At 36.1% G+C, this 72089-nt stretch overlaps 1 protein-coding gene across 1 annotated transcript; it reads right to left on the reverse strand.

Moving 5' to 3' along the window:
* Window positions 1-5728: 5728 nt before the first annotated feature.
* Window positions 5729-56302, reverse strand: LOC100267296 (chloroplast envelope membrane protein). Its single transcript, XM_002266994.4, has 7 exons — window positions 55454-56302; window positions 55273-55358; window positions 54138-54311; window positions 41812-41926; window positions 23958-24055; window positions 23463-23598; window positions 5729-6268 (listed from the first exon to the last, which is right to left on the reverse strand). Exons 1-7 carry the CDS (start codon window positions 56033-56035, stop codon window positions 6200-6202), a joined length of 1260 nt encoding a protein of 419 aa, XP_002267030.2. The 5' UTR covers window positions 56036-56302; the 3' UTR covers window positions 5729-6199.
* Window positions 56303-72089: the final 15787 nt, after the last annotated feature.

Raw genomic sequence — 72089 nt, forward strand, 5'->3', positions numbered from 1 at the left:
CAAGCCTCCAAGAAGGGTTTACTACCTTTAGAGGGGTGATGCGACGGTTAAAAAGATACCTTCTATTGAGAATTGGATAAATTCCTTTACTAAGACATTGATGAGGAGAGCCTTTGATGGTCACAAGTATAGCATAAGTGTTAGATGTGTGTCTAGTATGTTTTGATACTATTATGCTTTAAGGGCTATTGGGAGATTGTTATGATAAAGTCCTTAAAAGCATGACATGATGTAATAGATTTTGAATTTATTATATATTTAATGATATTCTAGTTTCACTTTTATCTATCCTTATTCCATACATTATACTTTATGAACATTCTCGTCTAATATCTCTTGTATTGTACATGACTTGGGTACATTAAGAGTTACATAGAAAATCCAAGTTATAGATTCCTTGCAAGTACATGATTTGTTCATAATTAGTTCATGAACTTAGATGATCATTTAAAGTTGTAGTGCATTACCTTCTAATTAGAGGGATGACTGGTCTTGGCTATCAAGATAGGGTTCCCATAGTGAGTGCACTAGTGTTTAGGGTTACACATTGATAGGACCTACAATGAGTCATGACGTAAGGCTATCGGGTAGTCATAACTTCACTAAACTGCTATGTTGTATTGTCTCTTAACCTTGAAAGAATGTTGAGCTTGTGTAAAAGTTATTAGTGACTTTGACCTACAAGTGAGATCCTAAAGTGATCATATACCCCTTTATGAATTGTGTCACTGTTAATAAAGTCAATAACAATATGTATTCTCAATAGAGGCACCATGATATTTTACAAACTTTGAGACAATGTGTCTTCTTAGGTGATCTTAATGATATGTGATCATGAAACTTATGGCGTTGAAATAATTTCTTTAGTAATAGAGTTATGAAACCCATGAAAGTTATGGAACTTAAGGATGGTAGAGGTAATCTTGAGAGGTTGATGACTTTTACCTTGTTAGATTATGAACACCTATTCATAGGGAGACTATATATAGCGGATAACAGGTCATGAGCCTAAGTACTTAATGTCTTATGAACCTAAGTACTTAATGTTTCATTGTAATATACATAAAGTAATGGAGTCTAGTTAACTCGTTATAGTGGAATGGATCCCGATGGCCCTCGCTCAAGCTCATATACCTTGATGGCACGGTTTATGAGGGTTGGATTGATTTTTGTTTCACTTATGTGCATAAAAGCATTTTGGTATCCAAGCAAGGTTGCATAGGAGTTAGTGAATGGTATCTTTAAATTGGGCTAATTGACTAATTAGAGCCTTATTGGTTTAATTAATTAATTAAGATCATTTTTAAGCTAAATTAAGTGACTTAAGCCTAAGGTGGACTTAAGTCACTCTAACTTAATGAGAAGCCTATAAATACCCCTTTAGGGGTTAGGGCTCAAACTTTTGCCACTCTCATCCTTAGTCCAAAGAGGGAACCTTAGCATCCACCCTAAAGATGTCCACTATCTTAGTGCCTAGACTTAAGAAGGAGTCATCGAGTGGAAGATCAATGGTTTGCAAGATCTCTAGTGACTACCATGACATTCAATTACACTATTCACTACAAAGAATTGATCCGGGAATATGCAAATTGTAGATATGTAACTATATCTCTAGATCTAGTTTTAACATGGTCTTTATGGTCATTATTTTCTGATGCATTAGATTTAGAGAGCTTAAGGATAGATAACATACACCCTACAAAATCCAAAGTAGGGGTACGTAGTAATCCAGGTTTTTCTACAAGCTTTCTATAGTAAGATATTGACTCAACTTTAGAATTGGATTATGAGGGAACTAGCACTATCCTATAGGTCCTAATAATTTCCAATTGAACTAATATACTTTGATTACACGGTTGATGAGGGTTGGATTGGTTCTTAGTTCCCTTTTGCGCATAAGGGCATTTTCGTAAATACGTAAGGTTGCACAAGAGTTAGCGAACGACATCTCTGGACTAGGCTAATTGATTAATTGAAGCTCTATTGGATTAATTAATTAATTATGACCCTTTTTGAGCTAAGATTAAGTGACCCAGACTCAATTTAGGCTCATATCACTTAAGCTTAGTAGGAAGCTTATAAATACCCCTTTAGAGATTAAGACTTCAGATTTTTGTCATTCTTCCATATGTTCCAAAAAGAGGACCCTAACCTTCACCTTCCACATCTATGCCATTTGAGTGCTTAGCTTCAAGGAGGAGTCATTGAGTGGAAAATCAATGGTTTTCAAGATCTCTAACGACTACCGTAGTATTTGATCACTGAAAGGAATTGATCTAAGAACATCTAGATTTTCGATAAGCACCCCTAACCTTGTATGCTAAACCTTATAAAGTTTTTAAATGTTGTTTTGTTTTTGTTGCCAGGATCTAGTAGCCCTAGGAATTGGTCTAGGGAACAAAGTAATTTAGGATTCCCTACACATGGTTCCTTGTGTGCCAAGATGATTAAAAATTTAAATGCAAGGCGCTTGATCGTTTACCCCCTAAAATAAGATGATCACATGCTTCTCATTGTTATGATCGTCCTTCCTTTTAGCTTTTGAGCTCTTTCATTTTTTGATGATCATTGTATTGGTTTAAGTAAGGATAATCATAGGTCCATGCTTAATATGATTTATCATGATCTTCAAAAAAATTGATCATGCTCTTTAGAACAATTGATCACACTCTCTAGAACTATTGTTCATTCTTATTCTTGCTTAATCATTTAACTTAGTCTCCTAACTTAACTTTTCTTAGCATTTCTCTCATTCTTCACTAAGCTATTTAAACCTCCAAAAGTATTCTTACACTATTTGCTCCTATTTATAATTGAAAAGAAACAAAAAAACTAAGAAAATTTATCAACACAAACCATTAAAAAGGCTTTTAAAGAACCCTTAAAAATGTTCTGTTTAAGGTCTTACCACATGGTACTTCATTATAGGTGTTCTTCCTCGTTATCAGTAGTTTCTAGTGAGGATTTAAGCATATGACTCTCGTTAGGCTCCTTCATATCTTCTTGATTTCTCTAAATTCTCTTAATTGTTTATGGTATTCTAAGCCTCATATGCAACACAATTGCATTATTGGATGATGTCTCAATAATAAGTTGTTTAGTGATTAAGTGTGAAAGAATACAACATTAAGAATTCAATGACGTAAAAACTAGTAAGGTTTCTATAGCTTTCTAATTATTAGATATGCATCAATACAAGTTACATAGTTATTCAAGTTATTGTCTAAAGGGCAAATTTATGCCCCATCACAACTTGCATAAAACAACCAATTGCTCATAAACTTGATTAAGCAACTACTAAACAAAATAAAATGAAGCACAACCATAGCCTTTTTACTGTTGCCAAAAGTTTTTTTTTTTTCATCTTCCATCCTTCTCATACCTCCTAGCAACCCCGGTATAATATTTCTCGAACATTCGCACATTAGAGGATCAATCTGAATTTAAGAAAAGCACAATTTTAGTGAAAATTAAAGATGAAAAATAGAAGTGAAATAGATCCAAAATGTATGAAAACTTACCTTTTGTCTGATCATAACCATAAAATCCCCTCAGATTTGAATTTATCCATAAGGTTACTTACTGAGTAAGCCCCCCACAATAATAATAGGTTGATTGCATGTCAACCTCAAAGACGGTGAACCTCAATTTATTATGAAGGGTTTGGAAGAAAACCAAGCTAATTTTACTACCAAATGGATTGAAGGGAATTTGATATTAGTTAATTTTTTGACATTAGTGCCTAATCACACCCAACAACTCATTTCATTAGCGTGTTAAACAGGCAGCTTATGAAATGGGCTATGGGAAAAAATTATGAAATTTAAGTGCCTAAATGGAACTTTTTTTAGTCCAAGGACCAAAGTGTAACACGGGCTATAGTTCTTAAAAATTATAATAAGAATAAAAATTTATTTTTCTAAAAATTAAAATCCAATCATGTCAAAATTTGAATCACTCTTTCACATGGTATTATAATTCATTCCTATTCTCATGGGTGTAACCCTAGATAAGAAAAAAGAAGTATGTGTTACATTTGATTCCTAATTTGATTAATGCATATAAACTTTGCCTTAATTTTTAATAAGTTGGATGAAAAAATGTGGCTCAGCACTTATTTTTGTTATCCCTTTTTTTGCTTATCTGGTTGTTTGTTGTCACAGGGCCAATACCCAATTTCCCCAATCCGAGAAGAATGGAATGGTACCCCTATTGGAAATCTAGAGAGGGGACCTTGGGCAGTTGGACAATTTAAATTTTGGTAGTTGATGCCTATGAGGCTAGATAGCCCACCCCACCCCCACCCTTTAATGCATCACAAGGCTAAAAGCAATACATTCAAAACAAGATACAGAGAAAAAAACAAGAACGAAGAAATTAAAGAATCAAAAGTGGGGCGTTATTGCTGTCCTTTTTTCTTGGGTGTAAGGTCTGTGATGACGACAATAGGAGGCTTACTTTTTCTCTACGCAAGGGTTGGGACTTTTTTGGTCCCTCACACACACTTCGCTAACTAAAGCCAGCTCATGATGGAAACTCCATTCCAATTACTACCTACGCCCCCACCAAAAGTCTGAAGGGGATGGCAATGAAAAAAAGACAGCAAAAAGATCCAATGAAAGCTCCCCTCAATCTCAATGCCAAGTCATCAACTTGAACATGTCGAAAGGTCCAGCGCTGTGCATGTCTGAAGCACAAGGGAAAAGGGAGCTATAAGACTTGTGGTGATTAATGTGTAAACGATGCAAATGAAATAAGTCAATGAAAACAAGCAAAATACTCTTCTCATCCATCTCATATCTACCCACCCTACTCCTTCTCAGGTTTGCATTCTATAGGTGGTAAGAACCAACTCCACTTTTGCCCCCTCCTCTCTCTCTCTCTCTCTCTCTCTCTCTCTCTCTCTCTCTCTCTCTCTCTCTCTCTCTCTCTCTCAACTTTCACCTATCCAATTATTTAGTTATTATCATGTAGCTTTTCCAATTTTCAAAAAGACGTTCTGAAAAGATTCCAACCCAATATCAAGAAAGGAAATTTTCATGCCCCATAATAAGAATTATTGCACAAGGGATTTATGAAGAATATCCAGAAAAAAGAAAGGCTTATAAGGTGGCCAGGAAAATCATCCACGCAACCATCCATGTAACCTACAGCTCTTTGAATCGATCAAAATACCTTAACAACAAACTTGTATTTATTTATTTCTCCCTTCATGCTTTTTGAATAGCCCTAGTCCAGTGCCAACACATACCACACAGAAGGGTTGTCCCTCACTGGCCCTGGGGTATATGAATAGCCCTTGTCTGAGCACAATGATTAATTAATTTATACATAATTAGCAAAATAAAAAGCACCGCACAATGAGTGTTGACAGACAAGGCAGCTTTCGAATTTACCAGTTTGAAACATATCAGATCAAATTCTCTGGTCAACATGCAAAAATATATCAAAATATAAATAAATAAATAACAATCAAATCAATGCAAATCCTCCAAACAACATTGCCCTAAAAATATGATTTACAAAAAAGGGGGGATGGCCAAATAATTGCATTCCTTTTTTTTTTTTCCCATGCCTTCAACACAGAGGTCCAGAATCACTCAACCATATAATTATACCTGGCATTGACATTGCCTTGCCATGGGCTGGCCAGAGTTATCTTTAACACTGGAAATGGCAGGAAACAGAAAGGAGGTGAAAGGTAGGAAAAAAAAAGTCTTCCAAGCAATAAATGAAAAGGTTTCTGATATACATTCCATATATTTTGGTAATTCTAACCAATATTACATGAAAAAATCCAGCTATTCTTACAACAGGGATTAAAAGAAACTTTGTAATATATATGTTGTGTAGGATCATGGATATAAAGTTTGAAATGATTATTCTTAATGGAAGTCACAGTACTAACTGAACTGATTGATGTGAATGAGTGGTATCTGAACACCACAAGTTCTCACTCATACACAATATTGAGCCCCATTTCAGCAAAGCCTGAGACCTCCTCTCCAAATTCAGTTATACTTACAAACATGACCAAACCTCTATGAAGGAAGACGAAATAAAAATTGAGTGGGAAAAAAAGGAAATGTTGATGATACAAGCAACCTTGTTCTGGACTTCCTCGGATGGTGAAGGAATTGAAACAGAAAATTGTCCTGCACTTTCTTAGATGATGAGAGAATTCAATTAAAAAATTCCGCTAGTGACGCTTCATTTCCCGGAAAATATTTGAAACCCTTGGGGATAATCTTGGAAGGAATTTAAACAACTGCACCACAGACATAACAACAATAAGAAGAAGAAACAATATCAACAGAAAATTCATAAGCTATATTAGATAAAAGAGCTCTTGTAATAATGGGTGATTGTGAACAACTTTTCAAACAAAAGAATTCCCTCTAACAAAAGAAGCACCATATATCTGGAATCTATTCTAATGTAATCAGGAACCAATGATCCTCATCATCTTTTCATCACTTACCAGGTGAAGGGTTTACTCAAACTACAAGCTCAAGTGTTTGAAGATGTTGACACTTGCAGACCAAAAGATACGAGTAATATCTTGAATCAATGACAGTTTCATGACAATGCAGATTCAAAAATTGGAAACAAGAGTTTGGAGAGGACAAGAGATAGTAAATTATCCTGATGGAATTTTATAATATAATTAGCAAATAATGCAATAAAATTGCATCATATCATTCTAATCTTTATTATAAAACTATGAAATGTTTGAAACCAGTCTTCAAGCCTTTCCTCTTGGTCCTAAGAGGACAACTCAACAACTTAGGAGGAAACCCTGAAAATTGCAACAAATATATGTGGCATTGTGGAAGCAGAACAGCCTACAAACCCTAAATAGGCTATTGTGCATGATCTGGGAAACTACTGAATATTTTGCACAATACATCCAGTGCAAACCCTGATGACTTCACAATGGCTTTCTAGAAGTTTGTTGGACTATGGTGGCAAGGATGGCGCTGTAGTAGTCTATTGAATGCAATCTCAATGCTAATTTTATGGTTCTTATCATAAGAAGAGTGTAGCAGATGACGTTAATGATTTTAAGCCAATTACCCTAAATGGAAAGCCTATGTAAACTCCCAGCAAAATTCTTGTTAATAGGATTGGAAAGATGGTGTCCAAGCATTAGAGTGCTTTAAGGGGGCAAATGAATTCTTTATACAGCCCTAATTGCTAATGAGGCTATTGATTCAAGGAAAAAAAGTTCAAGGGTAGAATTAGTTTGCACCGAGGTAAACTGCTCATATAAATTGGAAATTCCTTTTATTTTACTCTTTGTTGATAAGAAAACAAAAATTATATAAACATCACCCAACAAAAAGGAGTGCACTGAGGTACACAGGTAGCCAAGGGCGCCAAATGGCAAAGAAAAAGAAAAAAGCAACAAAAAATTCCCTTCTTTATTTTGAATACAACCAACCAATCAAATCTAAAAAAGACATGGAATCCTCATCTATAAACATTCTAACCCACAACCAAAAGCATACTCAGAAAAGATGTTTTGAAGGCCTGATCAAAATTTTCCATGTTTTCAATCTTCTCTATCCAAATGACCCAAAAAAACCATAAAGAAGCAATCCTATATTCTTTTATATGCTTCTTCCCCATAAACCTCTTGTGCCTACCGAACAGAACCTCTCCAACAGAAGAAAGCAGCACCCACTCCACTCCAAATAGAGAAAATAATAAATGCTGTAAGAGCCTTGTTTGGGTACTAAACAAAAGTATATGAACAACTGATTCTTCTTCATCCTTGCAAAGGTAGAAAGATTCACCAATGTCCATACCCTCTTTTTTAACCGATCTAAGGTCAAAATCTGTCTCCAAGCTGCTTCATAAGCAAAGAAACCCACCTTAGTCAGAACCCATGAATTCCAAATTAGATTGGTAGGAAATTGCATACCAATATTCAACTCCAAACAAGGATGCAATGGTTTGCTAAAAATTTCATGTCTTTCATATCCTTCCAAATCAACCTATCTTCAACATTTCTGAATGTTGAATGCCAGATATACTTCCAGAACTTCATCCCATAATCCAACCTCATACACATCCCTCCCTTCATAAGAACACCAACCAACTGCTTCTTCCCCATACTTCCCCAAAATAACCTACTTCAACAAAAGCTCCCTTTCTACAACAAACTTCCAATACCATTTGCCAAGAAGAGCCTTATTAAGGATAGATAAGTTTTTTAATGCCAAATCCACATTTCTTCTTATCCTCACAAGCAATCAGTCACCTCACTATAGGAAAGCTTTTTCTCAAAGGCTCCACCTCTTCAAAGGAAGCCTTTTTGAGTCTTCTCAAGTCTCAAACTCATCATTCTAGGAATGAAAAAAAGGGACAAAGTAAATTAACAACTAGACAAAGTGCTTTTAATTGAAGTCCACTTTCCACCCTTTGATAGATATTGTTGCTTCCAAATAACAAGTCTTTGTGGAATCTTTCCTCCACCACATCCCAAGGATGGACAGGCAGATACATTTTTGTATATCTACAGTGAGATTGTTAGTCCTTCTAAATGGTACCCCCATAGAGTTTTTTCAATGTTTCAGAGGGTTACAACATGGTGATTCTTTTTCCCTCATATGTTTCTCTTGATTGTAGAAGCTCTTATTGGTCTTAAATCCACAGCAACATACACCAGGAGTATACAAAGGGAGCCAAGCGGAAAGAACAAATAAAGAAGGGCACAAACAAAACCACCTGCCCATAACTACTTGGCTCCTAATCAATCTATAAAATCATACAAAGACATGGTATTTCCTTCTAAGTGAAGCCTAACATGGTCCAAAAAAGAAAGCAAGAGAGAAGATTTAAGCACTTGATCCCAAGTTTCCACATCTTCAAAAGCCCTCTGATTTCTTTCACGTCAAATGATCCAGAGAAGGCACAAAGGGGCAGTTAACCAAGCTTTCTTCTGTCTTTACACTATTTGAACCCCACTTTAGCTTAGCAACGTCAATCTAATCGAATAATGCATCACCCATTGCAACCTAAATAATGAGAAAATCATCTGCTACAAATATTCAATTGTAACACAATGTAAAAGAAAATGGTTAATGGATTCCTCCCTCTTACATATAAAACATCTATTTACTAAAGAAACCCCCCCTCTTTTCAAGCAGTTTAAAGTTAAGATCCTTCCCCAAGATGCTTCCCATGAAAAAAAACCAAATCTCGTAAGAACCCACAAATTCCAAACCACTCTAATTGGGAAAGCCTATGCACTCCTAATAAGATTTGCCTTCTCCCACCAAAGCATGCTGAAAATCATAAACTACTTTTGCTGACAACCCTCTTTAATCTATCAACCAACACTTTGGCTAGAAGCTTATATAACCCTCCTATCAAACAAATGGGTTTGAAGTCCTTTAAATCCCTCGCCTTACCTTTCTTTGGAATGAAGACCAAAAAAAGGTAGCATTCAAACTCCTCACAAAGGAACTTCTCTCAAAGAAGTCTTTGAAGAAACCCATCACCTCCACCTTAACAAAAACCCAACATCGCTACCAAAAATCCAAAATGAAACCATCTGACCTAGGAGCTTTATCCCCTTCTAAGCCAGAGAAAGCATAAAAAACCTCCTCCTTCGAGAAAAGAGCCTCTAAGGCCCTCACATCTACATTTTCTAAACAAGAAAAGGCTATACCACAAATACTAGGCCTTCACTTCCCACCCTCTGAGAAGAGACAACGAAAAGCATTCGCAACACCAACCTTAAATCTTTATATTCTGTGAAAGCCAAGGCCCATTCACTTTGATTCTAGCCAAATAATTTCTTCTTTTGCAAGCATTAGCCATCTTACAAAAGAAACAAGTGTTCCTATCCTTCTCCCTTAACCACAAAGCCCTGGACTTCTACCTCAAGGAGATTTCCTCCATCAAAGCCACTTACCATACTCTTCCATAGCACACCTCCTAGCATCTCCCTTTTCAGAAGTGAGTAGAATTCCTCTCCCTTATATCCCAAAAGCCAATCTGTTACATGGCCTCTTCCTTCCTAACTGAGACTACTCTAAGCCATACTTTTAAATCCTTTTTCAACTCTTTCAATTTCCAAGCCAAGATATAACTAAAAGAGCCTCTCACCATATAGCTTGTCCACGTTTTAACTTGCTTTAAGAAACCTTTTTCTTTCAACCATACGTTCTCAGACCTAAAAAAGGTTCTACCTCTCCTCGTTCCACCACTATCTAACAACATTGGAAAGTGATCAGAGATTGGTTTAGGGAGGGCAATCAAGAGAATGTTACCGAAATGACTCTCTCAATCTTTTGAAACAAGGAAGATGTCCAATCTCGAGGCAAAGCGATTATTCAAACCCCTGCACCACGTAAAAGGACCTCTAATTAGAGGCAAATCCCACAAATTGAATTCTTCTAGTATCTCTGAAAAACGCCTCATAGAAGAAGTGGGCCTGGAACAATTCCTTTTTTCCCTAGGGAATCTAACTATGTTGAAATCCTCTCAAACAAACCACGGGTCCCCCCCATAACCCCCTAATACCAGCCAATTCAACCCAAAAAGGCTCTCTCTCCTCACTTGAAGTCGTCCTCACAATTCTAGGAAGGACAATAAATAAAGAAGGCACCCACTTCCGCCTCTAGAAGTTAGAAAACCCTATTATCCCTAAACACCACAACACCACTTGAAGCTCCCCTAGATTCCAATGCTCTCCAATCAAGAAATCTACCTGCCCTAGAGCTCCTCACCAATTGAGTTGTCATTAGCTAAACTTTAGTCTCTTGCAAACAAACCAAATTAGCCCTTTGAGACCTTATTATAAGGGATTTCTCTAGATTTCTCCTTTAAGAAATCATGGCTCCGACAGTGTCTGGAGTAACTTGATTGCTAAAAGGCAAGTGTTCACTTGTCTAGAGAATCCTTGGTAAGCTCACTTGGATTTTGTTATCTCCTTCTCATTCTCAATTCATTTTCATCTTCTCTTGATTCTTAAGTTGATTTGTAAATTAGGTATGGATATTGGAGGCCACACACTTGATTGTTGGTTATTTTGTTCATTATCTATGATTATTTCTCTTCTTTTTTTCTCTTGATTCATCTTGATTGCTTAAGGGATTGCCTAACCTTTGATCTAATTTATTGCATAGTCATTTTGAGGTTTGGTTTGATTTGATTTTGATCACTTTTGGGTATTTTTACCCATTTTCAAGCCCATTAATCTAATCATGAAATGAGGCTTTGCTTGGATTTGAAATCCTTGTTTTCTTTTGATGATTTTTTTTTTTCTCGTACATTTTAATGGTTTTTGAAAGCTTTTTTCACTAATTTTTTAAAAAAAAAAGAAAAAAAATTGAGAGCCACAGAGTGTTTGTTTATTTGCCAAAGAGATTTTCTATAGAAAAGACTCTTTGAAGCCTCTTTTTGTCCTTTTAGGTTTTCTTTTCAAATTTGGTTGTAAACCCCCTTTTTCAAACCCTCTTTGGTTAATTTTGTGGCCCAAGGTCAAGCCTCCTTCCATAGGCTTTGATCTTACTTATATGCTTGAGAAAATTGATAGTTGCTTTCATAATTTTTGTGATTTTTGAAAACATTATTCAAACTGGTTTTTAATAGATCATTTTCAACCCTTTTGAATCCCTTTTTTATGGCTAACTGGGGTTTGAGATTATAGTCATTTTGTGATCATTAATGGTTGTCATATTCTTTGGTGCATAATGAATGATTTCACATGAGAATATCCTTTTGTATAGGTATTTTGTATGTGCATTCAGCACTTTTTTCTAAACTTGAGTGTTAATTTGGTCCTCTATGCCTCTTTTGAGTTCAGATTCATACTATTTGAGGGTTGAGAAGGAGTGAATGGCTCGTGGATTAGTCCATGGCTCATTTCTTTAGCCTATATCACTAATTTTTACAATTTAAAATTTTCAGATTTTATTGATTTTAGAAACATAGATTAATCTTGCAAATCTCAATTTAATTGGATTATCTCTAGTCCTTGTGAGCTTCTTTCCATGATCATTAGAGGGTTGAGGATGTGGATTAGTCCATGGAAATTAATTTGGGTATTGGAAAAGCCCACATTCTTTAATTTTCAAATCTTGCTTGCTTACAACCATGTTTTTTTTACCCCAAAGTCCTTTTTGCAAATCTAGACTTTTCGGTTTGTTCTAAAATATTTTTTAGGCTTAGATGGTATTTTAGACTTCTCAAATGTATCAACGAATTTCCGTTTTGTTAAGAAAACCTTCTCCAAGTTTGTTGAATAAATCAGTTTTCCAAGTGTCAAGATTCTGCCTATTTTTTATGTTTGAAATGTTTTTGCAAATTAATCCTAGCTCATGAATTTTTAACTATTTTTTATTTTTTTTTCCGGTATTCTAGATTTAAATAATCTAGTTGGCTTTGGTTTTGCTCAAAAATCATTTTCCAAACTTATGAATTAATTCCATATTTTCATGCTTGTAATGCTAACTTGAATTTAGAGTTATGAATTGTTATTTGAAATCTCGAATAATTGGTACAGGTTTGAGTCTCATAGATATTTTTATTTTGTTTTAGACACTTCAACTATGTTGTAGAATTTTTGTTTTGATTTTTATCTCACCTTTGTGCTTGTCAAATAATTCTATTTTTGCATGACTTGTTCTACCCTATTTTTGAGCAATAAGATGTTTAGTTAAATTTGGGATAATTGGTACATGTTTAGACACATTGGGTTTTTGAATTGTATTCTAGAGACTATGAATATGTTGTAGAATTTTTGTTTAGATTTTATATCATCTCTAACTATTTTATTTGGATTTATTTTGTAACTACCTGCTTGTTGTCCAGTTTCTGTATCTCTTGTATAAACTTGTTAACTTTGTCCCTTTTGGCACATTGTTGACCTTCTTTGACTTTTGATTTATATTATAAACATCTTATGCATGTTAGACAAGTCTTCTCCAATAGCATAATCACCCTCTAGCTATTTTATTTAGATTTATTTTGTGATTGCATATTTGTTGCCAAGTTCTGATCTTTCGGCATGATTAATGTATATTAGCTTACTTTGCTCCTGGTTTAGCCATCTTTGACTCTTGATTTTGATTGTTTATATCTTGTATATGTTAGGTGGTTTTTGTTTTGATATTATGTCTCTTATTTTACTTGTACACTAACCCTCTCTCTCTTATGTAAGCATGTCGCGCCATTTTGGGCATTGTTGAGGTACGCTTCCTTTCTTCTTTGTTTATTTGATTCTTTTGATCTACATGCATGTTATGGTTTGAGTCTTCATCACCATAGCCTTATTATATATTCTTATTGTTGTCTCTTGGTATCCATTAGTCTATTAGTCAATTGTCTTAGTTCTCTTCACTTGTTTAATAGAGACCCTTTTAAGCTTAGAGGGGTGCTATCCTATGGTACTTTCCCAATAAATAGCTTGACCTCGGATCTAAATTTGTTTTTCGCACACATTTTTCCTTAAAAAATGAGTCATTTTGGGTTTTATTTATTTATTTATTTTCTCTTTGAAAAATAAACAAAAATAAGTGAGGACTCCAACTTTTAAAAAAATCAGTTTTTCACAATACAAAAGAGTCTCACCATCAAGTGAGGATGCACATGAAAAATGCGATCCCATAGTTCCAGATTGCTCTTCAAGAGAAAAGATCATCCAAAACATGAATGATGAAGGCTTAGGTGGACATTTTAGGTAATGTAAGACATGATCAAACAAAAATTCTTTTGGCCAAAAATGAGGAGGGATGTGTACAAATTTGTTGAAAAGTGTCAAGCATGCCAAGAATCAAAAGGAAAAAACTTAGATTACAGGTTTATATACTCCATTGTCAATTGTTTTTTTTTTTTTTTTTGATAAATAAAGCAAGATGTATTAATGAAGAGACGGAAAGTTACAAAGTATACAGGGGGTATATAAAGCAACTACCCCCTCTCAAAGCAAAAAGGAAGACCAATAAGACTCACCACCCCTTAATTGGACGCTAACCATTCCAAGAACCCTATAAGGGACATACGCTCCTCACCAATATACAATCTAGCCCAGCTCCACAAACTACAAACAAAAGAATTCTTAAGCTTTTGAATATCTAACACTCCCCCCCTAAAAGCTAATCTATTCCTTTCTTTCCAAACCGTCCAAAAAATACACAACGGTATGGATTTCCATATCTTTTTCCTTTTCTTTCCCACAAAAGGGCCCCTCCAGCTAGTTAAGACCTCCTTTACAGTTTCTGGAAAGACCCACTGCACACCTGATAATCCAAGAACAATATCCCACAGAACTCTGACCGCTATACAGTGAATAAGTATATGATTTACAGTTTCTTCTTCACAACCACACAGAAAGCAGCAATTAGGAAGCTGCCATCCTCTTTTCTGGAGTCTATCAAGAGTGAGCACCCTCCCCCATGTAGCCTTCCAAGCATAGAATGCAACCTTGGTTGGGACTGAATCCACCCAAATGCATCTTGATGGAAAAACAATATCATTGGATCTGGCCACCAATCTATACACTTCTTTGACCCTAAACTTTCCATTCTTTCCTCCCTTCCAGCAGACTGAGTCTTCCTCCATAGAGGGTTTGTAACCCCTCAGAGCATGGAGCAAGTCCCCTATCATATCCATCTCCTAATCGTTCAAGTCCCTCAAAAATCTTAGATTCCACCCCCCTTGACCGAAATTCTGATCCCACATCTCCTCCACCGTAGCATTCCTATGAGAAGCCATAGCAAATAGGTGAGGGAAATTTTGGGATAGCCTTGTACCATTACACCAAACATCAGTCCAAAAATTGATTTTGCTTCCCTTCCCAACTATGAACCCCATGTTATCCCAGCACCATTCAGTTTCCTTCAAGATTTCCTTCCACACCCCTACTCCGAACGCCCCATAAACCCTCTTTGCTCTCCAACCATGACCTTCTTGCCCATATTTCGCCGTTATCACTTGCTTCCAAAGATTATCTTTATCATAAGCAAATCTCCAAATCCATTTACCAAGCAAAGCTTTGTTCAAGAGCACTAGCTTCCTTAAGCCTAGCCCTCCCTTGCTCTTATCCTCACAAATCGCCTCCCACTTGATTAGATGAGCTTTCCTTTCCACACTTCCCCCTCCCCATAGGAAGTCTCTTTGAGCTTTTTCTAATCTCCTAGCCACTGACTTAGGCATCCAGAACAAAGACATATGATAAATTGGCATGCTAGCCAAGGTGCTTCTTATGAGAGTGATTCTCCCCCCTTTGGATATATATTGTCGTTTCCACCGTGCTAGTCTCCTCCTCACTTTCTCTTCCACCCCATCCCAAACTGAAGGGGCTTTGTTAGGAGCCCCTAATGGCAAACCCAAGTATTGAGAAGGCAACGAGCCCACCCTACACCCTAATTCCACTGCCATCTCCTCAATCTCCTCCACCACACCAACTGGGATAATTTCACTTTTGTCCAAATTAATCCTTAGGCCTGAAGCTGCTTCAAACCACAAAAGAATCCAGCTTAAATGTGTTAGGTGCTCTTTATTAGCCTCACAGAACACGATTGTATCATCCGCAAAGAAAAGATGAGAGATTTTGAGATTGTGTCTCCTATCACCCTAAATACTGCAACCTGAGAGGTAGCCCCCCGCAACCGCCCTCCTAATTAGGGCATCTAGAACTTCCATTCCTAGAACAAAGAGTTAAGGAGATAAGGGATCCCCTTGATGAAGCCCTTTAGAACTTGGGAAAAATCCAACTGGAACCCCATTAACTAGAACTGAAAACTTGGCTGAAGATATACAACTCTACATCCAACCCAACCACTTTGAGCCAAATCCCATTTTGTGTAGTGTCTTCAACAAAAACTGCCAGTTGATGCTATCATACGCTTTCTCAATGTCCAACTTACAAATGAGCCCTTTCTCTTTTCTTTTCTGCCACGAGTCTATCACCTTATTCGCAATTAAAGAAGCATCAAGGATTTGTCTTCCCATCACAAATGCATTCTGAGTTGGGGCTACCACTTTGCTTAACACTCTCTTGAGTCTATTAGCTAACACTTTAGCCATCAATTTGTATAGCCCCCCCAAGAGACTAATGGGTCTAAAATCTCCCAGATCAGTCGCTCCCCCTTTCTTAGGAATCAGAACCAGGAAAGTATTATTGAGACTTTCGAGAAAGGAGCTTTGCTCATGAAACTCCTTAAACATCTCCAAGATCTCCCCTTTCACAAAATCCCAACAACTTTGCCAAAATGCCATAGTAAAACCGTCTGGCCCAGGGGCTTTATCCCCATTCATCTCCATCAAGGCTGAATGGATCTCATTTTCAGAGAATGGGATCTCAAGATTCTCTGCTTCTTGCTGGCTAATTTGATCTAATTGGATCCTCCCAATATCCGCCTTCCACCCCAAGTCTTCTGAGAGCATCTGCTGATAAGCATTAGCAATCCCTTCCCTTACTTCCTGTTCCTCTAAGAGCCAAACCCCATCAATTTTAACTCTGTCCAAGGAGTTGTTGTTACGGTGGGCATTCGCCATCCGATGAAAAAATCCCGTATTTTTATCCCCTTCCTTAAGCCATTTCTCCCTTAAGAGTTGTCTCCAATGACTTTCTTCCAAGAGAACCCATTTTTTATAACTTTCCTTTGCTTCCTCTTTTAATTTTGTCTCCTCCAAAGACAATCTTCTTTCACTTTCCACACGGTCCCAATAATCCACTTGCTGCAAGGCTGCACTTTTATTACCTTCCAGATTTCCAAAGACCTCTCTATTCCAAACTTTTAGTTTCTGTTTGAGCTCCTTCATCTTTGCTGCCAATCTGTAACTAGCAGTGCCTCTGACCTCAATTTCCCTCCACCAATTCCGAATAAGGTTTAGAAAACCCTCAACTTTTAGCTACATGTTTTCGAACTTGAAAGGAGAAGGACCTCTCCTTAGCCCGCCTCCTTCTAGAAGAAGGGGGAAGTGGTCAGAAACAGGACAAGGCAACCTTCTTTGAATCACCCCATTGAACTGATCTAACCAACTAGGAGACACCAAGAACCTGCCCAATCTAGCCCAGGACTGATTGTTAAGGCCCCCACTCCAAGTAAACACTCTCCCTTGCAGCGGAAGATCTACCAGCCCTAGATCATCAATAATATAAGCAAACCTCCTCATGGTTGGGGTTATTCTCCCTTGTCGGCTTCTCTCTCTCTTAAAAAGGGTACTATTAAAGTTGCCCCCTAAGCACCAAGGCTTGTCCCAAATTCCTCTTACAGCCCCAATCTCTTCCCACAAGCATTCTCTTTCCTCTTTGGTGAAAGGACCATAGACTCCCGTAAACACCCAAACAACCCCATCTTCCACATTCTTGAATCTACACGAAAGGGAGTACTGGCCCTCCTCCCAATCCACAATTTCCAGTGACCTTTTATCCCAACAAATCAACAAACCTCTCGCTGCCCCATCCGCATCCAAAGCCCTCCAATCTAAGAACCTTCCCGAGCCTAAACTTCTCACCACCCCCTCCGACATTAGCTGAATTTTTGTCTCCTGAATACACAGTAAGTCAACTTTTGATTCCTTATGAATGTCTTGATAATTTTCCTCTTGGACCTATCATTTGCCCCCCTCACATTCCAACTTAACAACTTTAGCTTCATTAATCTACTGCAATCTAATCCCCTTTGCCTTGTGAAGGGCCTTTTTGCTTATACCCCTTCTCATAATCAACTGAACACTCCAGCCTCTTCAATTCTCTTTCAAATTTTGACTTCTCCATTAGTTCTTTGCTATGAATTCTCTCCCGTCTCTTTCTTATTTTGATCAAAAAGTTCAAAATTTCCTTTTCTAGCCCCTCTATCGAAAAGCCCAAAAAGTGACTAAACTTGGCCAAGCTACTTTCCTCCCATCTATCCTCTTTCTCATTTCTGATCTCTTGAGGTTCTGTCATCTTTGAATTCCACTCCACCCCCCTAGCCAAATTACGGTCCTTGGTGAATTCTACCAAGTCCCAGCATCCATTGCCCTCCATTCCGGGGCCAACTTCATTTATTTCCCCTAGCACCCTAGAGTGATCGAAAGACTCCCCCTCCGGAGTCCGATCAAAAGAATACAGGATAAGATGAGAAGACCCCATAGCCCCTTTCCCCCTCTATCCTTAGTCCAGAATCATACCTCATGGCTTCCTCTGCCAGAGCCTTGTCTGTTGCTGAGAGTATGGCTTTCTCCCTTTTCTTCCTTATTTCCTCTGTCTCCCAGATGACTAAGTGCTCTCCCTCTAAGGAATTCCCGTTGCTAGCAATTCTGCATTCCAGAAGACTTTCCTTCTCTAGGGGTCTTTTACCTTTGTTTTGGGCCATGGACCCACCTGATCTGGCCTCTTCCATCTCAGACGTTGGGTCTCTCCCATCATGAGCCCATCTTTTGGGCTGGCTAGCCTCTGTTCCAGCAGAGATGGCCACCCTTTCCTTTAACTTTAGGCCCATCACTACATTCGGCCCACATGGACTCTTCTCTATGCCCCTTATCACTAGCGCCTGGACCTGGTCTGCTATTCCTTTCCAGCCCAAGTTCCTCTCCTACCAGCCCAGCCCCTTATCTGAATGCATCAGCACCTCGGGCCGTTCGAATACTAACTCTTGGGCTGTGGGCTTAATTGGTCCGACCCTCTTCATCAAAGAGCCATCCCCGTCAAAAGCCCAGCTCTTGGACGGCCCAGCCTCAGGCCCCGCACCTTCTTTCACCACTCTCTTTAACTTTAGGCCCGAAAAACTCGGCCCACAGGCCCTCCTCTCATATCCTATGGGCTCTGATACTTGGGCCCAATTAGCTAACCCCTCCCGGCCCATAACCCTCTTCTGCCTCCTCGTCCCCTCATCTGACAATAGCAGCTCCTCGGGCTTTTCAATGTCCGATTCCATCTCCACGAGCGAGCCGGAGCGTGAGAGATTCTCACCCCTGACCTCCCACCTTTTTTGACTGTCAACCCTAATCTTGTTGACTAACGGCCTAAGCTCCCACCAGAAGACGAGGGTATAAGCTTCCTCCTCAATCCCAATCTCCAGCGTACTTGGCTTTGCTTCGCCATCCATCTTAACCAGAATCCTAGCCCATTGGAGCTCTTCCAGCTTCGCCGTCTGCGGATCGATGGCAACGAAGCCACCACATTCATCCCCCACCCTTCTCAACACAGTCGGGTTCCACAACGATACTGGTAGCCCATAGATTCTAACCCAAACTTCATTACTTTGTTCCTCCTCCTCCCTGCAGCCAGTCCTTGGACTCCATTTTTCAAATCTCAGCCTAAGCCCTCCCATCGTTCTCTCTCCTGACAGGAAAGCCCGTTGAGCTTCACCCAAAGATTCAAATTCCAACAAGATTCTATTTCTCTCCAATTTTGCCAACCCTAACCTTCCTTTCAATCCCCAAGAGCTCGCTAGAAATTTCCCCAATTTCTCCAAATCTTCTATATTGCCTGACCTAGGGTTCCAACTCCCAACTACACAATATTCCAATTTTTCCAGATTTCTGTGGATTTCCTCCCTCCATACCTTCACCTTAACTGAGTTTATATCTTTGCAGATTGGTCTCTTCACCACTTCCGTGAACGTTCTCTTCACAGCCAGGTTTTCACCGACCATTTCTTCTTGCATATTGTCCTTTCTGCCGATTGACCTTCGCAATATCTGTAGATTTTCTGCCATTGCAGCCCATCCCTTTTTTCCTCCTTTGCCTTTTGGGATGTAGATACAGTATTGTTTTCATTTCGAGTCAATTACCCCTAGCCTGAGGAAGCATCCCGCTTTATTCGCGCTTCGCAACAGAGAGTAGGATCTCCCCTGTTCCTTCCATTCGCTTACCCATCTGTCTTCCTTCTCGTCCCTTATATAGTGGTTTAGGCCCTCCATTAGGAACCCTAAACTCTCCACTCCCACTCTGACCCAAGACGAGACTCCACCCTTACTTTCCTCTATAAATATTTGGGGTTTTCCTCTTCTCTCTATTATCTCCAGCTCGAACACCTTTGACTCTACTGCGAACCTGCTCCCCCTTCATCTTCTTTGAGGCCCCTCCTTATCTTCAGCTCCCTCGCCGGCATAAACACGCCTTTTTCCTTCATCACGTTCTCGCTCACCGCCGCGTTCACACTCTCTCTCTCGCTCTCCCTCTCCCATTTGGAGCACTCCTACTCCATTGTCAATTGTTGTAGCTCCTTAGGGAGATGTAAGCATAGATTTTGTAGTAAGGCTGCCAAGAAGTCAATGAGGAATGGATTCCATCTTTATGGTGGTTGACAATTTTTCAAAAATGGCTCATTTCATTGGTTACAAGAAAACTATGGATGCAAATATAGCAAATCTCTACTTTTAAGAGATTGTGTGATCACATGGAGTTCCAAAATCAATTACATTAGATCGAGACTCCAAATTCCTCTCATTTTTAGAGAACTTCATGGAAGAAGCTTGGAACTAGGTTGTAGTATAGTACTTCATATCATTCTGAAACAGATGGAGAAACTAAGGTTGTCAATAGAAGTTCGGGAGATTTATTGAGGTGCTTGATGCGAAGTTATGGTTGCACAAGCAAAATTTACCTATAACTATTCCAAGCATCAAACTGTAGGAAAAAGTCCTTTTGAAGTCATTTATGAAAGGCAGCTAATGCATCTCTATGATTTAGCTCCTTCACTAGAAATAGGAAGAAATGGCTTAAAGGGTGAAAACATGCTTGACTTAATGAAAGAACTACAAGAAGAAATTAACATTTCCAACTTCCAAGAAGGAAAATGCAGATTAGAAGAAGCGCAACCAAAGCTTCTAAGAAGGTGACATGGTGATGGTGTACCTACGCAGGGAAAGATTTCCTACCAGCTCTTCTTCCTAGCTAAGCAAAAGAAAAATAGGACCATACAAAATCATCAAGAAGATTGGAAAGAATGCTTATGTGGTTGATCTACCAAAACATATGGGAATAGATTCAACATTCAATGATTTCAGATTTATATTCATACTGTAATGAAAAAGTAAAATATGCCTCCAACAGCACCAAACTCGAGGACAAGCTTCTTCTAAGGAGGAGAGAATGATGCAGTCATTAACGGAGAATTGATAACAAAATTGAATAGTCAAATATTTGCATGGGAAAAATTTGTTATTAGATTAAAAGTCAAAAGGTTAATCATTATTTTATTTTTTTTACTAGTATATATAAAGGCTACTTATTGTATCTTGGAAACCACCATAAAGTAGTTCAAGGATAGCATTATAAAAGGGAAAAACCTAATTATAAGGACTTTTATTTATTCTTTTTTTTTTAGAAGAAATATATTAAGTGATTATTCAGAACTTTCAGGTTTCAATCTATACAAAGGGTTTTCCCTAGATTTCTCCTTTAAGAAATCTTAGCTTTGATGGTGTTTAGAGTAACTTGGTTGTAGTCTACTTGGATGGTAGCTATATTAGTAGTTTTCATCGTAAAGTCTCGCATTTACTATTTGTGGATGGCACTCTTCTTTTATGCTAAAGATAGGTTTTGACTTGTTTCAAGCTTGTGTCAAATTTGAAAATTAATTTTCAGGAAAATGAAATGATTCCCTATTGATGAGGTAGAGGGGGGTGTATATATTGATATCCCTATTTGGTCGTAAGATTGGGAGGCTCACTGCCTCATCATTTAGTTTGCCTTTTGAAGTGTTTTATAAGGTCTCGTGTAGTATGGACTTGGTAGCAAAAAGATTTAAAGGGAAATTGACCTCCTAGAAAAAGCAATACCTATCTAAGAGGGAAGATTAATCTTCTAAAACATATCCACAGGAGTCTTCCAATATGTTTCATGTCCCTATTTGCAACGCCTATGAAAATTAGAATTGCATTGGAAAAAATTCAAAGAGACTATCAGGAAAGTCATTTAAAGGCAAGAAAAATGCATTTAGTAAGTTGGACAATACTTCACAAGGATAAGAAGCTTGCAGGCTTGGGAATTAGAAGATTGAATGTTCTGAAATTGGCCTTGCTAGGCGAATGGTTGTATAAGCATGCTCATGAGAACGATAATCTATGGAGGAAGATCATCTAAGGTAAGTTTGGGAGATGGATGGGGGTGGTGCATTATAGAGGCGAGAGACTTTTGGAGTGAGTTTATAGAAAGATATTAGAAAAGGATTGGAAAAGTTCAATCTTGGAATGGCTATCCTAGTAACAAATGATATGAAAATCAAATTCCAATTGGATATATGGGTGAGAAAGCATTCTTTGAAAGAGGTTTTCCCCTTACTTTTCAAGTTAGCATTTGCTGGGAATACTACACCAAGAAGACGTGGGAGAGGGTGGAGGCCCATGGTCCTTGCAATTTATAAGGCACCTTCATGATTGTGAAATGAAGGTGGTGATTCAATTTTACATCTTATTCATTCCATAAAGGTTTTTGAAGCAGGGATCGAAAGTTTACACATGCAAGAGGATAGGAAGGTAAACTTCCGAGTGAAGTCTTATCACTATTCCTCATGTGCTCAGAATAATGAGTTGTTCCCTCCTAAAGAAATTTAGGGGTTTTGTGCTACTATATGAACTTGTATTTTTGTCAGGGAAGTAGAATGGGGGAAGATCCTAACCATAGATACTCTAACGAAGAGATGATGGATGGTTGTAAAGAGATGCAGCCCTTGTATAAGTGAAGAAATAACAAATCACATTCTAATCCATTGAAGTAGAATTAAAAATTAGTGGAATCTACTATTAGCAAATCTTCAGTTTGAAGTGGGTTTTCTAAATTCAATGAAAGATCTCATTTTGGGGTGGATGGTTAGGGGTTTGGATAAGAGGTGAAGGAAGGTTGGGTGCATGGCTCCCTGATGCTTGTTTTGATGCATGTGAAGAAAGCGTAATAGAAGGATTTTTAATGAGGAAGAGCTACCAAATCAATGTTTAAAGGAGATCTTCATTAAATACCTTTTCGGAGTGGTATGTGCTTTGTTAGGAATGGACAGTTGCCCATTGTTGAATTGTTTAGATAGCCTTAATTGCAGATAATAAGGTCTTTATGGAGGCTGTTTTGTCTAGAAGTTTTTCTGTTTGTTTCTTCTTTGTTTGGTGCCTGTTGTATAACACCTGTGTGCATCGGGTGCATCTTTTTTTGTTAGGCACTGCTTAATATATGTCCTGTTTTCCTATCAAAAAAACATCTGCATGCATGCATTATCACAGAACAAGTATACACAAGAAAATACAAAAAAGAAGCGGGCAAAAAAACAGGATGCAGTAGCAGGGAATAGCAGATAACATAGAGAATCATGGAATATTAATGGAAAGACATTAAAAAGAAGACTGCCACTCAGGGAATGAAACTCAGCCCTCACATTTTTATTTCCAGCAACTAACTACACAATTTACTTCCTTAAAGAGAGCTGCCAAATGAGAATGCAGAAATGAACCTTATCCATGTATGGTGCATGCTGATAATGAAGAGTGTCATTCACAACAAAAAATTTCAATTTCAGAACATACCCAAAGCTTCACACAAGCATCAATGACAACTGGAATCAAGCAGACAAAAATTGTAATGGCAGACTGATCGACCTCAAGCCCATAGTGCTCCACAACTACCTCTAACAATGTCTGCCAACCAGATTCAGAATGATACCTGCAATTATGCAGTTTCATGATCTTGTCATATTTACAAAATATTTAAAACTAAGAGTCACACCAAATATTTCTTTTATCTGACATAATAATAACATTTAAATTATTCCAAGTACCTGATGAATGCATTAATAGTTAATGAATACAAACATTTCCAATAAAAGATAAGTTGAATCCCAAGGGAAAAGGGGAAGGTAATCCAACCCATATTTACTATCTCAGAAATGAGTTAATATCAGATCAATTCTAGTGTGATTCCAATTTTATAACCATTAAACCATATGCCCAATCAGATGAAATTATTTTGCAAAATAAATAATGTTAAGGGAACAAGGAGCATTTCAGTGCTTTTAATCTTACCCTAAAAAAATGTCTGTGATAAGTATTATAAGAAATGCCTTCCCAGTATCTGAAATATTGTTTATTATTTTATACCCCGTAAATTTCAGCAAAGCTACCTGCAAAAAAGAGGGATAAGAAGGAAAAAAAAAAATAGTTAATAGGAAGCTAGATAGAGTTGAAGATCTAGCTAATCTTTGTGAACATATGGCCAAGCAGAAAGCAAACGTATAGGCATATGTGTAACTATGAGCAGGCAATATCCATTCTGCGGCCACAAATTTTTTTTTTTCGAGAACAGCATCATGTTTGACAATAGTTTGAGTTTCAAAATCACCCCAACATAAAATATAAAATGGTCGTTTTATATACAGAGCAGTTTCTCCCTTGTTTTCAGTATAAATGAACCATTGGGTTTTGTTTTATTTAGTTAAAAGGATTCACATCCATCAAAGCAACAAAGTTTGATGAGGCAAGGTATCCTCCCCAGTAGATCAGGGTCAGCAGGAAGCCTTCCTCCAACCCAACCTGCCCCCTCTTCCTCTTCTACAGGCATGGGTCCCCACAAACCCAACTTGCTCACATTAACATGGGTGAAATCCAAGTCAGCAGATTTTATGTCTTCCTCTGGAAGACAAAAGGTGCATGCCAATTTTGTACACTTTTTTCTTATAGGCAAATGAGAATCTATCAAAATGCCAGTTAGAAAAAGGGGTGCACATCTAGTACACCGGTAGTATACATCTAAAAACCAAAAGGATACAACCAACACACAATCATATTCTGATCACTTACAGCACATCCACTCAATGGAGTGTAGCAGGGACAGGGAACCAGCTTGAATATCGTTTTAAAGAGACCTTCAAGGCAACAAATATAGGTTGCAAATAAGAGAATTCTTATGAGATTGATCTAAGCATTGCAGCCATTCAAAGGTTCTTCAATTACACTCCTGCCAAATTGTCCAAAATAGGCAAAGAGGACCTGTTATTTGAGCCTTTCTTCTCTTGTTACCCATTTACAATTCTTTCAACAAAGAAAGGAGACTCACAAGATGTCAAATAAAGGGAACAAAAGTGCTACAGCCCCCCAGCTTTGCCACAATGGATGACAAGATGGTTTGCTGGTGCTTTTGCATTTTTATCATATAACAAAAACTCGTCAAAAATCATTCTCTTACTTTGAGTCAGTCCATGATTAGTATCCTTCCCCATGCAGCCTCCAACATGAAAAAAAAAGAAAAAAAAAGAAAGAAAGGAAAGAAAGAAAAGAAAAAAAAGAAAAAAGAAAAAAGAAAACCACTTTAGTAGGAGGAGCCTAAGAGCCATACACTATCTTTATGGGAAAAGAAAGACCCTTCCCTCTCCAACTCGAAGTTAAAAGTAGAAAGACTTTATTGAGAATCCCCCACTCTTATTAGCTTTCCACATCATTCTGTCCTCATCTCCTATATTCCTTCCTAAAACATGTACTTCTGAACTAGCTACTCAATGTTATTCATCTCCTAATCTTAAAAATGTCTTAAAACACAGTTCCACAAGATCAGCCCTATCTCTATCACCAAAACATCATCCATCCAAGCCTCCTTAGAAGCTACAAAAGAGAATATAAATTGAAAAAAGTCCTTTAAAGGAATCTCATCACACCATACATCTTACCAAAATTTTGATTCTTCACACTAGTCCTATTCTTAAGAACTTCACATCCTTTTCTTATCGTCTTCCACAATCTAACGCCAAACACTTCCCTCCTAACCCAAGAGCACCATCCTCCTAGCTCTTTCCCAAACTTTCCCACCATGACCTTTCTCCAAAGAATAAAACTATCCGGGGAAATCTCCAACACCATTTTCCTAATAAGGCTTTCTTAAGAATGACCAACTCCTTGATACCTAGAACCCCTTCTTTATATCTTTGCGGATCAATGAACAATTCACCAAATGGGGTTTCATCTCAAGAGCTCCTCCTCCTGAAAGGAAATCCCTTCAAATTTTCTCTAGTCTCAATGCCATCAACTTAAGAATAACAAAAAAGGACATGAGGTAAATTGGTAGGCAGCTAAGAGTTCTTTTTAGTAAAGTGAATCCCTCATCACTTTTTAGCAAAGTGGGTCTCTCATCCTTTGAGTATTATTACCTTTTCCACAATGCTAGTCTTTTGAAAAACCTTTTCATTACCACATCTCAAATGGTCAGAGACTTGAAAGGAGCTCCCAACTATAATTTAAAGTCATGGTATCGATCATTGATTCAAGAGGTATCCAAGAGCATTAGTCTTGGCATCATAGATCATATATGCAAAATATATTAGTTTAAAAGCTCAAAAGATTCTAAAAAAAGAACTATGAAAATTATTAGAAAAATAAATAGAATTAGATAAACTAAAAAAAAAGTTGATAAAACAAGAAGCTTATAATATTTAACATTGTTTAAATATTCTAAATTCATATTAGTTTACAATAATATTAAGAATTAAATTTTTTTTATTTAATCATTTCAACCCAAATTTAATTAATCATAATTTTTAAAATTAATTATAACTTTTAATCTAATGTTATTATAAGCAATTGTTAACTTCCTGATATTACTTTTTTTTTTTTTTTTTTGATAGGTAAAAAAGGCATGCATAAGAAACGCCTAAAAGCGGCGAAAGCAGTACACACGGAGTATACAAATAATACCCTAAAAAGCGAAGAAGTAAGGAGACAAAAAAAAGACCACCTCATTACTTTACAAACAAACAATCTATAAAATCAATCATAGATATAGTGTGATCCTCTATATACACCCTACCACAATCCTGATATTACTTTATGATAGTCACAACCAAATTAAATTTCTATCATTGATATAATTGTATTTGAATAAAGTATAATTAATTTTATAAATAAAAAACGCATAATCAAATAAAAGAGTTATATAATTTTAATTTCATATAATTATTCAATTTTCTTTTCATTGATCATATAATCCAATTACCCTATGCGAAATCAACCCATAACTCAATTGCACAATACTAATAGGGGTGCCCATTTCTTAGTAAAGCATTATCATTCCTAATTTTATATTTAATAACAATTTTTAATATCTAGTATATAATATATTGGAATTGTAGCTTTTAAATAAAAATTATTTTTTATTTTCAAAAAATAAAAGATGAAAATAATAAAAATGAATATTTTTTTTTATAATAAGTTTGTTTTAAAAAATAAATACTTCGAAAATTTTAAAATATATTTTCAAGTATTAAAAATGCAACTTTAAAAAAATGGATTATCTTTGAAAAAAGTAACTTTATCTTTCCTATCAAACATACTCAATATAAAACAATTAAAAAATTTAATTTTTTATTTTTTATTTTTACTTGAATCAACATATTTGAAAATGAATAGATGGTTACAATATCCAATTTTTATACCCATATCTTTATATATATATATCAATATCCATATTCTATTTAAAAACTTAAATACTCATAAGCCATTTAATGTAAACTTAAATTCAAAATACCATTAAGCATGTAATGTATGACCAAATTTCCATCAAAATACCTATAACCAATTTAAACCCAAATACCCATCAAGTACCCATGAACCAAATTCCCATCAAATACGCATTGCCCATTTAAACCCAAATACCTTTCAAATGATATTATCCAATTAACAATTACCCATTACCCTCTTTGCACAAATACTTATTTCCCATTTCATCTTGAACTAAAGAGTGAAGATGCATGAATCAACCATGGCTGAAATAGCAATAATAGAGAGATGCAAAGAGATGACACCAAAGACATGCTATGTAACGATCAACCCCCAACTATGAAGATATTATCCACTTTGAACCAAAGGACCCTCACAACTTTAAAATGCAAAGTTAAGAGAAGTTCATATATATGTATATAGTGGTATAAACTTTTTCCACAATCCATAATTTTTTCCTTATCCAATGTGAGATATCACATTTTAAAGCATTTTATATGTATGAACTTCTCTTAACCATGTAGATTCATTTTAAAGTTGTGAGGGTTCATTAGGTCTAAAATAGACAGTATCTACACGGCTGCGTTACAAATGGTATCAAAGCCGATCCTTGACCTCAATGTGGTACTTTGTTTGTTTGGCCTGTAAGAGGTGTTTGTCTGTTTGGCTCCACAATCCCATAGGACACAACGAGGACGTTATGTTTGCATGGTAGGGTGGGGGGGGAGGGGGGCGAAGTGATTATGATATCCCACATTAGACATTATATATGTATGAGTTTCTCTTAACCTCGTAGATATGTTTTAAATCCATGAGGGCCCATTGGGCTTAAAGCAGACAAAATTTTACAAGGCTAAGAGTAGGTCATTACAAACATTTATCACAACTTTAGTTTAAAGGATTCCTTTAGATCTCTTAGGTGATTCATAAGAAATTTCTACAACTTTGTTCCTTTGGGATCATCTAACTCAACTAAGGGAATCCAGTAAAAATATGGGGTTTTTTTTTTTTTTCCAATGATTAACTATATTTTTTTTTATAAATTTTGAAAAATGTTTAGATAAGTTTGAAATGCTAAAATTGGGAATCATTCTTATGCAACTATATTTTACCTTACATGTGCATTCTGATTATCTGAGTCCAATCAACAAGGGAAAAGATGTTGACCTTTCTTACCCTTGGTGGGGTAATGATAATTTGAAAACCTAGTCAATAGGATAGTTATTGACCTATGGTATAACATTAGATTGGTTTTGGTTTCGTCCACCAACAAGTAAGGAACATCTTAAGCTAGCCACTCCTGTAAGTCCCACAACAATAGGCACTTTTACAAGTCCCATTATGACGGACATTCTATTAACAACTAGAAATTTTTTTAATATGTGCATGTTTACCCAAAAAATTCAATTTGATGTTTTTCTAAAAATAGCACATGTAATACAAGTTTGCTTTGTATGATTTTACTGATGTTACAAACATTCCCTATTTCATTTTTGTAAAATAAATATACTTGATCTCTACCCTTTATTGGGCTTTTGAGCTCTTTCCTTTTATTAAATGTTTTCAAGTACACTTGATTCTAGAAAGGAGTGATATGGGTAGGAAGGGCTCAAGACGTTCCTTTATTTGTTTAGTAATGAGACTAGTTTATTTGGATTTTAGTGGTTTATATTTACTACTACTTTTTGGGGAATTGTCATAATCTTGATTTATGGATTTTTGTATGGAAAGACAAATTTCTAGTTAAGACTTTTTAATAAGCTTAATTGCTTACTTCAAATAGGTTTATGATTAGTATGTTGCAAATTATTTTAGATTGTTGGGTCACTTTCATGTCAAGCCTTTGGGTTTCACATGTGAAATGACCATAATGTCCTGAGGACCTTTTATGCTCAAAGAGAACAATATCAACACGGTTGGGGGTCAAGTCATTACAAATGGTATCGGAGTCGATCTCTGACCCCAATGTAAGGGTTTGTTTGGCCTTGTAACGGGAACTATTTGGCCTTACAATCTCATGAGACACAACGAGGATGTTATGTCTATATAGGGGGTGATTGTGATATCCCACATCAAATAAGGAAAAAAGTTCTTAAGACTATATATGTATAGGTTCTTTTTAAAAAAGTCGTGATAGCCCTTTGGGCTCAAAGTGGACAATATTTACATGGTTAGAGACGAGTCATCACATGTTACCCCTATCTCTCTTTCTAATCTTCTCCATTTTCATTTCTCTTATTTTTTCTACCACCCTTTTCTCATTCTTATATCTTAAATACCCAAAGGCAAACAAAGGGTTCCAAAAGGCATCATGCCATCACCAAGATTAATCAATCTCAGCATTGTCTTAAAGTCATGATGTGAATCCTCCCAAGACTACCAAGTCATCCCTAAGTTAGCCAATTTCCCTCTTGATTTAATAAAATACCAAACTTAGTTATCGGTATCATAATGAATTTTTTTTTATTAATAACCAAGGAACCTTCCATGGCTAACCAACACCTCGGTGTGCTGACTGCCCCACAACAACCAACATCGGGTAAATTCAGAGTATCATCAGTGGTAGGATTCATAATGAATATGGTTGCGTCAAATATGACTTAATCAAGTCGTAGTGGTCTCGATCAAGATTTTGAACCTTGCTCCAAATGGCAAGCCTAAGTAAGTGACAAGCAACTTTCCTACCCCACAACCCAACATGAAAGCAAGCTCCTCCACACGAGGGATCTCCCTTATTGAAATTAGCTCACTTTTGTTTAAGTTAACTTTTAAGTTTGAAGAAGCCTTTAACCAATGCAGAATTTGATTGACATGGATATAGTTCACAAAGAAGTAAGGTATCATTTCCAAGTTCAAGTCCCAATATTGACAAAAATTTACCTATATTAAAAATAAAAAATAAAAAATATAGATGTCTCTTCTTTTCCCTTGTTGTGCTGTTTGGTTCTTGAACTTGTAGCTACATGTGTTTCTTGGGATGCAAGCATAAAAAACCCTTTTAGCCACAAGTTCAAGAACCAAACAACATGATGTGGGTATAGAAGAGACTTACTTTACAAAAATTTACCAATATATAAATGTTTATATAGGAAATGCAATTATATAAAAAAAATGTTTAGGAAAAAGTAATGTTTATTAGTATTGTTTTTTTTTAAAGGTAAAGAAAAAACATATATAAAGAAAAGAGGAAACACCAAAAACAGTGTCCTCAAAGTGTACAGGAAATATACAATAAAAGTTTAAAGGCTCAACCCAAAGGGGAAGGGGAAGAAGTAAAAAACATCACTTGCCCTTACTTAAAGTCTATCCAATCAATGAAGTTAATAAGAGAAATAGGGCTCATATCTATAGAGACCCTAGACCAAGACCACGGATTACATACAAAAGAATTTTTCAATCTTTGAATCAATAACTCCTCATTGTCAAAAGCTAACGATTCCTTTCCTTCCACATTGTCCAAAATATACATAAAGGGGTTGTTTGCCAAACCTTTTTATGAGCTTTACCCACAAAAGACCCATGCCACCCAAAAAGAATTTCCTTTACTGAATCGGGGAGAGCCCAAGACACACCAAAGAGGGAGAAAAGAAGATTCTAAAGAACCCGAGCCTTTGCACAGTGAAAAAGAAGGTGATCTACCGTCTCTACTTCAGAGAGACAAAGAAAACACCTATTTGTCAAATAATGCCCCTTCCTTTGAAGTTGGTCTAAAGTTAAAACTTTCTCCCAAGAAGCCTCCCAAGCGAAGAAAGCCACCTTAGGAGGCACGCTCGATCTCCAAATGCTCCCATAAGGAAACAAAAGAGAATCTTTGGGTTCCAAAATAGAGTAGAGAGATTTGATTGAAAAGGTTCCACATCTCGCAACTGTCTAAATCACTCTATCATCCACATCCCTCTGAACCCTAAATGAATGAATCTTTTGCAAAAAACGCTCCACCAAATCTAACTCCTAGTCATTAAAGGCCCTAGAGAAAAGAGGGGCCTATCTACCCCCTTTGCCTTCAAGGTTCCAAACATCTGCCATCCAAGCTTCCTTAATCAAAGAAAGGGTAAATAAGGAAGGAAGGACACACAAAGTGGCTCATCTCCACACCACTTGTCCCTCCAAAATCTCACTCTCTGCCCATTGCCTACTTGGAATGTAAACCTGCTACTCAAAAAATCTCACTCCTTCCTAATAGATTTCCACAACCCCACACCAAACCTCTCACTTACCTCACGAGAATGCCACCCCCCATCATCTTCACCATACTTTTGACTGATGACTTGCCTCCAAAGGGCCTCTCTTTCATTGGGATACCGCCAATTCCACTTACACAAAAGGGCTATATTAATCAGAGAAAGATTTCTCACACCCAAACCACCTTTCCTTTTCTCCAAGCAAACCGATTTCCTCATTACTAGATGCGGTTTCTACACAAGAGCCCCACCACCCTAAAGAAAATCCCTCTGAATCTTCTCCAACCTCAACCTCACTTGTCTTGGCATGCAAAAGAGAGACATGAAATAAATTGGCATGCTAGATAGAGTGCTTCGAATTAAAGTGAATCTCCCTCTCTTTGAGATATACTGTCTTTTCTACATGGCTAGCCTTTTTCGAAATCTCTCTTCAACACCATCCCAAACAGCCACAGATTTGAAGGGAGACTGCCCACTTTACAACCCAACTCCAAGGCCAATTCATCTATATTATGCACCCTACCTACTAGAATTAGCTCACTTTTTTCCAAATTGATTCTCAAACCCGAACAAGCCTCAAACCACATAAGAAGCCAACTCAGATAAGTCATCTGGTCTTACGACGCCTCACTAAACACCAAAGTATCATCAGCAAATAGCAAATGTAAGATCAACATCCCATCACTATTCCTACCTCTCACCCGCCAACTAGATAAGTAGCCCCCACTATTTGCCCTCCTCAAGAGACAACTAAACACCTCCATGACAATCACGAATATTTATTAGTATTGTTGTAGTCTCTTGAAGACAATTTTTGTACAAAGTTAAAGAAAAATCCCATCATGGGCATTTAACAATTGAACAAAGCATAAGAACAGTGACATACTTTAAGTGGGTTGCACTCCATTGACTCCAAATTTTGATTTGAAGACAGCTTTGAGAATATGTAGAAAAGGTAAATCAATTAAAGAAATATATATCATAGCAATCCAAATTGCCAAATGGAAAGGATAAAGGTTAATATGCTCATACAAACTTTGTACTCTCTCAAAAGAATAAAGACATGTTTTCAAAATATTTTTCTGAAGATAACATGTGCTAACTTATTTCATATATTTAAATGGTGGTGATTGAAACTAGAGTAAAGCACAAGGTAAAAGTTTCAAGTTGGTTGAATGATAAGAAGTTTGTAGGACACTTGCACAATTTGAGGAGGATTGAAACATCTTGAATAAGCAACTTTAAAGGTCGTAGATGAAACCTCCCATCTCGTGATTATTCAATATCCAAACAAACTCCAGCATATATAGATCCTAATCAATGCTTTAAAAGGCTAAAGGCAATCTTGAAGCCTTTTGCACAAATGAGGCATAACATAAACCTTAAGGTGGAACAAGGCATAAGCCTCAACTTAAACAAAAAATAATAATAAATAATAATAATAAGAAAAGAAAAAGTCACAAAAATTATAAAATCAATAATAAAATTACATCAAAATTAAATAATAAAAAAACCATATAATTTATAATAATCAAATTAATTGTATGTCATTTTCTATAGTTTTTAATTTAGTTCTTCTTTATCTCTTCTAAAATGCAACCTTTCTCATGCATTTATCAAATAATCTTCAAAATTACAATGACTATAACTAGTAGGATCCTCTAATGAATCATAATCATATCCAATTATTCTATTATTCTCTTTATCATAGTTAAAGTCCACCCATTTTTCTTCTTATTCCATTAATTATAGTGATTTTTTTTTCTTTTTATAAGTAAAAAAGTATTGTATTAAAAAAGTACACACGATGTATACATATACAAAAAACCAATAGGGGCGAGAACACACCAAAAACGACTGCACCCTACGTAGAGCTTAACCAATCCACAAAATCTAACAAAGAAGTGACACTATCCCCCATATACACTTTAACCCAATCCCAAAATATGTACAAAAAAGAACTTTTGATTGTTTGATTTGAACTTTCCCTATCCTCAAAGGCTCTCCTATTCCTTTCTTTCCAAATAGATCAAAAAATGCAAAGTGGGACAACTTTCCAAGCCTTTTTCCTGTTTTTGTCAACCGGGTGATTATTCCAACTTAAGAGCACCCCTCTCACAAACGAATGCATCACCCACTAAACTTGAAAAGGAGCAAAGACTAGCTACCATGGTAAGCTTGCTTTTAGACAATGCAACAGAATATGATCTCCCGTTTCCTCAGCTACCTTACACATGTAGCATCTTTTTATAAGTAAAAAAGTATTGTATTAAAAAAGTACACACGATGTATACATATACAAAAAACCAATAGGGGCGAGAACACACCAAAAACGACTGCACCCTACGTAGAGCCTAACCAATCCACAAAATCTAACAAAGAAGTGACACTATCCCCCATATACACTTTAACCCAATCCCAAAATATGTACAAAAAAGAACTTTTGATTGTTTGATTTGAACTTTCCCTATCCTCAAAGGCTCTCCTATTCCTTTCTTTCCAAATAGATCAAAAAATGCAAAGTGGGACAACTTTCCAAGCCTTTTTCCTGTTTTTGTCAACCGGGTGATTATTCCAACTTAAGAGCACCCCTCTCACAAACGAATGCATCACCCACTAAACTTGAAAAGGAGCAAAGACCAGCTACCATGGTAAGCTTGCTTTTAGACAATGCAACAGAATATGATCTCCCGTTTCCTCAGCTACCTTACACATGTAGCATCTGTTTGGCAACCTCCAACCCCTCCTTCTAAGCTAGTCCTAAGTTAATATTCTAACCCAAGTTGCCTCCCAAGCAAAAAAACCTGCTCTTATAGGGGCCCAAGAGTTCCACACTGTACTATGCAAGAAAGACTCAGAGCACCTACTTGCCAGAGAGAAGTAATAAGACTGAACATAAAAAATTCCATTCTTAGTCCCCATCCATACCATGTCATCAATAGTGCCCGAAGTAATGGAGTAGTTATGCAACCTCCCAAACAAAGAATCTACATCCTCCAACTCTCAATCATTGAAATGTCTAATAAACATTGGACTCCAACTACCCCCATCCCAAACATCTTCCACCCAAGCATCCTTCGAGACAACGATAGAATAAAGGCCCGGAAATGCATCCCTCAAAAGCGTTTCCCCACACCACCTATCACCCCAGAACTTCACCCTGATCCCCGAACCGACCTTAAGCCTTGTATTAGCTTTGAAAACATCCCATCCATTTCTAATCGCCTTCCAAACTCCTACACCAAACCTACCTCTCACCTCCTTTGTGCACCACGTCGCCTCTTGCACCCCATACTTACCAATTATTACCCGTTTCCAAAGAGGATCCCTTTCCTTCGCAAATCTCCAAGACCATTTCCCCAACAGGGCCTTATTAAAGAGAGAAAGACTTCTAAAACCAAAACCACCTTTTTGTTTCTCCATACAAACAATCGACCATTTCACCAAATGGGGCTTATTTACCAAACCCCCTCCTCCCCAAAGGAAGTCTCTTTGGATCTTTTCCAATCTGGTCGCCACTCTAATAGGGATAACAAAAAGGGACATAAAATAAATAGGCAAGCTAGATAAAGTGCTTTTAATCAGTATTTGCCTTTCATCTTTCGAGAGATATTGTCTCTTCCACAAAGCAAGCCTTTTTAGAACCGTTCCTCCACCCATTCCCAAATCCTACTAGTCTTGTAAGTGGATGGAAGAGTGCCCACCTTACAACCTAAGACCTCGGCATACTCCTCCATAATTTAGACATCTCCAACGGGAATCAAATCACTTTTCTCCAAATTTATCTTGAGATTGGAACATGCATCAAACCACAAAAACACCCAACTCAAGTACTCCAGACTTTCCTTGCTTGCATCACAAAAAATGAGGGTATCATCTACAAAGAACAAATGGGAGACCTCTACTCCCACCTCATACCTTTCCTTAACCCGGAACCCCTAAAAAAAGCCACCCTCCTTTGCTCTAGAAATCAAACAAGAAAGAATCTCCATCATTATAGTAAACAAATAAGGAGACAAAAGGTCTCCTTGTCTCAACCCTCTAGAACTACTGAAAAAACCAGAAGGAGTGCCATTGATCAATACAGAGAAGCAAACCGTTGAGATACACCATCTAACCAATCCAACCACTTGGAGCCAAAACCCATTTTCTCCATAATTGCAATTACACAATTCCAACTTACATGGTCATACGCCTTTTCTATGTCCAGCTTGCAAAGAAATCCACTCAAATTATCTTTAAGTCTAGAATCAATGGTCTCATTGGCTATCAAAACTGCATCCAGGATTTGTCTCCCCTCCACAAAAGCATGCTGACAATTCGAGACCAAAGAGCCCACCGCCTTTTTGAGTCTATTAGCTAAGACTTTGGCCAACAATTTGTACAAGCCCTCAACCAAGCTAATATACCTGAAATCCTTGAAATCTTCAACTCCCCATTTTTTAGGCACCAAGACTACAAAAGTAGCATTTAAACTTCTCTCAAAGCATCCCGTCTCGTAGAAGTCACTAAAGAAACCCATGACCTCACTTTTAACAACATCCCAACAGTCTTGCCAAAGAGCCAAAGTAAAATCATCCAAACCCGGGGTTTTATCACCACATAAACTGGACAACTGAAAAAACTCTCCTTCAAAAAAAGGAAGCTCCACATCTACTGCAACAGCTGGCGACAGAGAATTAAACACCAGTCTCTTTATACTCAGCCACCACTTCCTCATCTCAGACAACAATAGATGAAAAGCATTTGTCACCCCCTCTTTAATGTTGTTCTCCCCCTCTAGTAAAGCACCATTTATCCTTAGCTTCTCCGGAAAATTCCTCCTTTTACGAGAGTTAGCCATTTTGTAAAGAAATCTAGTATTTTTATCCCCTTCTTTGAGCCACAACTCTCTTGATTTATGCCTCCAGAAAATTTCCTCCAACAATGCCCAATTTTTAAACTCATCTGCCACCCTCCTTTTAACCTCTAATTCTTCCACTGTGACTCTTTCCATTGCATTCCACTGTCCTAACTGCAACAGAGCCTCTAGTTTTTTGGGTGAGTCCCCTTAACTCTATAACCCCCCCCCCCCCCCCCCCCCCCCCCCCCCCCCCCCAATTCCTCAAGAGATCTTTAAACCCATCCACCTTTAACCACATATTTTCAAATCTGAACGGAATCTTTCCATTTTTTATCCCTCTACCATCCAACATTATTGGTGAATGATCAGAGGCTAGATTAGGCAGATTTTTTTGAACCAAACCACTAAACTGGTCTTCCCAATCATCAAAAACTAGAAAATGATCCAGCTTAGAGGCAAAACTGTTGTTTAAACCACCGCACCACGTATACTCGCCACCTGACAAAGGACGGTCCTTAAGGCACAACTCGTCAATAACCTCTGAGAAACGTCTCATGGTAGCCGAGAGTCTCATATAACCCCTCATTTCCTCTGGAAATCTCACCACATTGAAATCTCCCCCAATACACCAAGGATCCCTCCAAAAACCTCTTATAGCACTAAGCTCAGCCCAAAAATCTTCCTTTTCCACAACCAACATAGGACCATAAACCCCAGAAAACATGCACTCAAATCCACTTTCACAATTTCTAAAACGACATGACACTGAAAAAGCACCTATCTCCATCTCCAGAAGCTCCAACACCCGCTTGTCCTAAAAAACCACAACCCCCCCTGCTTGGCCCCTAGCATCCACTGCCCCCCATTCCAAAATCTACCCACACCCAAGCTCCTCACCATTTCACCTGTTATCTACTACACCTTCGTTTCTTCAAGACAAACAAGATCGGTCGAGTACAAACAAATCAAGGATTTTATCACACTGCTTATTCCCCTCATTTATCCCTCTAACATTCCATGAAATAATCCGAAGCTTCATTGGCACACCCTGACCAAATCCCCATAGATCATCCCTTCCCCTTTTCCACCACTCGAAGTAGTCTTATAGTTAACAGAGCATTCCAACTTTCAAAGCTTCCTCTCCAACTTAGATCCACTTGCTTTAGCCTTTTTGGTTCCCTACCTTACTGTCTTCCCTTTAATTCTCAATTCCAATTTTTCCAAAAGACCTAAAATTTCATCTTCAAATTTGTCCACCAAAAGTCCCAATACTTTGCTAAAAGCCACTAATCTATTGAAACTTCCTTGGGAACATGGAGAATCCCACCACATTTCCATTGGGACTCTACTCTTTCCCATAACGTCGGCCTCTTCTTCCTCCCCCACCAACAACCTCAACTCCGCACCCGCACAACCTAGCTGAAGTTGTACCACAACCCATCCTTCAAAATCAAGGATAAGGGATCATTCCCAGCCTCTTCCTCCAACATCTGATCCTTTCTATCCTTCGCCGCCAAATCTTCTTAATAGATCAATCCCACACCATGATGATCCTCCTCAAAAGCCTCATAAAGAGAAGGAGTAGAAGAAAGAGTCCCTCCCCCCGAGTCAGGAAAAGAAATAGATGACATACCTTGGAAACACGCCACCTTCGACAACAGAGCTTCATCCGTAGGAGATAGATCCTCCCTCGACGACCACCCTCCATGCTCTTCGAGTGGAGACCCTTCCCACCTAGGGCAAAAAAGATCTTCACTGAGAGAGAGAAAAGGGTTGAACCTTAATCCCTCCCTTCTCCACTACATCAGAAGGGGTTGCGCCTGGAAAGCTCTTGTGGGCCAAATTAGAAGACTGCACATGGGCTCTTTTAAACTCCAAGGCCCTATTAACAACAGGAAGGCGCCAACCTTCTTTGGGCCAGGCCTCCTCACCAAAGGGTCGAACCACTTCTCCATTAGGTTCCAAAGTCCAAGAAGGGTTAAAATTTACTCCCGCAGGCCTTTGTAAAGTTGCTCCAGTTGCGGATGATTAACCCTTCTCCCACACAGGACCTGCCATCATCTGCTCCTGTACCTCCCGCTGCAGCCTTCCCACCAAAGGAGCTGGAAAGGCCACTCCTTCTGCAAGCCTCGTCCAACTAGAAGATGTAGCTCCTTAGCTGGGTTTGGTTCTGCAATCCCCACGGAATTAGTCGCGCGTGAAACATAACTCTTCTTCTCCCAAACCTCCTATCTCTCAGCACAAGGGACCACCGGATCTACCCAAGGAGGAGTCTCCTACCACAGATTAACCAAAAAAAAAGATCTCCTACCACCACCTGTAACTTCCCCAGTACCTTTTTTCCATTTGTCTTGATTAGCACTCTTGCCCACTGTAAATTTCTGTTCCCCATTGTCTCCTCGTCCACCCCCAAATAGCCTCCGCAAGCATCGCCCACTTGTCTAAAGAAATCCCTATGCCACAAGCAAAGCAAAAGCCCCACAATCCTTACCCAGTAGGAACTTAGTTGAGAACTCTCACTAAGACATTCTATAGTAGGACTCCATCTTTCTAGCTTTAGAGGTCTCTACTTGAAAACATCCAAACCTTCTTGCAACGCTCTTTCCGCCTCCCTTGCTAACTCGAATTCAAACAAAATCCAGGGCCCACCCACAGGGAATAACGACAGGCTCTCTTTCAACCTCCAATCATATCCAACCTAATCCTCTAGAGAGGATAGCAACGGGCCCTCCTCTAAGACATCTCCCCACTTTCCCACCAAACAACAATTATTGAAAGAGTTGACTCCCCCATGCAACCACACCTCTTCACTCACACTCCCTTGTTTAAATGAGGGAATGGCCTCCAAAGATCCTTGTCCCTGCCCATCTTTCCCCTCAAAGGCATCAATCCTACCCTCTCTGGGCTCTATTCCACAGTCTCTCAACTTTTGAGCAAGAACAAACCATCCCCCTGGCAACCCTTTCCCCTCCGGAAAATCAACACAAACCTATTCCCCTCTGCTGAAAACGCCAAACACAGCAGATACCTTCCTACCTCGTTGCTGTGCAGATGAAGCTTATAACTCCTTCCTCCCTCCACCCAATAATTTTTTAAGTCCTTCAAGTTCTCCTTTTGGCAGTATTCTTCCACGCCTTCTAGGAGTAAGGATAAACCCCTCTCTCCAAATCTAATCCAAGAAGAAAAGTTACGACCCCTCTCTATAATCACCCCAGTCCACCTCCCTTTAAACAGCTCCACCGAAATCTCAAAGGACTTGGACTCAATCCCATACCAAGCCCTTCCTCCAACCTTCATGGAGAGAGCTTCTTAAACAAAACCTCTTTATCTATCAATAACAACATAATTATTAAATATAAGTAGTTACTACAATGACCAATAATTCCTTTATTTCTTCTCACTCTCCTTTTCCTTTTCATTTAAAGGTTCAATCCTAGTCTTGAATGCAAGATAGAACTAGAAAATCTATACCAAATCCCCATAAAAGCACAACTCGTTAAAACCAATGAATTTTGAGGCTTAACCCCTAATAAAATGTACACAAAAAGCCCATAAAGGCCCTAAACCCCTTAAAACCTTTTAAATATTAGAGCCTTAAGCCTCAATAGCCTCGAGGATTAATCTCATTGCCTTAACAGGATGAGGCTTAAGCCTTGATAACCTTATATTGGGGCTATAGCCTTAAGGCTAATTGGCATAATCTCACCTTGAGGTGAGCCTAAAGGAGTAAGCTTCAATAGCCTTTCAAAAAACTGATCTTAATAGATCGTCATCAAGATATTCTAGTTGGCAAACCTAATACTTAAAAGCACATTCAACCTTTTCCACCAAACCCTTACACCACCCAATTCCAGTCAAGAATATCAATGTTGCAATTGCTGAACAGGGAAGATGAGCTGAATTTTATAAATTTGGTATGAGTTAATCCACGCACCAGCTAGCTCCTGCTAGAAGCCAGTTTCACATGGAAGTGGGTTTTGCACAGAGTTGAAAGATGTACTTCTCAAGACTATTTTTGTGGTCAGACAGGGAAATGGGTTCTCTTTCTATGTCCTTTTTGGATTTTGTGGATGATATGGGGCTTTCTTAGTCTAGCAAAGGTGTTAGTCTGATTTTTTGAATGCTTCTTGTAAACATCGTGTACATGGACTGCTCCCCTTCCTTTTTTTTTCAGGTGCTTTGAATTATATTCTCCTAAAATGAGGTTTTGACAGATTATATGCAACAAATCAAGGTCAGGTTAGAGACACTGCAACCTTTTACACGACAACACAAACGGCATCAAGGCCATGTTCTTTGAGTAGGCAATGCCATGTAATTGCATAATTTTCTGATTTTTCTAACACAAATGCTCTGATTGGGTTCAGTCTGATGTCTTCAACAATGCCATCACTATTTTGATGCCATCCATCACTATTATGAAAAACCACGAAAAAGAAAAAACACATAAAGATTTACACAGTTTAGCCTACATCCTTATGTGAAGGTGACGAAGAACTATTACTATTTTTCAAAGAGATTATAATTCTAAAATTCCCAAACCTTGAAGCCCAATTACATCTAAAAGTAGGGGTGGGTAAAAAACAAGCAAAGGGATGGATCCAAAAGAATCAAACCAAGCGAAACCATACTGAATCAAGTCAGGTTTTTCAAAATTTTCACTTTTTTTGGTTAAATTTAATGGAAAAAAAAAACTGAAAATTTCAGTTAGGTCTGCAGGATAATAACATTTGAAACCAATGTTAACTGAACCAACTATAGCATGTAAGACACTTTCCAACATGTACTTTTATGAGGTTAGGAAGGATATTAATATATAAATGGGATGTCTACGTCTATTGCAGATTTTGTAGATTTGTAAGATATTATTAGCTAAGGGGAGGGAGTTGTTTTTTGTTGCTCTGTTTTTTCTTTGGCTTTTAGTGTCCTTTGTATATGTATTGTGAGTACTTCAGGTCTACCTCTCTGTTAGGTGTTAGTAATAATTTCCCTATCAAGAAAAATAATCACTCCGAGTGGCAATCCATGTTCAGAATTGGTTTTAGGAGCACAAAAGGCTGAACAAACAAAAAACCATCTCATGCGAAATCTCATCAACAACATCAACATTCAATACATTTGAAAAATAATGAGCATATTCACAGTAACCATTGCTGTTGTTTTTGGTACTACTACTATTTTTTTATTAAATGATCTATTGTTGTTTATGATGATTATTACCTATCAAAAAAAAAAATTGTTGTTTATGATGATTATAATGATATAAACAGTGAAACAACACCAATAATTCATGGTAGATCTTCCTTAGTGGAAAAGAAAATTCTTTATTCCAAAGAAAGAAAGAATAAAAAAAGAGTGAATAGTAACTCACTTGACTCTGATTGAAGTACAAAAGAAAGAATAATGATATCCCAAATACCATATCTGACCATATATTGGCAAATGCTCTACGGTTCTCTAACCTCCACTCATCTCGTAATTCTAACCTGTCAGAGAAACAAGAGAGAAGATGAAAATAGGATTCTGTAATTAATTGGAGTTCAAAAATTTTGATTACAAGAATAAAGTATTAAGGAAAATTTTCACAACATAGATGGCAAGGAACAAACCCAAACATCAAAGTTATAACTGAAATCATAAGAAAGATCCAATCCCAAGAAAGCAACCTAATAATATGGACATTTAATAAGCAGAAAATTGTATTCTATTTAGGCTTTTTTTTTTCTGATAAGTAAAAAAATAAGTCTATTTAGGCTTATAAGTCTAAAGAAAGCTTTTAATCCTCTACCTTTTGTGTTCAATCTGATCCTCTGCCTTTTGAGTTCAATGAGAGATTAATGTCAATTTACAGCTCCCAAGCTCTTCCTAGAGGGTGTGATTTTTCCCTTTTTTAAAGTGTTTTGCTTAAGAAACTTTGTGTGCATTTTTAGGTTTCTTCCTATTCATTTGTTATACATGAAACAAACATAATTTTATTCTAATGGAAAGAAAGAGGAAATATAGAGGAAGGATGAGATGTCCTTCATAGAGAAAGCAAAACGCAAAAAAGGAACATCCAATATCTAAAAAGACAAATTATAACCAAGCACATAAAGCCCCCAGTTCAAAAGCTCAAGGGGCCAAAATATCCTATTAGAATTTCCAGGTTATTAAGTCCTCTCTAGAAAAGCTCCATCAGCTGACTGGTTAATCAAGGCTCTAGCTGAATTGAACATCCATGCAACTAGAAATATCAAGAATCTCCCTCAACAATAATGATGCAAGGGGCCTCTACTCCTTGAAGAAGTCAATAAGTAATAAGTTAGGAGTCTCCTTTGTTGATGTGTTCATTTAGGTTGGCATTTTTTTTCCATTTACACACCAAGTCCAATGCATCTTACCTTCAAAGTCATTCAACTACAAGCGCTTCCAAAATTGATTCCTTTGTGAGGTATGTATTATTTGGTGCTATTAGAGTTTAAGGAATGACTATGAAATGATTACCAAGAGTTCATTTTGGGGAAAACCAAGAAAAAACAAAGTTTGGAGCACAAAAAAGGGGTAGGATGTTTCCAAAGGAACATTCAAACGTCCTACAGTGCATTCAAACATTGTCTTGAAGAACGCTCAAATGTTCTCTCGAGCATTCAAAAGTCCCGCTCTAATGTTCAAATGCTAGGCCCTCTTCTTCATATTTTCAAGCATGTTCTTTGTGTTGTGAAGGCTATTTTTGTAAAATTAATTTACAATTGCTTTCCAAAATGATATCCTAGGTTTTTAGCATAAAAATATGATTTCATTGAGTTAAAAAATATGCATACGAGCATAGCCATCCCTAAGCCATAGCACACCATCTCTCAACCTTTCAAGAACGATCTTGAAAGAACTTTTTGGCGAGAAAATAAGGTGTTCGATCCTATAGCCTTAACATGGGTTTAAGGTATCCATTAAGGAGCAAGAGGTACTGCATCAAAGACAAGAAGGAATAGTGTAGGTGCTAACCAGTATAAGACTTAGGGGAGTAAGCGCATCTAGGTTAGGTAAAACTATGTACTTTCTTTTCAAAGTTAAGGGATTTGTTTGCGGTTTTTTAACCTCCCGTGGTCTTTTACATCTCCAGAGTTTCCAGGAAATTTAGTACAAAGTTTTTCCATGTTAAATCCAATGTTTATTTGTGTGATTGATTTTACTTGTGCATTGGATTGATTAACTTCAAAACAATATTGATAAAACTATTGAAATAATTGAATTCTAGATATAAAGATTTAATTTAGGGGATATCTCACTTAGACCATCTATTCACCCCTTCCCTCATTTAGGCAGTTCCATCAATCAAGATAAGAACTTTCATCCTTCATCAAGGAGGGACAACATAAAATTAGTCACTCTTACGCTTTCCAATAAGGCAAAAATGTTTGCCAATATCACCAGTGCATATCCTACAAGCCTTACAAAATATTGATAATCTCACCTCTATTTTAAAACATCCATTGAATGCATAGCTAACCCAAGTTTTCTAACAAACACTCATTGAACTTTACCTTAAACTATACCAAAAAGAAGGAATATATGGAGATGGGGTAATTAGTTTCCTCTTCCCTACTAAACGAACTTCCTTAAACCAACACCAACCAAACCCAAACCTCAAATCCCATTGCACATTTGCCCCCTTCCTCTACCCCTAACCACTTAATGAAGATCAAAGGAGTATCTAGGTGAACTTTTTAATATTTAGTGAATGACACCCACAAAAGATGTCAGAAGGAGGATCCTTTCCCTCTTTGTCAATTATGTCTAGCTTATCATCAAAGATGCTCACATTTCTTCCCAATCAAACCATCCAAACAATAGCTAGAACAGCATGATTCCAGAGACTCTACCTTTAACTCCCCTACGAGACCTCTTAAAGATATAACTATCAAGTCATGCTTAATTGTTCCCCAACATTTTAAAGATTTGACATCTCACCCAAGAAGTAAAATTAGGGTAATGCACGATAATATTTTCGCAGTTTTTTCCAATTATATATTCAATTAGGTTAAGACTAGTTAATGGCTTGGGTTGAGTTAAGAGTTGTTATATTTGGTACTATGAAAGGGTAAATAGAAATCCTATGTGAATCTCTAATCTATTTGGGAAAACTACAGATTTGTGAGGAAGGGCGTACTTGAATTGACACACCAGGGTTTTTTGTTAACTACTAGTGTTTTTAACCTTAATGAGGTATTTCCTTTGACTTAAGAAGGATGATCATGCTGCCCCAATTTTCTTCTAGCAGCTACAAACACAATGCTTGATTTAGTACTTGATGAAGCATGTTCTTGCTGTCCATCAAACCAACATTCCTTCTTGCCAAATTCTATTACACCTCTTCTTGGGTTTCTATAAAACTGAATGTTGTCTAATAAAATGATTTTGAAACAAGGAACAACAATCACACGAGTTGCACTCGTCTTACTTCATCTGCCTACTCAAGGCAGAGATATTAGGAGACCAAAAGGAGTGCCTATAAAAAAAGAGGAAAAAAATTGCATTAGCCATTACAATAGCTTTGATATGAAATGTAAATCACTTTAATAATATGAACAACCTTCTTGCATACAAATAGTTTTTTTGAATAATTCAAATATCAAACATCTTCTTGATACTTTAAAAATCCACTTGCATGATCATGGATAAAAAGTGGTGAGTAGATCTCTTTAACTGAAAAAGAAGGCTTTGTGCTCCAGCCAGTATATATAAGTCTAAAACCTCAGATGTCCAGCTGCCTGCAGCATGCTTTAACAACCTAAAACACTAAAAATTTAAGGGGAAATGCTCAGTCAAGTGTGGTCATACTATCTATTGCCCAGACATTGGGCCAACTTTCACTTGTGGACCTTTGAGATCAAAGATAGTACCTCCAGAATCAGTCTAGTTTGTTAGCAGCATTTAGATATTGAGATGCACTGATTGTTCAAGACATCTTAGAGCTAAACTCACTACGTAATGGTAGCTAAATCTTAAACTTTTAGCAAGCATAAAATTGAATAGAGAAGATGCTGCTATCTTCATACTTTGATGTTTATTATGAAATTGTAACATGACCAATTGTTGAAACTGCAGATTTTTTAGGAGTTTGAATTTAAAATAAAACCAAGAGATAAGGCTTGATTAAGTCCTATTATTCTGGGTTGTTTAGTTTGGATAAGTCTTAGATTTTTAGGAGTTTGAATTTAAAATAAAACCAAAAGATAAGGCTTGACTGAGTCCTATTATTGTTGTTTAGTTGGGATAAGTCCTAGTGTGTTTAAATTTGATTTTATTTCTGGTTTGAATTAGAGAGAATATCGAATGATATTTTGTAGGTTGGTTAGTTGCTAAAATTAGTATTTAAGTTCTGAATGTAAAACAATTTTTTTAAAAAAATAAAGTGTTATCCGGTTTCTCTTCCAAATTCAATATGGTATCAAAGCACACGATCTGAACTTAAACATGGTGAAAACTGCAATGACTAGTGAAGGTCCAGCAAGCTCTTCGAAGGTGATCTCCGATTCTACTGTTGTCAATTCCGGTGGTAATGGTGGTTCTGAGAATTCCGTTCACCATAAAGTCCACAAATTAAATGGCAAGAATTATCTCCAATGGTCTCAATCAGTAATGATGTATATATGTGGGAGAGACAAAGATGATTACATCACAGGCGTGAAGACAGCTCAGGCAAAGAATGATGCATCTTACAAAACCTAGTTTTCCGATAACAATATGATTATGTCTTGGCTTACTAATTCCATGTAGACGAACATAAGCCAAACATTCCTATTCTATAAGACAGCAAAGGAAATCTAGGATGCAGCCAAGGAGAAATTTTCATACAACAAAAATGCAGCATAGGTGTTTGAAATCAAAAGCCAACTTCTAGAATTACAGCAAGGGGACCTCAACATGACCCAATACTATAGCATTCTCTCCCAATATTGGCAAAAACTGGACATGTTCAAAGAATTGGAAAGGGATTGCACTAGTGACAAATATCAGAAAATTGTGGAAAAAGAAAGGATCTTCACATTCTTGGTAGGACTCAGCAAGAATCTTGATGAAGTCCGAGGAAGGGTTCTTAGCACCAAGCCACTCCCATCACTCTAAGAGGCGTGTTTTGAAGTCCGGCAAGAAGATAGTCAAAAGAAGGTCATGATGAAGGATCACACCTCATCACAGTCCTTTCCAAGCAACAACAAATCAGCCTTAGCCACCAAGGGACCGAATTCTCAACACTTTGATTCACGAAGGAGATCCAATAGGTTGTGGTGTGATCATTGTAATCGAGTTGGTCACACTCGAGAAACCTATTGGAAAATTCATAGGAAGCCGCCCAATTTGGAAAAGTAACAGAACACAAGAAAATGAACCTTGAGGTTATTGTGCCACAAATGATGAACCACCACAATCCAATAACTCAGCCAACAAAACACCTTTCAATCCAGAACAGATAAAGCTACTTTAGAAACTCCTCACATGTGATCCTTTAAGTACCTCCACTATAGGATCAAGTTTCGTTGCCCAAAAAGGTAAATGCTCCAGAGCCTTGAATGCTTTTCGAAGTCAAACCCATGGATTATCGACTCTGACACATCCGATCACATGACCAGTGATATAACTCTCTTTCACTCTTATCAGCCTTGTTTTGAGAGTTATAAAATTAAAATAGCTTATGGTTCTTTCTCACTGGTGGCCAGTCAAGGAAGTGTCATTCTTCCGAATAGCTTTAGATTGCTATTTGTTCTTCATGTTCCCAAGCTGTGTAACCTGCTCTCTATACACAAAGTCACTAAAGATCTTAACTGTGTTACTAAATTCTTTCCTAATCATTGCGAATTTTAAGAAATGGAGATGGTGAAAATGATTGATTGTGCCTAGGAGCATGAGGGTTTAAATATCTTTGACAATAAAGCTTCAGAAGGACACACTCAGAAGGCAAGCTGCAATGTTCTTTCATCTTTTACAAATTCCAGTGATCATGAAATAATGGTTTGACACTTTAGGCTAGACCACCCAAGCTTTCCATATTTGAAAAAGTTGCTTCCATCGTTATTCAAAAAGAAAAACTTAAAAGAGTCATTTCATTATGAGTTCTATCAATTGTCTAAACATTGTCGAAATTCTTATGTTTCACAACCTTATCAAAAATCTCATACTTTTTCGCTCATTTTTTTTTTTTGATAGGTAAAAGAGATTCTATTAAAAAAGAGACACCAAGAAGGCGACTCAAGGTAAACAAACCTATACACCCTCCATCAAAAAACTAAAAGACAAAAAGCCCCAACATACAATCCTATTTAGCGCCCATCCAATCAATAAAATTAGCTATAGTTAGAGGGCAATCAACTATGAACAATTTTGTTTCCGCCCAAAGAGAAAAAATAAAGGAGTATTTCAATCTTTGAATTGACACCATATCATCCTTGAAAGCCAAACAATTCCTCGCCTTCCAAACCGTCCAAAAAATGTGCAGAGGAGCCGCTCTCCACACCTTCTTACGCTTTTTGCCCACAAAAGAACCATGCCAACTTAGAAGGGTTTCCTTAATAGAACAAGGCAACACCCAAGATACCCCAAAGACAGTAAAAAGAAGATCCCATAAGACCTTTGTTCTTGAGCAATGAAGAAGGAGATGGTCTATGGTCTCCTCATTCTCAAGACACAAGAAACATCTATTTGCCAAAGCCCATCCTCTTTTCTGCACCTTGTCCAAGGTTAGTGCTTTACCCCACGTAGCCTCCCATGCAAAAAAACTAATATTAGGCTGCACATACACATTCCAAATAAGGCTTGAAGGAAACCGAGCCGAACCCCCCGCCTCAATGGCCAAGTATAGAGATTTAACCGAGAATTTACCACTCTTAGTTTCAGTCCAGGATACCTTGTCCTCCACATCCTCAATAACTCTGCTACGATGTAACCGCTCCATAAAACTTGACGCTTCCTCTACCTCCCAATCATTGAAAGCTCTTACAAAGCAAGGATTCCAACCCCCCCATCCCCCCTCCGCCAAGGAATCCCAAACATCTGCCACACTTTCTTCCTTATCAACAGTCAAAGCAAATAGAGACGGAAAGGACGAACACAAAGGAGAATCCCCACACCATTTATCCCTCCAAAACCTCACCCTCCTTCCATTACCAACAATGAAGACCAACCTATTGCTCACTAATTCCCAGTTCATCCTTATCCCTTTCCACAACCCCAAGCCATGAGCCTCTCTCACTTCCCGAGAGGACCAACCCCCTCTCTCTTCTCCATATTTCCCTCTAATCACTTGATTCCATAAAGCTTCTCTCTCATTAGCGAACCGCCAGTTCCATTTAGCAAGAAGAGCCTTGTTGAGAATAGATAGGTTTTTTACCCCTAAGCCCCCTTTCTTCTTACTTAAGCACACCACTTCCCATCTTACAAGATGAGGCTTTCTCTCCAAATTACCCCCACCCCAAAGGAAATCCCTTTGAATCTTTTCTAGTCTCCTTCTGACTACACTCGGTAAGCACAACAAAGACATAAGATAGATTGGTAAATTCGATAACGTGCTTCGAATTAATGTCGTCCTCCCTCCCTTGGATAAGTATTGTCTCTTCCACATTCCTAGCCTTTTATGGAATCTATCCTCCACTCCATCCCAAACTGATGTTGATTTGAAAGAAGCCCCCAAGGGCATCCCCAAATATGTGGACGGCAAGCTACCCACTTTGCAACCAAACTCCCAAGCAAGGTCATCCATATTCTCTACTCTTCCTACAGGAATGAGTTCACTTTTGTCCAAATTTATTCTCAATCCCGAAGCGGCCTCAAACCACATAAGCAACCAACTAAGATGAGTCAAGTGGTCTTGAGACGGCTTACAAAATACCAGAGTATCATCGGCGAACAATAAATGGGATATAAGGGCCCCTTCTTCACTCCTCCCCTTGACCCTACACCCCGATAAATAACCTCCCTCTACAGCCCTTTGTAGAAAAGCGCTAAAGACCTCCATTGCTATGACAAATAAATAAGGGGAAAGGGGATCACCCTGCCTCAATCTCTTTGAGCTTTGGAAAAATCCTGTAGGGGTTCCATTGACCAACACAGAAAAACTTGCAGTGGAGATGCACCATTTTATCCATCTGATCCATTTCTCCCCAAAACCTATTTTCTGCATAACTGTGAGAATAAAAGTCCAATCCACATTATCATAGGCCTTCTCTATGTCCAATTTGCACAAGATGGCACTCTCATTATTTTTCAGAGTCGAATCAATGGCTTCATTGGCTATCAACACTGCGTCTAGGATTTGTCTTCCTTCCACAAACGCCCCTTGGGCCTTGGAGATCACCTTTCCAACCACCTTTTTTAGCCTATTAGCTAAGACCTTGGCCAACCACTTATACAAGCTTCCCACCAAGCTTATAGGCCTAAAATCCCCCAAATCTTCAGCTCCCACTTTTTTTGGAATTAAGACCAAAAAAGTTGCATTTAGGCTCTTAACAAATTTTCCATTTTCATAGAATTCCTTGAAGAAACTCAACACATCCGCCTTCACGAAATCCCAAGCAAATTGCCAGAAAGCCATAGAAAGTCCATCTGGCCCCGGAGCTTTATCCCCATTGCAACTCAACAATGCATTGAACACCTCCTCTTCCGTGAACGAGCTCTCCAAAGTACTAGCATCTGACTGATCCAAAGTCTCTAACTGCAGCCCGGATATAGAAGGACGCCAATCCCCCGAACTGGACATCAGTAACTTAAAAGCATTGCCAATCCCTTCCCTAATTTCATTCTCCTCTATGCACCAAGCTCCATTAATCTTGATTCTGTCCACATTATTCCTCCTCCTGTGGGCATTAGCCATTTTGTGGAAGTAACCTGTATTTCTATCCCCCTCTTTCAGCCACACTTCCCTAGATTTTTGCCTCCAACTGATTTCTTCAAATAAAACCCATTTTTTATAATCTTCCCTCGCTTCTTTCCTAGCTTCCAGCTCTTCCAAGTTCAGTCTGCTAATTTTCTCCCTTGCATCCCAGAACTGTACCTGCTCCAATGCAACATTTTTTCTGAGCTCAATCCTGCCAAATGATTCTCTATTCCACTCCTTCAGCTTAGCCTTCAGAACTTTTATTTTTTCAGCCAAAACAAAGCTTGCTGATCCACTGAAACTAACCCCCTCCCACCAAGACTTCATAAGCTCCTTAACACCTTCCACTTTCAACCACATGTTTTCAAATCTAAAAGGGGAAGGGCCTCATACTTTTTCGCTCATACACAATGATTTATGGGGATCATCCAATATTTGCAACGTAACAGGCTCTAAGTGGTTCATCTCATTTATTAACAATCATACACGAATATGTTGGGTGTATTAGTTAAAAGAAAAATATGAAACAAAAGAGATTTTCAAAAATTTTAACGCCATGATTAACACTCAATCCCAAACCAAAATCCAAATTTTTCGCATTGACAATGGTACTGAATACTTCAATTCAATCCTTGGACTCTATCTTCATGAACATGGCATCATTCATCAAAGCTCATGCATTGCTACACCACAACAAAATGGAACTTCAGAAAGAAAAAATCATCATCTGTTAGAAGTTGCTCAATCCCTTATGTCCACGACAAATGTTCTCAAATATTTTTGGGGGAAGCCATTCTCAATGCATTATACTTGATAAACAGAATGCCCACTAGAGTATATTACAATACCAAACTCCCATTGAAGTCCTAAAAAATTGCTACCCTAACATTCAACTAGTGTCATCCCTTCCTCCAAAACTTTTGGTTGCAGCGTTTTTGTCAACACTTATGCTCAAAACAGAACAAAACTAGATCCAAGAGCCCTCAAATGTCTTTTCCTAGGATATTCTTCAACCCAAAAAGGTTATAAATGTTACTACTCACCAATTACAATAAGGTTTTATATTTCTATGGATGTAACATTCCTTGAGCATCAAGCCAATTTTCCCAAAACTGAGCTTCAGGGGGAGATTTCATGGAATTCCAGCTCAGATCAATTTTGAGATATTGGTCTTCCAACTAATATTGCTCTTCCAGCCCCAGTTTTTTAATCTGCCACCTCAACAACCCCTGTAACAGCATTTATTCCAGCCCTGAAACCACTGTTGTTCCCTTCAAACCAAATTCTGCACCCAATCTTCCAGCAGATTTGACCCTAGAACTAGATTCTGCACCTAATTTTCCAGCAGATTCGACCCCAGAGCCAGATTCTGCAACCAATCTTCTAGCAAATTTGACCTCAAAGCTTCAGGTTTATTCCAGAAGAAAAGTTGTCAGGGATATAGAAACTCCCATGCCCTCTGCACACAGTCAGTTAACTGAACCTAATCCGGATCCTCATGACCATAATTCAGGTAACACAGTAACTGATACTAATCCAGGTGTATTAAATGATTTGGATGTTCCTATTGCATTTCAGAAAGGGGTTAGATCGTGTTCCACACATCCTATTGCAGATTTTGTTTTCTATGAAAGATTATCTCCACAGTTTCGAGCACTTACTACTAATCTTTCTAAAGTGGATATACCCAGGGACATTTATAAGGTATTACAACATCCAAATTGGAAGGCAGCTATGCACGAGGAGATTAAAGCTCTTGAGAAAAATGGAACCTGGGAATTAACTGAATTGCCTTTGGGAAAATCTACAATCAAATGCAAGTGGATTTTCAATGTGAAATATAAAGCTGATGGAACATTGACAAATACAAGGCAAGATTGGTGGCTAAGGGATTTATGCAAACGTATGGAGTAGATTCTTAGGAAAAGTTTGGTCCAATTGTGAAACTCAACACCGTTCGAGTTCTACTCTCCATTGCAGTCAACAATGATTGGTCTCTGCATCAGTTAGACGTAAAAAAATGCATTTCTAAATGATGATCTCAATGAAGAAGTCTACATGGATATTCCACCAAGATTCAAAGATGCTGAAAAAAAGAATCGAGTGTGCGGGTTAAAGAAATCTCTGTATGGCCTAAAGCAATAAGGGTCTAGTTTGGTTGTTTTACTTCAACTATTAAGAAAGTTGGATACAATTAGGGACAATCAGATCATACAATGTTTTTCAAACATTCATCAAATGGGAAGATAGTCATTCTTATCATCTATGTGGATGACATAATTCTTACAAGTGATAATGAAGCAGAAATGATAAAACTGAAAAACGCCCTCTCACGAGAATTCAAAATCAAGGACTTGGGAACTCTTAGGTACTTCCATGGCATGGAGGTGGCTCAAACTTCGAGTGGAATATCAGTCTCTCAACGAAACTATGTCTTTGATCTTTTAGAGGAAACCGGTACGCTCGAATGTAGACCAGCGAACACACCTATGGAGCAAAATGGCAAGCTTAGGGACGAAGAAGAAAGCCCTTCGGTTGACAAGGGTCAATACCAAAGGCTCGTTGGGAAGTTGATCTATTTATCCCATACTAGGCTAAACATAGCCTTTCTTGTTAGTGTGGTTAGTCAATTCATGCACGCTCCCATTGAAGAACATCTCAATGCAGTTCATAGAATTCTTCAATACTTGAAAATGACACTTGGAAATGGGTTATTTTTTGGCAAAAGTACCAGACGAGGAATCGAAGTATATTCTGACGCAGATTGGGTAGGTTCCGTGAATGATAGAAGGTCCACCTCGGGCTATTGTACCTACGTATGGGGTAATTTGGTTGCTTGGAGAAGTAAGAAGCAATTTGTAGTGACTCGAAGTAGCGCAGAAGCTGAGTGTTGGAATATTGCACTTGGTGTATGTGAAGGGCTATGGCTAAAACGTGTGATGGAGGAGTTGAAGATTTCAACCGAGTTTCCAATGAAAATGTTTTGTGATAATCAAGCAAGCATCAGCATCTCCCATAATCCAGTTCGTCATGATAGAACCAAACATGTGAAAATAGACTGACATTTCATTAAGGAGAAAATTGAGAATGGAGAGGTTTTACTGTAGTACACACCTACCAAGCTTCAAATTGTAGACATTCTTACAAAAGCTCTACCAAGACAGCATATTGATTCCCTTATAAGCAAACTGGGAATTATTAATATCTATTCCTCAATTTGAGGGGTAGTGTTGAAACTGTAGGTTCTTTAGGCATTTGAATTTAAAATAAAACCAAAAGATAAGGCTTGATTGAGTCCTATTATTCTAGGTTGTTTAGTTTGGATAAGTCTTAGATTTTTAGGAGTTTGAATTTAAAATAAAACCAAAAGATAAGACTTGACTGAGTCCTATTATTCTAGGTTGTTTCGTTGGGATAAGTGCTAGTGTGTTTAAATTTGATTTTATTTCTGGTTTGAATTAGAGAGAATATCGGATGATATTTTGTACATTGGTTAGTTGCTAAATTTAGTATTTAAGTTATGGATGTAAACCAAATTTTTTTAAAAATAAAATACTATCCAATTTTTCTTCCAAATTCAATACTAATCAATATAGTAATGAATATTTGGTGCAGATTGTCCAGGCACTGTTTGTAATAACAGTGAGGGTGTGATGCATAGCTAGATTCCTGGTTGTTAGGGTATGGGTTTGATATTGTTGATGAGTTTCAGTAACACACAAATACAAATAGCCTATTTATATACGTGTTAATAACACTCATCTTTATTACAGTATAAAATAAAAATTAAAAAAAAATCAATAGAATAAAGAAAAGGACAATAAAATTATTACAGAAAAAAGTGTTTGTCTTACGCTTTATGCCTTAACTCCAGCCAAACCTCATCATCTGAAAGAGGGGGAGATTTACCAATCTCTACCTCAAGCCGAAATCTTGCTCTCTCAATTTTTAATTCTTTAACCATTTCAAGCTTTTGATGTCTTCTTACATCAAGCATCTTTGCGGCAAGTGGTACAGTCTTTACATACCTGTTCACAACATGGTGGTCACTTGATCCACACTTGGAAATTTAGAGGTTCTAGTACACCACTACCATTAATAGAGTAAATTCTCAAGTACCAGTTAATTATGGAGAATGGAATATCCTAACATATCTTTCGCTTCTGTTAGGATAACTAGAATTAACATCTTCATCAAATTTTAACAAAAAGAAACAATAAACCTTTTAGCACAAAACTAAAGAACAAAGCTGTGAGTACATCTGTGTAACTGGTAATGCATCATCTAAACAGGAAGGGTACAGTGGAATAGGGGTCAAGGGAGAAGAGGAATACGTGAATTTCATGATAAAAACCCTCATAACTTAATTTCTATCTTTTGGAAGACAAAAAAAAAAAAAATTGTTTTAAATAAACACAAATCCACCTGAAGAACACACAAAGAGAAAAAAAAAATAATGGAGAAACAAACAATACGAGATGCAAAAATTGAATGATGGGGAGCCTACTAGCCCAACAAAAAGCCGTCCACAGTGTGCAACCAAATTCAAGGAATTTTCGCAAACCTATTAATGCAAAACTGAATATTAAAGCATATGCACCTAAACATAGTACAGGTAGTAATACCATAAAAGGATTGTAAACAGGACCACACAAATTCATCTGCAGTAGATATAGTAGAGAGAATTCTATTTCAAAATAGACCGTCACTATGCTTGAGAAACAGACTAGGATGTTCCCTTTGTCCAGTGCAAATAAAATCTAGTAACAGACATGCCCCTTGAACTCGAGGGATTGATAATGTGTTACTACTAATGGTCCCTGTAGGAATTCATAGCATCTCGCTCTAAAGTAGGTTAATTGGCAATCTTTCTCACCCAAAAGCAAACATGGAGAAAGAGAGACCAAAGAAAAAAAATGGTACCTCTCATATTTTCTTCACGTATGACAGAAATCACAAGCGCTAAAACCATTGAGTCACAGCAATTACCTGTCTAAAAAAGGCATGAGGACGTAATCATGAACCACAAAATCTAATGCCCATGGTATTATCAACAACACAGCCAAAAATTTAGCCTGCAGCAACAAAACAGAAACAGGTTAGCAATTTTCAAATTATATGTTTCAAATGTAAATCAAAATTTGCAAATAAAAATGTAGAATGCACATACTGAATTGAAAGACGCATAGCGGAAAACCCGGTCTTCATACAGCAACTCATCATCTTCCCTTCCCAGAACCAAATCCCTCACAGACTCAACAAAACCCTTGTCCGGAATGATCCCACCCAAATCACCGCCGTCTCCTCCTTCATCCCCGGTATGACTGCCAGCAACCCAATCAGAATCAGAATGAGAATCAGTAGACCCTTCCACAAGCCAGTCCTCCCACCTCCTACCCTCTTGATTCCTTATATCTTCTTGGGCTTCCCTGAGCTCCAAAATGGCCTCTGCTCTCCTTTTCCAGGCTTCAAACTTTTGGGTCTCGGACAAGTCCTCTTCTTCGCTGGAGCTCTCCTCCAAATCCACCATGTCCCCATCTTTGAGGCCAAGCCAATTGCCATCGTCGTCGAAGAACTTCTGCCACCAGCTCCTCCTTGGCCTTGTGGAATGCACCAACCCAAGCGGCCGCCGCCTCCTCGTTCCTCTCGTTGAGTCGGTGAATTGAGGCAGCGACAGACCGTGGGTGTGGGAGTGAAATGAGCTGCGGCGGATGAAGATTAAGTTTTCACATAAGACCATTGAAGTGCTCATCAATTAATCAATTTGGGGACATGCGCCCGCATTTTTCAAGCTACCAATCGATAATGCTTTTGGGGTCTTAGCGTCTTACACCATTTTCATTGCCAATGTTTGAAAACCCTAAACCCATGAATGAACAGCTCTCAACCGTACCCAGCGGTGGAGCGGGTGAGGATAACGGTTTTAAGCAGAAAGATAAACCTATTTTTGGGCTTGAATCACCTGCTTACCCTTTTTCTGCTTTTGTTGGTATGTATGGGACCCATGGGTTTGGATTGAATCCCACCTCGTGCCATCTGCCCAAAATATACTATGAAGGAATTATTGAAACATGTACCATCCATGACAATTAGTTTTCATCTAGGCTTCAAAAATAATTCTCATTTCATACATAAAAATAATAATTTTATGTACGCTTTTAATACTATTTTCCACTAAGCGGGGTTAAGCTACCATCTAAACTGACACGTACACTAAATTGGACCCTATCTATGGAGTTATCACATCCTTTATCATCGCTTCAACCTTTATATCAAACATACAACCGAAAATAATAACATTATTTTTACCTAAAAAGTTACAATGCTAATAATTAAAAATACCACTATAAAAAAAAAAATGTGTTAGTCCATTTATTATTCATCACCACTTCAACATCTACATTAAACATGCTACTGAAAATAATAACATTATTTTTTCTTAAAAATAATAATGTTAATAATTAAAAATATCATTCTACGTGATAGAATATGTTAGCTTATTTAGTTTTTTACCGTCATTGTTATAACTTTGACAACAATGATTAAATAATATGTCAATAAAATACACATAATGTACTTTTTAAAACATTATTTATTAAAAATAAAAACAATTTTAATGGTTTAAGTTTTTAATTAAACAAAAATATACTTTTATACATATTTAATGAAAACAACATTAGTTTTTCTTTTTTCTTTTTTAAATATAAATGTATGATGACGAGAATTATGAATTTATATTTAAAAATTTAGTGTAAACACTTTTAAAATTTTAATTTTACTTACCTTCAAATAAAATTAAATACTCTTAAAAAATTATCATTACTAATTTTTTGTTGAATAAAATTAAAGGTAAGTTAATTTTTTTATATTATTTTTTTGTTTTAATTTTGAAGAAAGCAAAAAATTTGGTTTCAACAAATGTGGATAGTGTTTCTTTATTTTTATTTTTTATTTTAAAATTTAGGTTTAATATTCTATAAAAAAAAATAAAAATATAAAATATAAAAAATGAAATCCATAATATAAATATTATAAATATTATGAATATAAAATATTATGAATACAAAAAAAATTATATATATATATATATTTGAAATCAATATTATTTAAAATATTAGTATTTATTTATTTATTAGATTATTAATTACTATAGGTAAGTATATGTTTATATTAAAAACTAATTTATTTTAATGCATTAATTACACATGATGTTAAAATAAAAAAATTAATAAAGAAAATGAAAAAAAATAATGAATAAATGAATTGTATTTTTAAAAAATAAAGTTTGCTTTTTTAATTAAGCAGATTTTAAAAAATAGGAAAAAGTGAGAATTATTTTACAAAATTAATTAAAATCAAAGTATTAAAAAAATAAAACTTAATTCATTTAACTATAATAAAAAAAATTAATTTAATTTGTTGAGAAGTGGAAATGAGGGCAACCGGAATGAGGAGGGAAAAAAGAAAAAAGAAGAAAAAAAATGGGGGAGGCCCGACTGTTTAAGTGAAAAAAAAGAGTAGGGAGCCTTGGAAGGGAGTCTTGAAAACATAGATAAAGTTACTATTTTAGAGCATGAAATGAGAACTATTTTTCCCAAAATGCACTCCCCATGAAAATAGTTTTTTCGAATGCTAAATTCATTCATATTTTATGAAAAGTGCATATTTATATTATTTACCCTATAATAAAAGGTTTTTTTCCTATTAAATTCAACAAATTTGTAAATGTTATGAAAATTTATTAAGTAATGAGAACTTCTGGATTATCTTGATCTTCCTAATTATTTATAAAATAGAAGACCACCTAATTAAATGATATGTTATCAATGAGCATTACAATCTTTTTTCTTTTTTTTTCAATTCTTTTAGTTTATCATAGGATATTAATATGATTATAAGATCCTTCATCGGAAATTTCTTTTTCAATTTCTTTTCTACTATTCGTTGAAATATAAGAATTTTCCTATCTTTTTGTTGATCTCAATTAAAGTAAAGAAGATTTTTTACTCATCTCAAATATGGTTCATAGCCTAAAATTACAAGAAGGTACATCGCAAAACTCATTCTGATTTTTTTATATACAATTATTAATTACTTTACTTGTTTCAACAAAGTTTGAATATTAATTTTCTTATGATTATTTAGTTAGAAGTTATATAAGTTGATCTAATTGTTAATTCATATAGCTGCAAGACATATGTGAATTAATCTATTAACATATAATAGTAAGATATATGAAAATTATCTCCTCTAGAGATTAGCATCACGTAGATAGCAAAAAACAATGTAAATATATATATATATATATATATATATATATATATATATATATATATATATATATATATATATATATATATATATATTTTAAATTAATAGCTAAAGCATAAACAAGAAAATTAATAGTGTTTTAATAAAGAGAAAGCATTGCTTTACATATTGTCATAATGAGAAGTTATGTAAAATTATTGTTGTAAATCTTCGGATTATCTTTTGAAAAATCCAAGAAAAAAAAAAGTTGTTTCATCGTTCAATTTTTCACCCTCGGTTGTGAATGGAATCATAATAAAATCAAGAAGCACTTCGTTTCACAACACAAAAGTCTTTCACTTCTTTTCAAATAACTTTTCTTCCCAAGTTCTCTGTCTTTCTTTTCAAAGAAAAATAAAAATGATTTGGTTTATGGGCAGTTTCTGACAATTCCTACTGCCAAAAATTGCTTCCCCTAGATCTCTGATTTGGTTGGATTGGGTTAGGTCAACTCAGCTTGGGCATTTACCCAACTCCAACATCTCCCACTTGCATAAGATGGGTTGATGCAGTCGATCAATAATCATCCAAGTCCATTTTCACAGCTTTTTAAGGGTGATTCATACAAGTAAATGGGTCGTGTGACCATGTGAGCACATCTACAATTTGGGAGCTTATAAAGTTATGTACCTATTAAGGAAACATAATAGCTTAACCCCAAAATTATGAGTGAATAACTATAATCATGTCTCGTTGTACCCAAATTTATAAAGTCACATTTTAATGTATACACTTAATCCCTTAAAGTTGCATACTACACAACATTATAAATGTATTCACAGTTATATTAACTACAAGTCGATCGACCATGAACACATCTTTATCAATGTAACTAAAAAAAAAAAAATCTTTCTTTTAAGTTTAGGTCTTTTAGATTCAAATTAATCACTTGCCCAATATGTCCCATAAGGATAAATTATTTTATTTCCGTCGGAAACATACCAAAGTAACCACATTAATTTGTCACCTTAAAACATAGCCAAAAATATTAAAAGTACAATAGTGGGATATTATAATTATAATAAGCCTTAAGGATCTCACATAATGAGGATGTAGGGATTAATCACTCACTTTTCTTATTAGTAACTTTCAAACACTTGCAGTATAAATACATGCTATGGTGGTTTCTCTTCACTTAAAGAGAGTATGTCAAATGACCACCATACGAACTTCAACTAAGAGCTTCATACCAACAACTTGTTTGAGTTTTGCATCTATAATTCTCCTCAAACCTTTTATGCTAAAACTTAAGTCTGGTTCAACAAGCAAATGTAATTGTGGACAATTACATTCGGTCAAGATGTCATTTATTATAGACCTCATCTTGATACTTAATCAAGGTGACACCCATTATCTTTGTATACTTTTTACTCATTTATCATCATTAGTATGTCATGTCTCATCTCAACTCATAAACACATTGATTGGGGAGGTTGCTCATGTGAGAGAGCCAACCTTTGCTTGTTGACACACATTTAGGAACATATATGTATAAGTACCATTTACATATTCAATGATATGAATAACAAACACTCATCTCATTTGATAATTTACAGAGTATCTTATATCCAATCAATAATAATTCATGTCATATAATCAACATAAATTATAACTTACGCAGTCCTAATGACTTTATATGAATAAAAAAACATGTCTCTAGAAATGGATTTTGTGAATGGATCAACAACCATCTCACGTGTAGGTAGATATTTCAGGATCACCTCCTTTTGTGCAATAATATCTCTTATAAAATTATTCTTGGTATTGATATGCTAAGTTCTTCCATGATATTTTGGGTCCTCTACATAAGCAATCACAACTTAACTGTTACTATAGATTGTTGTTGGCCCAAAAACATCCTTGACTATTTTCAAGCTTTGCAAAAATCTTCTCAACCATACAGCTCCCTATGTTGCAGCTAACAGACAATAAATTCAATTTCCATGGTTGACAAAGTTATACAAGTTTGTTTCTTGCTTTTCCATGAAATAACACCATTGTTAAGCAAGAATATATATCCAGATGTTGATTTGCGCTCATCTAGATCACTTGCCTAATCGACATCTGAATAACCCACCAAACGCAATTCTTTACCTTGATAACAAAGGGAATAGTCCATAGTGCCTTTTAGATGCCTAAGAATTCTTTTTACTGCTTTCCAATGTATCATTCTAAGATTTGCTTGGTAGCGACTAACCATCCCAACAACATAGCAGATGTCTAGTCTTGTACACATCGTAGCATAAGGAACCATTACTTATTTTCCTTTTTTCTTTTGGAGTCTTTGAACCCATTTCTTTGCTTAGGTTTTCATATCTTGAAAATGGAGTGTCAATGGGATTGCAATCTTGCATATTAAATCATTTAAGGATTTTCTTAATATAGTGTTCTTGTGAAAGAGCCACTAGTTTAGTAGAATGATCTCTAGGAATCTTTACTCCAAGAATATAAGATGCTTCTCCCATATCTTTCATCTCAAAAGTAGATGATAATCATCGTTTAATGGTTTGACCAAACTCCAAATCATTTCCAGCTATAAGTATATCATCCACGTATAAAAATAATAATATATGTTTATCTTTATGTTGTTTAATGTAAACACAATGGTCCTTATCAATCATTGTGAAATCGTACGAAGTTATTGCATAATGAAATGTCAAGTACCATTGTCTGGATGATTGCTTAAGGCCTTAAATCGATCGATTTAACTTACACACTTTGTGCTTTTAGCCTTAGATAATGAAACCTACTAGTTGTTCCACATAGATTTCTTCATTTAATTATCCATTAAGGAAAGTTGTCTTAACATCCATTTGGTGTAGCTCTAAGTCCATAAGAGCTACTATATCTAGAATGAGGTGAATTAAGGCAAACCTAACTACTGGAGAGAAGGTTTCCTCATAGTTTATACCCTCTTGTTGGGTATACCCGTTAGCAACTAATCAAGCTTTATAATTTTCAATGGATCCATATGCCTTTCATTTTATTTGAAGAACTCATTTGTTTCCAATAACATTTTTATCTGAAGGTAGATCAGCCAAGTCCTAGACTTGATTCTTTCGCATTGACTCCAATTCTTCTTCCATTGTTTTTCTTCATTCATCATTAGTTGGAAAAGTAAGAGCCTATAGAACCGACTTAAGCTCAATATCATCATATTGAGTAACTATGTGAACTTTCCTTTCAATCTTAAATCATCGTCGAGGAATGAATTGTCAAATTTTTTTTTTCTCAACATTGACTCTTTTGCTGTAATTGCTATAGGTGCTAGTTCACTCCCACTAGGTTCAAGCATCAATTGTTGTTCAAGTGTAGATCTTATGTCAGGATCCATTATTTTATAAAGATGTAAATCCCTATCAATCTCACCGATACGTGGGAAATCTCTCTCTGAGAATGTGACATCTAGTGATTCTAATTTAGTTAATATTCCATATTTATGCTCACCTATGAACACATACCTTTAGGATTGTTCACTGTATCTTATAAAGATGCATTTCCTTCCTCTAAGACCTAATTTTCCATATTTATGAGAAAGATTGTGAATATAAGTTGTTGACCCCCATAGTCGCAAATTGCTAAGATCAGGATTTCGATTATTCCACAAGTTATATGGAATAGATGCAATAGTCTTTGAGGGTACTTGATTAAGTACATAAGTAACAATCAACAATGCAACTTTCCAATATGAAATGAGAAGATTTGCTTGAGTCATCATTGACCTAACCATGTCTAACAACATTTTATTCCTCCTCTCAGCAACACCGTTTTGTTGTGGAGTCCCTGGAATAGTCAGTTGTCTACTAATACCCTTTTCATCACATAAATATTTAAATCGTTCTAATAAATATTCTCTACCCTGGTCTATTTTTAATGTTTTAATCTTTTTATCCAATTGATTCTCAACTAAATTAATGTAGCGCCTGAAGCAATTTAATATTTCTAATTTATGAGAAATTGGATAAACATGACCATAACAAGTAAATTCATTTATAAATGTGATGAAATACAAGGCGCCACGCCTTGCTCTAACACTCATAGGACCATAAATTTTAGAATGGATTAATTGCAATGATATTTCAGCTCTAATTCCTTTTTCGAATGGTTTTCTTGTTGTCTTACCAGTTAGAAAATATTCTCAAGTTGGCATATCAATTTTAGTGAATTGACCTAGTAGATTTTCTCTAGCTAGTATATTCATTCTTTATTTTCCAATATGCCCAAGTCTAGCATGTCATATGATCATATTATCATATGTATTTCTAGAAGTAGTCATCAACAAATAATAACTATCATTAGTATTAGGCAATACACAATTATCAATGTCAAGAACCATAAATCCACTTAGAATAATCCAGAACCATAGTATGTTGTTCCCAAATACAACTCCATTACCGAATAATGAAAATTCAAATTGAAACCTAAACCAAGAAGGACTAACATAGAGACCAAATTTCGTCGAATATCCGGAGCATAAAGAACATTATGTAGGAATAGGGTATGTCTTCTGCAAAATTCTAATTTACATGTTCTAATACCTTTGACCTCAAATTTGGAGTTGTTTCCTACATAGATCCATCTTGTATTGGAACTAATTCGCCAAAACTCTACATATGCTCCTTCATCTCTAGTTATATGGTCTGTGGCGACTAAGTCTACAGTCCACAAAGGAATAGATTTAGTTAACATTACATAACTAGAAACATAAGCACATGAGTTATTTGAACAAGACCACACTTGTTTCAGCTCAATCCACTCACGAGCAAAGTGACCCTTGTTGCCACAATTGTAGCATTTCAACTTGCTCTTATCCCTCTTAACACGCTTGAACTTCTTGTGTGTCCTAGTTTTTCCTTTCTTTGAAGCGTCATCAGATTTCTTATTTTTCTTAAAGAATTTTCTATTGTGCTTAAAGCAGGAAGTTTTGCGTGAACTGGATTCAACTACATAAGCTTGTTCATTAGGCCTAATAACCACAAGTCACTCGGCTTCTAATTCAAGATGACAAACTATATCATCAAAGGTCTTGATACTCTCATTATGTGTCATGGTCACCACCACGTGTTTCCAACTCTTTGGTAGAGATTTGATGATTGCCTCAACTTGTTGCTCATCAGCAAGGACATGTCTGAATGTCTTAAGCTTTCTTATCATTCTTTTCATCTCCTTGAGATGTTGTTTCATTGTATGGTTCGGTTGCATCTTGTAATTTCTAAATTTCATTACAAGTTCTCCTAGCTTTGTAGTTAAAAGTCCACCATACTTTTCCTTTCCCACATCTCATGAGTAGTTTGGTATACTTCATACTCAATCAATAAATCATCTTGCATACAACTTAACAACATAATGAGAGCTAAATAATTATTTTTCTTCCAGGCCACATAAGCTTCCTAATATATTTTATGTTGGGCAGAGTTCCCTTGTTCAAATTCTTGCATGATATGATTCAATGTTGCAAAAGCCTCTTGCTCTTCAAGGATATACCGAACCTTGCGATGTCAAATCTCGTAATTATCACCATTTAGTTTCTTACCCTTATTTAGTTTTTCTATGATGTTCTTAGTTGCAGTCGACATATTCACTACATAAAAATATTGCACAAATCTTATTAATTGGTATTTTTGTGAATGTCGATACTCATACTTGCTCTAATTATCTTCTAATATGTAATAATCTTAATTGTAATAAAAATGATAGTTCACTATGTTCTCAATCAGCTCCTATATACAATTTTAATTATTACGAATTAGAAATAATCTATGCAAGTATTACTATATATATATATATATATATATTTAGGAAAGAAATTACATAAATTTCCTTTAACTTAAAAAACTCCCACTCCATGAAATTATATTGTACAACTAGCATGTGTTGACAATATGTCTATAAAGAACTGACGACTTGTGAATAAAAAGATATAATATTCATCAATAAGATAAATATGCATGTCATGTCTTGCATATCAAATATTTACATTTTATATACAAAACATAAAAAAGATATAATATATAGAAGAAAAACTAATTTTCTCCCTTAAAGCTAAAAAAAAACAATGTTGGATTATACACAATATCTTTTATAACTCTAGAAGTTGTTTTCAATAACCATAACCCTCTAAGATTTTTATGCTTTATAGAATTTGAAAAACTTGCACTTCACAAGTTAGAAGAAATAAAAAACACTGTCGTTCGTCTAATGAAATTATTCACAAAGCATGTTTTTCATTGTTCCTTAAAAAGAGCTACTAAGTCATCAAAAGACTTAATTGTGAAACCTTGAGGCCCTTCTTGAATGAATTCTCATATATTTTCTAAAACTTTAGCCTTAGGTTCTGTTCATTACATTTGTAAAATTCGCTTTTTATAGCCTGACAGAAAAATATATTCCTCTTCCAAACTCTTGATCATATTAACAACATGAGCCAAGTGTTCATTTATGGAATGGTTAGGGTCTCTCTTGTAATTCATAAGCGTATCCAAAAATGGCCAAGGTCCTCTACCTCTTAGTACTCTCCTCGTTCTCTTAATTCATACCATTTTCGAACCTGACCAAAAGGATTTAATTTAATTTTAATGGGTAACACATACCCATACTTTAATTAAATATTTGAACAAATGAAAATTTATTAGGACACAATTATTATAAAAAAAAAATGTCTTTTATTGTCCCTCATTTTTTCTTATTATTATTTTATGAACAAATCAACATTCATCATTTTGACTAAAGAATCATGTTAGATACCAAGTCTTTAATCATAGTTTAACTATACCAAAAGATAATCATCATATTTGAATTTAACAATATAATACTAGTAAATGGTATTTATGTCACATTAAGTGTTGGTATTTTAGTGGTAATAAGGGACTTTGTACATGTGAAAGACTTAGGTTTGAATCTTGTGGATGTTCCATCATTTTTCAACTAGTGGCATGATAGGGGTGGACTTCTACAATAGGGTGGGTTCTACGGGATTGCAGTGTCATCCCATCTTTTTTTTTTTTTTTTTTTATTTGTTGGATATATTCACTTGTCATTTCACTGCTAGATATCATCCAATTTTTAGTGAGAGAAGAGAGAGAGAGAGAGTTGTCTCATTTTATTTATTTATTTATTTATTTAGTGGGATGGTTTTTGGGTAGCTCCAATTCCCAAAAATTGCAACCCCCCCAAATCTCTGATTTGGTTGGATTGAGTTAGGTAAGCCCGACTTGGGTACCCACCCAACTCCAACAATTATTAATGTGATTTTATAATTATTTATGGTAAATTTCACTCATCTCATTTGAGGTTTGAGTTAAATGCTTTTATAGTTTATTTGGCAAATGTTTTCAAGAACAATTTTTTTTGTTATCCAAAAAAAAAAAAAAAAAAAAAACAAGTTTGGCAACTAGAAACTTTTTTTCTATTCTTAAGAACAATAAACATGGTGTTTTTTTAGGGTTGTTTTAGAAAATAATTATACAAGCATGTAGAATGATTAAAAATAAAGCACTTGATATAAAATTTATTTTTAAAATATATTTAAAAATATTAAAAATAGGTTAAAAATATTTCAGTTTTCAAACAAACTTTTGTTCTACAAAATAGGAATATTTTGAAAAATCATTCTCAAAAACCGTTTTTCAAAATTGTTTTTGAAAACATTTACTAAATAGGGCCTTATGTCACGGACTTAGTCTCTTCCTAAGCTTGTGCGACAGTTAGACAAGTGAAGACTCTTGATCTTGCTAAGTCAGCCTGACTCCAAATACTTAGCTCGCTAGGCTAAGATGCTCATGACTCAGAAGCTTTAGAAGACATAGTAGGCAACTCTTAAAGAATGGAAACTTTTATTACTCAAGGAAGCCTTTACAAGTGCTTTGAGAACTCACTTGCTTGGTTGGTTAGGTTCTTCGGTGGCGCCTTGGCCAAATGAGGCCCTCACCTATTTATAGGTACCATTGGAACTCTTTGGAACCTTGCAGGGTTCCTTACAATTTAAGAATAATCTAGAATTTCCTACACAATTCTATGTACAAACCTATGTACAAGAATATTCAAGAGATTCCATCGGATTAGATACTCTATCACAAGAGGGACCCCTTGTCTCTTGGTAACCCGTTCAACTAAGATATTTTTCACCTCCTTTTCCCGTGAGGCCTCGGATGGATGCAGATCCCTGCACTTTCGATTCTTGGAGTGCTGCTTTCTCTTACCCATCGAGTTCACCTTTCCCTTGGTGACCTTGTCCATGTGTGTGCAGGCTACCTTAGCTCGCTCCCCTTTTGTCTCCTTTACTTGCACCTATGATAGTAAGGAGGTCTTAGGCGTACTAGGCTTTGGGTTGACTTAGAGGGCACCTAGTAGCTGCATTGAGCCCATATGTGCTTCGTGTTCCTGCTCCCTCTCCTCAATCATGGCACTGAGCGCCTTCCTCTTTGGACAATCCCATGCCCAATGTGGACCGTCACAGAAGAATCATTTGATTTTAGGCGTAAACTTCTTCTTTTTCGCCTTACCCCTTCCTTCCCAGACGTTAGGCGTCTACCTGATCCCATTCTAGGAGCATTGTGGTCCTTTGAAACCTCGTCTCTCCCACCTATGGCATGGCTATTCTCCAAAGACTCAACCTTGGAGGAGTCTCCCCTCTTGTAATCCATTAAAGACTTTACTACTGCCATAGCAGTGGCTAAGTCTTGAACACCTCGACGCCTTAATTCTTTCTCGGCCCACTATTGCAGGTTATCCATGAAGTTGAATAAAAACTCTTTCTTAGTCATGTTAGGAATCTCAAGCATGAGCAAAGAGAATTCCTTGACATAGTCGCGTATCGAGCCTGTGTGCTTGAGACACCTCATGTTTTTCCTAGCCAGGTAAGCCACGTCCTTCACGTTGGAACCCGACATGCTTCATTTACTATGCCCGCTTCGTAGCCACGCTCTAATACAACTTGTCACGAACTTAGTCTCTTTCTAAGCTCATGCGATACTTAGACAAGTCAAGACACTTGATCTTGCTAAGTGAGCTTGACTCCCAATGCTTAGCTTGCTAGGCTAAGATGCTCACGACTTGGAAGCTTTAGAAGGCGTAGTAGGCAACTCTTAAAGAATGGAAGCTTTTATTACTCAATGAAGCCTTTACAAGTGCTTTGAGAACTCACTTGCTTGGTTGGTTAGGTTATTGGGTGGTGCCTTGGCCAAATGAGGCCCTCACCTATTTATAGGCAATATTGGAACTTTCTAGAACCTTGGAGGGTTCCTTACAGCTCAAGAATAATCTAGAACTTCCTACACAATTCTATGTACAAACCTATGTACAAGAATATTCAAGAGATTCCTATAATTCTCTAGAAAGCCTTGGACTCCTCTCATGCCTTCCACCATAGTGTAGAGATGTGTGGACATCTCTAAGCATCTCTAAAACCTTCCACACTCTTCCCACCAATGACTTAGTGTAGATGGCTCCAGGAGTCTTCAGAAGCTTTTTGGGTTCTATATAAACCCATGGGGAGGCTCATTTGAAGCATCCTGTGACACTTAGCTACTATAAGTTTGAAATTTCATCAAATATCTCTTTTATTTTAAATCAATAAGGATATAAGTGAAAATGACAATAGAGAAGGTGAAAAGAGGTATTTGGTGAAATTTGAAACTAATGATGGTTGGATGCATTTTAGCTCAAACCTTGGAGAAGGTCAATGAAATTAACCTTTTATTTATTATTTATTTATTTTTAATCAATGTTGCCGGATTATCATCAATCTTTAGGAAAAATAAATATTGAAATATTCACTAATATTTCATACTCTATTTTTTTTATGTTATAATATCTTTGAAATTTCATTAAACAAAAATGATTTATCTTAATATTTTTTTATTAATTTAACGTTTGATTATTATTATTTTCCTCTAATTTTTTTATTTTTGAAATTTAATTAAATAACAATTGTGTAAGACATATTTATATAAATTTAAGCATTCAATTATGATTGTTTTTCCAATGAAATTTCATAATTTTTTATTTTTAAAATTTGATTAAATAACAATTGTGTAAGACATATACACAGAATTTCATGAATTTATATATATATATATATATACATATTTCATTTTCTTTCTTTGTTTTCCATACCTTGGTACTAGAAAATTTATTTACACAATGCATAAATGTCAAATATAATTTGTTTATATTTTCACATATGTACAAGACACTTGTACTAAACATATAAAGTATTTGTACTAATTGCATCAAGCTTATACAAGCTTACCTATTATAAATATATTTGCGTATTGTTATGGATCTTAATAAAAATATGAAAATATCTCATACATTTAGTATAATTTTCTATATGTAATATTTTCATATATGTACAAAACACTTGTATTAAATGTACAAGGTATTTGTACTAATTGCACCAGGCTTGTACAAGCTTACCTATTATGAATATATTTGTGTGTTGTTACGGATGTTAATAAAAATGTGAAAATATCTTATACATTTAGTATAATTTTCTTATATATGAGTAAACATATGAAAAACAAATGAGAAAGTTGTGTTTTGGGCTGGTAATGACCAAATAATATGGTTTTCAAACCCCAAGAATTGGGAATATCGGAATCAACTATTAAAAGGAAAAATATTATTGTTTTTATGCACTTTGTGCTAATTTCATTTTCTGTTCCCACTTTGTCCTTACCCACTCTCCATATCAATAGCCACTAGGTTGTTTGAAAAAACAAAAAACAAAAAACAAAGTTGTTTGAAATTTTAGGGAAAGTTTGTCTTTCTATTTCACTTTCTTACCATACTCGAGAACACCCAAGACCCATCTTCCAAACTCCTTTATCTCATTTTGCCCTAACCCCAAATATTTGAAATTTCCCATTTTCCCTTATTTGAAATCTGAAAACAACTACCTTCCTTAAGAAGGTATCTCAAACAACTATCATTGTGTCTCATTTTCAGCTAATCCAAAGTCAAGATGACCGATTCAACCAAAGAGCTTAAAATAGTTTGGAAATCTAAGACTCCTAAATCGTTTGTCTCTCCCGCTCCTTTTCACACCTACCACGGTGAGCAAGTCTTCATCAGTATCGTCGTCGTGCCATTTTTGTCGTTGCCATTTGCAGAGCAAACCCCCCCATATCTCTTTGTGTCTTCGTCATTGTGCGCTTTCAGGTACTATGCATTGTGTTGCTAGGAACTTTACTAAGCTAGCAATTTTTATTTTTTTATTTTTTTTTGTTGAGTCATGAAATTTATTTGACCTCCAAAATTTGCATTAGTCTTATTTATGAAATTTGAATGAAATAATCGATGTTATTGTTGAGTCTTATTTATGTTTTTGGGATCAGATTACATTTGTAAGTCTGTAAATTTGAGTGGAGTCTTATTTTATTTTATTTTACGTCAAATGGTATTGTGGTTTTAAGACTACATGATGATGCAGACGTTTCCCTTATGGAGGGTTTAATGCAAAGGGCCTCTCTCTTTCTGGGGGATGAGATCAGGAGACCTTCATTTATAAATTGAGTGTTCTAGTTCAAGAGCTATGAGCATTTTCTTTTTATAAATTAGTCCATGTTTTGATTCTTCATTTATTTTTAATTTTCTCATTTATGATGTTTGTCTTTTAGCAAATCATATTTTTGAATACAACTTTATCCTTTTGCATTAAGAGAACATTGAGTTCCAAAATTTTGGTCTGCGTCACAATGTTGCTCAACTTTGTGTTTTGAAGGTATCAATGGTTGTTGATTTTAAGAATTATGACTTCTACAACTTCTCTTTTCAAGGTGTTTATGGCTCAAATTCCTAAAGGCATGTTTGTTATATTTTTAGTGCTTTTATAGAAAAACTTATATGTTGATTCCTGATCATTTTCAAGTAACTTGGTAATTTTTTTTAATTGAAATTACAATCTACTATGTAAATATCTTTTCTAAAATTGCTTATCTTTCCATGTTTCACCTTATCTACTACCTTTGCATGTGTGTTTGGGTTGTGATCAATGAACTATATGAAACTAAAATCTCTTTTAGATGTGATTGCATATTCTAACAATCTATGGTCACAACTTATGAACAAAGATCCTGAAAAGTGCCAAGGTCCGATGAAGGATATAATTGTACATAGGCTTGATGGTGAAGAAAGATTTAGCTAGACCCGAGAAATGGGATTAAGGATTTGTGGAGTTGAGAATAATCCACCAATCTATACTCAATAAATGTTTAGGAGCACTCAAATTAGGTATAGAACTCTTGGTGTCAGATCAAACTCCAATCATTGTGTAAGAAAATTGTTTAGTGATAAATTTGAATTTGAAGTTCAATATGAGTCTCATAAAGTTTTAAATGCTTAACTTTGATTAAACTTCTTCCAGTCTATAAGTAGAATCATGTTGTTTTCTTATATAAAAGTTTACAAAAGTTTTAAGACCATTTACATAGGCAAGAGCATATAAAAGTAATAGATTTCTAGGTATCATTTCCTTGCAACCTTCAATTTTACTAAAAAAGGCAAATTGCTCATAACATTTTGAGTTGCATTTGTTTAGTTATACTATTTCTCTTTCTATTTTGTGGATATTTCTTGAATTTTTGACAATTTGTTTCTAAATTGGTGAGCCACATTATCTTGTTTAAGATTTGATTTTAAGATGTCTACTTGATTGGTTGAGGGATATGTGCCTTTATTCTATCCAGCATGATGCCAATATTATAACTTTTGTGTTTTCCACATCTATTGTTTTTATATTTCTTTGCTACTATAAAGAAGGCCACTCTTGCTTCCAACTTTTGACATATTTTATTTCTCCTTGTTGACTTTTCTTTTTCTTGTATAATAATTTTTTTTCATTTTTTTTATAAAAAAATTAGATAAATCAAAATTAGTCCAATTCCAATGTAGATACTAAACTAAGGCAATGCGTTATAACAACACAATATTGAACATTGAACATGAGCTATGAGGTTTTAATTTGTAGAAAGGAAAAAGTGTCCAATTCTTATTCTAACTTGATCATTGATTTGATATCTAATATATAGGGACGTGAAGGTGTATTCAATTTTTTGGAATGCCAAAGGGATAAAGGGAAAGACTGGCCCAACATTTCTCAGATCACCTATATAGTGATTGAAGAAGATTTTGGTTTGTCATGAGGGCCTTTCGGCGTCCAAGATCTTGCTTTTATATGCAAATATTGATTTAGGTACTTTCTGTTTTTGTTCAATTTTTGTACAATTGATACTCACAAATTTACTTTTCATTCTCATTTATCAATCACTCCCAAATCATTCACTGTATGACTTAAACTTTTGCTTAAGAATTGAAACTAATTTGTAAAATTTTATTGGAAAACAAAGCAAATTACTTGAATATGAAATTATAATTTTAATTATGTTTTGAGGCTCATTATTCCACCCATTTCATGATTGATTTTCTAGTTCACTACTGAAGAACTTAGGATTCTCCTTAGGTTTTTTAGACTAGGTTTTCTAAATTCAGCAATAGAT

Source organism: Vitis vinifera, chromosome 11 (assembly GCF_030704535.1).
Source record: "Vitis vinifera cultivar Pinot Noir 40024 chromosome 11, ASM3070453v1".
NCBI lineage: Eukaryota > Viridiplantae > Streptophyta > Magnoliopsida > Vitales > Vitaceae > Vitis > Vitis vinifera.

Excerpts from the sequence above, each read along its gene's own strand:
- LOC100267296 (XM_002266994.4), bottom strand. The coding sequence starts at position 56,035 with ATGAGCACTTCAATGGTCTTATGTGAAAACTTAATCTTCATCCGCCGC. Across the intron at positions 24,056-41,811 it reads TGTACTTCAATCAGAGTCAA|GTAGCTTTGCTGAAATTTAC; the intron begins GTGAGTTACTAT and ends TCTTTTTTGCAG. Across the intron at positions 6,269-23,462 it reads ATGCTTGTGTGAAGCTTTGG|TTGTTTAAATTCCTTCCAAG; the intron begins GTATGTTCTGAA and ends TCTGTGGTGCAG.